The sequence below is a fragment of the Papaver somniferum genome, unplaced genomic scaffold (assembly GCF_003573695.1).
Source record: "Papaver somniferum cultivar HN1 unplaced genomic scaffold, ASM357369v1 unplaced-scaffold_10, whole genome shotgun sequence".
Classification (NCBI taxonomy): domain Eukaryota; kingdom Viridiplantae; phylum Streptophyta; class Magnoliopsida; order Ranunculales; family Papaveraceae; genus Papaver; species Papaver somniferum.
In genome coordinates this window covers 16,893,803-16,965,891 of record NW_020618825.1, presented here as the reverse complement: position 1 = coordinate 16,965,891, position 72,089 = coordinate 16,893,803, and the positions used below count along the sequence as shown (strand labels likewise).

General features: G+C 36.8%; 6 protein-coding genes and 1 long non-coding RNA gene across 8 annotated transcripts; 3 read left to right on the top strand and 4 right to left on the bottom strand.

The window, feature by feature from the left end:
* Positions 1–17,713: 17,713 nt before the first annotated feature.
* Positions 17,714–18,304, top strand: LOC113326467 (agmatine hydroxycinnamoyltransferase 1-like). The gene has a single exon (XM_026574192.1). It carries the CDS (start codon positions 17,714–17,716, stop codon positions 18,302–18,304), a length of 591 nt encoding a protein of 196 aa, XP_026429977.1.
* An 812-nt stretch (positions 18,305–19,116) lies between these two features.
* Positions 19,117–19,644, top strand: LOC113326466 (agmatine coumaroyltransferase-2-like). Its single transcript, XM_026574191.1, has one exon. It carries the CDS (start codon positions 19,117–19,119, stop codon positions 19,642–19,644), a length of 528 nt encoding a protein of 175 aa, XP_026429976.1.
* Positions 19,645–19,941: 297 nt separating this feature from the next.
* Positions 19,942–22,271, bottom strand: LOC113326097 (cytochrome P450 71A1-like). 2 transcript variants are annotated; one of them, XR_003348293.1, is made up of 3 exons: positions 21,277–22,271; positions 20,177–21,147; positions 19,942–20,071 (listed from the first exon to the last, which is right to left on the bottom strand). XR_003348293.1 is itself a non-coding variant. In XM_026573893.1 (2 exons), exons 1-2 carry the CDS (start codon positions 21,862–21,864, stop codon positions 20,488–20,490), a joined length of 1,248 nt encoding a protein of 415 aa, XP_026429678.1. In that variant the 5' UTR covers positions 21,865–22,271; the 3' UTR covers positions 19,952–20,487. The 2 variants fall into 2 exon arrangements, 1 of the variants encoding a protein (XP_026429678.1); XM_026573893.1 differs by having other exon boundaries at positions 19,952–21,147.
* Positions 22,272–28,972: 6,701 nt separating this feature from the next.
* LOC113326981 lies at positions 28,973–31,301 on the bottom strand. The gene is made up of 3 exons (XR_003348654.1): positions 30,856–31,301; positions 29,989–30,164; positions 28,973–29,451 (listed from the first exon to the last, which is right to left on the bottom strand). It is a non-coding gene; the product is annotated as an uncharacterized LOC113326981 (long non-coding RNA).
* Positions 31,302–35,326: 4,025 nt separating this feature from the next.
* On the bottom strand, positions 35,327–35,866 carry LOC113326465 (salutaridinol 7-O-acetyltransferase-like). Its single transcript, XM_026574190.1, has one exon. The coding sequence runs from the start codon at positions 35,864–35,866 to the stop codon at positions 35,327–35,329; it is 540 nt and encodes a 179-aa protein (XP_026429975.1).
* Positions 35,867–39,223: 3,357 nt separating this feature from the next.
* LOC113326464 lies at positions 39,224–41,338 on the top strand. Its single transcript, XM_026574189.1, has 3 exons — positions 39,224–39,731; positions 39,843–40,016; positions 41,118–41,338. The coding sequence occupies exons 1-3, from the start codon at positions 39,224–39,226 to the stop codon at positions 41,336–41,338; spliced, it is 903 nt and encodes a 300-aa protein (XP_026429974.1).
* Positions 41,339–42,505: 1,167 nt separating this feature from the next.
* Positions 42,506–43,156, bottom strand: LOC113326463 (salutaridinol 7-O-acetyltransferase-like). The gene has a single exon (XM_026574188.1). The coding sequence runs from the start codon at positions 43,154–43,156 to the stop codon at positions 42,506–42,508; it is 651 nt and encodes a 216-aa protein (XP_026429973.1).
* Positions 43,157–72,089: the final 28,933 nt, after the last annotated feature.

Sequence of the window (72,089 nt, the reverse complement as noted above, 5' to 3'; positions counted from 1 at the left end):
TCATCGGTATCTTCATATTCAACATCACTATCAGAAATGTCGGATGTTTCTTCATTATCTGAAGGATCTTTAAACTCATAATCTGGCATAGGAATACAATACTCAGTACATAGCCGACCCACTTCTCCTTTAAAATCTTCATCACATATGCGAATAGCATCTTTAGTCAGATTGGAAACGGTGACTTTGAGCTTTCTCTTGAGTCTGCGGCACTTGGTATCACGAGCTGAAAAGTTCGATTCCAACCTTTCAATTTTGGCAGAGGACTTCGCCTGTTGATGTAGTTTTTTAAGTGGTAAATAAAGTTCGTTCAACTCGGACTTGTGTAGACTCAATTTCAGACTTAATAATAAAAAACAATAAAAATAAAGAAAATATATACACAAGGTTCGTCACAATGTCGAGAGATTAATGAGACTCAGGATTCCACCAAACCTCATACCATGTGGTTCAAAAATCAATTCTTAGACAATTATAGCTCTTGTTTATTGACTCTAATTCTTTGCCAGGGTAGATTTTAAAAAGATTAACTGTAAATCACTAGCATGATGCATCAAAAGCACGTAGACCAAGCATACATCATCATACGACTTCACAACTAATTAAGAAAAATCATAAAACGATTAAATTAATGCAAAAAGTCATAAAAGAATTAAATATAATTACCACACGTATGAAATATGGCTTCCTCTGTCACCCAATGTTGGGGTTTAGCTCCTCATATTAATCATGATCTCAAAATATGTGTTTGTTGCTCAAAGAGATGATAAAAGATGAAAAGTAATAACATAAACTCTTTGCAACAGTGTATTAGTGTTGCAAAATAGCTGTTACAATGGAAACTGTTACAGAAAAACTGTTGCTTTGTCGCTGATTTAAGACTGCCCCGAACAGCCTACGTTCTTCAGCTGTTAAACATCGCCACTTTTCTGCGACTGTCTTGCGAGGGTCAATGTTCTTCAGATGTTCTTCTTCTTCAATAGCAGCAGCAACAGAAACAGAGTTTGGTAAAGCTCTGATTTCTTCTTCTGTGGATCTCCTTAGGTTCCCAAACTCTCGACACCTCTTCTATATGACCCAAGACATCTATTTATATCAAAAATACCGATTAAATCTCTCCCAAATCTTCTGAAATCTCTTTCCTTCTCTTCACGGCCAAGTTGCGACAATTTCTTGTTTTAGGATTTCTACGCGTTTCTGAGCTTTCCTTTTTTTCTAAACTCTTCCTTAGATAGATATAAAAATCTTTGGGAAGGTTTACAACGTTTAATCACTCTAAATTCCCTAAAACAGGTCACACACGTGACTTTCCATATTTTCTTGTTGTGAGAAAAATCCGTCGTTTGAGCCCAATCTAATCGATTTAAACACCCATATCAGATTCCTAGACGCATAAGGAGTCTATTCTATGAAAATCAGAGGTTTAATCGACCTCAAACTCCTCCAAATCACGATTTCCAAAACTGCTCTTTAACTACACTTTTTTTCCCGCCAAAACCTGATTTTTGAATGTTGAAGATGGTTGCCCCTTATCCAGAGTACGTGTGCGATTAGCAGATGCCTGGAAATGGGATTCCCCTTAGTAATTAGGTTACCCCTTATCCAAAGTGAGGGTCCGAATATCAAATGTCCTCCCATGAATGCAAAAAACATTTTTCGAGCCAATTTCGCCGCAAAATCTTATTTTTCAAAAACACCTACAAAGACATAAAAAGCCAAAATAAATACAAAATCGAGCACTAACTATATACAATTGAGATCATATCAGACACAAAAATGTGTCTATCACCTGTAGGATTTCGATATTCTTCGGGTACTTCTTCTCCTTTTCAAGGAATTCCTTCTCGGAAGCTACGAAGAGATAATGATAAGAGTTAAGATCGCACATAAACAATTTAAGAGATAGGAACATGTGCAAAGTTATTAATAAATATAATAAGAAACCTTCTTTTTCAGAAAGAATGGTTTTAACCAGAGATGCATGGTCAGATTCTAAACTAACACTTGTGGCCAAGTCAAGCCTAGCATTATTAAGGACTCTAGCATCCCATTCAAACTCAACATCATTCTCTAGTAGAAGACAAGAACGAAGTTCATCCTCGCAATCAAGAAGGATATTCTTCTCACTTATGGTCCGATCCCTTTCTATCTGAATCTTGAGCTGAGCTTCATGAAATTCCTTTAGAGCCTTCGCACCATTAGCAATTACCTGATCTTTCTCAGTAATGAGTTTATTAAGTTTCACTTCTAGGATTCTAATTCTCTCCTTATCCTCACGAGCGAGACGCTGAAAAGTTCTATTACAAGTAAGCATTGTCCTATGATCACAAATGAGGGCTTCATACTTCGACCTCAGTTCCTCCCAACTAAGATCCTCTAAGCCACAAATGGAGAAATTATCCAAGGAGGCATTAAGGTGCTCTAGAAGAGCATCATTGTCATCAGGAAGGCTAGCCGCCTCTTCGGTCAAATTATAAATTTCTGCAAGTATAGGTAGTTGAAGAGATATGAAGATATAACGAAAGTCATAAAGTGTGTGGGAGCGAAAAGAAACATACCTATCAACTGATTATTCCTTTGGCGAAGTTCATCTGACTCTCGTGTTTTACGCGAAAGATCCTCATTAATCCTTGAACCTTCAGCCTCTAAGGAGCGAACTTTTCTACGCCAGTCAGCGGAAACCGCATGAGAAATTCGCGCATTCTGTAAGGGGAAAAGAATATTTCAAAATGATTAAAGTATGAATAATAAACTCAGGCTTTCACTTATTCAAAATTACAAAAGAAAGAAAGAACAAACCAAAGAGCCCATTGCAAACTGAAATTCTGGAGTTAAAGTTGAGGCAGATCCTCACAAAGATTCGTGATTCAAGGTTGGATCATCGCATATGGCAGAAACTTCCTTGTAGGCGCGAGTTAAATCATCATCACCAATGGAAGAGAAGAAATATTTGAAAATGAGAGACAGTTGAGTCATAAGGGTAACAAAGGCAGAATCATCGGGAAATGGTAGATCGCCTCCCTGAGAGTAAGAATCCAAATGAGTAGGAGAAGATGTAGTAGAAGCAATCTTTCTTTTCTTCTTAGAGTTCTTTTCCTTGCTGTGGTACTTCGTAAAGGACTTAGAAGCGACGATCTTACCCCTGGCCTTCGCTTGGGAAGAAACTCTATCCTCGTCCGCAGTAGAATCTTCATCGTCATCACTACCGATATCTAACACGTCCACATTTGCACACAGATAAAGATAAGAAATAGAGGCAACAATATTGTTAAATTTGAATATCAGTATTTTTTACTTCATCAGTGATCGAAAGTAGCGCTTCTAGTGTGCCTTGCCTTTTGTGAGCCCTAAAGTCTTTCTTCAACTTAGCAATCTGAAGACAGGAATTAATGAGACAAACAAAACGATTAAAGTAACAATGATAAACAAGCTAAGCTTAAAATAGTATACCACAACCTCTCTTTCACACCAATTGAACTCCCAAAGGGAACAAGCAGCAAAACCCTCAGAGAGAGGATTTATCAGCACCAAAGCCAGTAATGTAAGGACCCTCATGGAGGAAAGGATAAATGTCTCATCGATTATCATTATATTTTCGTGCGGTACGGTTAGTATTATCGTGAAAATCAACATCTCGCATAATTCTTTTATTCTCCGCGATGCCGTCTTTCCTCGCCAAACGAACGGCCCAGCAAGATGATTCATTCTTCATAATAAAAACTTCATAGTGACCGAAGAAGCTCTCAACAGTAATTCAGAAGGGTCAATTTCCAAATCAGCATACGCCGCATTCTTGTATTCTTTAAGGTAAAGAGATCCTAATCCAGCCGCATAATGAGCGAATTCAACCATGATGCTAATAGCATCCCCACTCAACTGAAAAATCTCATGTTTAAAATACTCATGAGATAAGATTTTATAAAACAGAAGAATTCGCGGGTCAAAGAGAGGAATAGGAAGGCCAGCGAGAAGTTTCCCCAGAGAGATAATAATTTTTTGATCACTCCATTGATCAATCTCAAACCATCTAGGGTTAAGCGTCAAAGTAGGTCCTGATAAAGGAGGAACAGATAGTTTAAAACCTTTATCTATGAATTCAACTTCAAGTCTCTCGAAGTCTTGAACCATTTCCCATCCTGCTTTGTGCCCTATTGTCGTTCCTTATTAATTGGAAAATAAACATGAAGAAATGATCAAAGATGATCAATGTGATCAAGATAATCAGGATGATCAAGAAAGCGAGAAAAGATGATGGACGGGAGATTGAAGATACGAAGAAATGATCAAGATGATCAAGAAAGTGAGAAAAGACGAGGGACGGGAGATTGAAGCGCCAGTTGGAACGACGGTGAAAGGCAAAGGATAAGGCAAAAAGAATCAAGCAAAAAGCACCAGCAGTAAGAAAAGAAAAGTTGCAGAGGTTGAAGAAGAAAGAAAAAAGTAAAAAGAGAAAGATGAAAACAAAAAGGGATATATAAAGGATTCATTTTACTTCTCTCGAAATCCACTCGTACGAATGCATTAATGAGTGAGAGGATATGAAGAGACAGTTGTAAGGATCAATCGCGACGTGTCAAAAAATAAACCAGTAAGAGAGACACGTGGAGTAATCTAGTCCGAGATCCCGGATGATTGTCAGTTAAGGAATATGGAAAGTTGGAAGGGTGCGACAAGTATTATGCAAAGATGCGACGAGGAGACTAGGAAGAATTTCTTTCATCTCTCTTTCTAGAATAAAGATCGCTAAGAGAAGAGGCAAAATGTAGGGGTAAAATATTGCACACTCAGTTATCATGCGAAGCGTTGGTATTACAAAGGGGCGAACTCACTCGTACATAGCATATCTCTGATGACGGGACCGATGACGTCACAAAATCACGAGTAAGGTGTCAAAGTGCGCGAAGTTAAATAACACGTGCGAGAAGATCCAATCAAGCGTGCGAGAACATCGCATGTCAGATCCGAAAATAGGGGCTTTTGGTAAATAGCCAGGAAGAGAATGAAGAAGCATAAACGTAGGAAGAAAGACGACGTCTATTAAAAGTTGAAGAATAACCAGTATATACAAAGGATAAGATATAATACAAAGAGTAAGAAAATAAAAAGTCAAAAAGACGACTACTTCTCGCCAAAATTGTCTTCACTAACTTTAGAATCATGATCTTCCTCATCGGTATCTTCATATTCAACATCACTATCAGAAATGTCGGATGTTTCTTCATTATCTGAAGGATCTTTAAACTCATAATCTGGCATAGGAATACAATACTCAGTACATAGCCGACCCACTTCTCCTTTAAAAGCTTCATCACATATGCGAATAGCATCTTTAGTCAGATTGGAAACGGTGACTTTGAGCTTTCTCTTGAGTCTGCGGCACTTGGTATCACGAGCTGAAAAGTTCGATTCCAACCTTTCAATTTTGGCAGAGGACTTCGCCTGTTGATGTAGTTTTTTAAGTGGTAAATAAAGTTCGTTCAACTCGGACTTGTGTAGACTCAATTTCAGACTTAATAATAAAAAACAATAAAAATAAAGAAAATATATACACAAGGTTCGTCACAATGTCGAGAGATTAATGAGACTCAGGATTCCACCAAACCTCATACCATGTGGTTCAAAAATCAATTCTTAGACAATTATAGCTCTTGTTTATTGACTCTAATTCTTTGCCAGGGTAGATTTTAAAAAGATTAACTGTAAATCACTAGCATGATGCATCAAAAGCACGTAGACCAAGCATACATCATCATACGACTTCACAACTAATTAAGAAAAATCATAAAACGATTAAATTAATGCAAAAAGTCATAAAAAGAATTAAATATAATTACCACACGTATGAAATATGGCTTCCTCTGTCATCCCAATGTTGGGGTTTAGCTCCTCATATTAATCATGATCTCAAAATATGTGTTTGTTGCTCAAAAGATGATTAAAAGAGTGAAAAGTAATAACATAAACTCTTTGCAACAGTGTATTAGTGTTGCAAAATAGCTGTTACAATGGAACTGTTACAGAAAAACTGTTGCTTTGTCGCTGATTTAAGACTGCCCCGAACAGCCTCACGTTCTTCAGCTGTTAAACATCGCCACTTTTCTGCGACTGTCTTGCGAGGGTCAATGTTCTTCAGATGTTCTTCTTCTTCAATAGCAGCAGCAACAGAAACAGAGTTTGGTAAAGCTCTGATTTCTTCTTCTGTGGATCTCCTTAGGTTCCCAAACTCTCGACACCTCTTCTATATGACCCAAGACATCTATTTATATCAAAAATACCGATTAAATCTCTCCCAAATCTTCTGAAATCTCTTTCCTTCTCTTCACGGCCAAGTTGCGACAATTTCTTGTTTTAGGATTTCTACGCGTTTCTGAGCTTTCCTTTTTATTCTAAACTCTTCCTTAGATAGATAAAAATCTTTGGGAAGGTTTACAACGTTTTAATCACTCTAAAATTCCCTAAAACAGGTCACACACGTGACTTTCCATATTTTCTTGTTGTGAGAAAAATCCGTCGTTTGAGCCCAATCTAATCGATTTAAACACCCATATCAGATTCCTAGACGCATAAGGAGTCTATTCTATGAAAATCAGAGGTTTAATCGACCTCAAACTCCTCCAAATCACGATTTCCAAAACTGCTCTTTAACTACACTTTTTTTCCCGCCAAAACCTGATTTTTGAATGTTGAAGATGGTTGCCCCTTATCCAGAGTACGTGTGCGATTAGCAGATGCCTGGAAATGGGATTCCACTTAGTAATTAGGTTACCCCTTATCCAAAGTGAGGGTCCGAATATCAAATGTCCTCCCATGAATGCAAAAAACATTTTTCGAGCCAATTTCGCCGCAAAATCTTATTTTTCAAAAACACCTACAAAGACATAAAAAGCCAAAATAAATACAAAATCGAGCACTAACAATATATACAATTGAGATTATATCAGACACAAAAATGTGTCTATCACCTGTAGGATTTCGATATTCTTCGGGTACTTCTTCTCCTTTTCAAGGAATTCCTTCTCGGAAGCTACGAAGAGATAATGATAAGAGTTAAGATCGCACATAAACAATTTAAGAGATAGGAACATGTGCAAAGTTATTAATAAATATAATAAGAAACCTTCTTTTTCAGAAAGAATGGTTTTAACCAGAGATGCATGGTCAGATTCTAAACTAACACTTGTGGCCAAGTCAAGCCTAGCATTATTAAGGACTCTAGCATCCCATTCAAACTCAACATCATTCTCTAGTAGAAGACAAGAACGAAGTTCATCCTCGCAATCAAGAAGGATATTCTTCTCACTTATGGTCCGATCCCTTTCTATCTGAATCTTGAGCTGAGCTTCATGAAATTCCTTTAGAGCCTTCGCACCATTAGCAATTACCTGATCTTTCTCAGTAATGAGTTTATTAAGTTTCACTTCTAGGATTCTAATTCTCTCCTTATCCTCACGAGCGAGACGCTGAAAAGTTCTATTACAAGTAAGCATTGTCCTATGATCACAAATGAGGGCTTCATACTTCGACCTCAGTTCCTCCCAACTAAGATCCTCTAAGCCACAAATGGAGAAATTATCCAAGGAGGCATTAAGGTGCTCTAGAAGAGCATCATTGTCATCAGGAAGGCTAGCCGCCTCTTCGGTCAAATTATAAATTTCTGCAAGTATAGGTAGTTGAAGAGATATGAAGATATAACGAAAGTCATAAAGTGTGTGGGAGCGAAAAGAAACATACCTATCAACTGATTATTCCTTTGGCGAAGTTCATCTGACTCTCGTGTTTTACGCGAAAGATCCTCATTAATCCTTGAACCTTCAGCCTCTAAGGAGCGAACTTTTCTACGCCAGTCAGCGGAAACCGCATGAGAAATTCGCGCATTCTGTAAGGGGAAAAGAATATTTCAAAATGATTAAAGTATGAATAATAAACTCAGGCTTTCACTTATTCAAAATTACAAAAGAAAGAAAGAACAAACCAAAGAGCCCATTGCAAACTGAAATTCTGGAGTTAAAGTTGAGGCAGATCCTCACAAAGATTCGTGATTCAAGGTTGGATCATCGCATATGGCAGAAACTGCCTTGCAGGCGCGAGTTAAATCATCATCACCAATGGAAGAGAAGAAATATTTGAAAATGAGAGACAGTTGAGTCATAAGGGTAACAAAGGCAGAATCATCGGGAAATGGTAGATCGCCTCCCTGAGAGTAAGAATCCAAATGAGTAGGAGAAGATGTAGTAGAAGCAATCTTTCTTTTCTTCTTAGAGTTCTTTTCCTTGCTGTGGTACTTCGTAAAGGACTTAGAAGCGACGATCTTACCCCTGGCCTTCGCTTGGGAAGAAACTCTATCCTCGCCCGCAGTAGAATCTTCATCGTCATCACTACCGATATCTAACACGTCCACATTTGCACACAGATAAAGATAAGAAATAGAGGCAACAATATTGTTAAATTTGAATATCAGTATTTTTTACTTCATCAGTGATCGAAAGTAGCGCTTCTAGTGTGCCTTGCCTTTTGTGAGCCCTAAAGTCTTTCTTCAACTTAGCAATCTGAAGACAGGAATTAATGAGACAAACAAAACAAATAAAGTAAAAATGATAAACAAGCTAAGCTTAAAATAGTATACCACAACCTCTCTTTCACACCAATTGAACTCCCAAAGGGAACAAGCAGCAAAACCCTCAGAGAGAGGATTTATCAGCACCAAAGCCAGTAATGTAAGGACCCTCATGGAGGAAAGGATAAATGTCTCATCGATTATCATTATATTTTCGTGCGGTACGGTTAGTATTATCGTGAAAATCAACATCTCGCATAATTCTTTTATTCTCCGCGATGCCGTCTTTCCTCGCCAAACGAACGGCCCAGCAAGATGATTCATTCTTCATAATAAAAACTTCATAGTGACCGAAGAAGCTCTCAACAGTAATTCAGAAGGGTCAATTTCCAAATCAGCATACGCCGCATTCTTGTATTCTTTAAGGTAAAGAGATCCTAATCCAGCCGCATAATGAGCGAATTCAACCATGATGCTAATAGCATCCCCACTCAACTGAAAAATCTCATGTTTAAAATACTCATGAGATAAGATTTTATAAAACAGAAGAATTCGCGGGTCAAAGAGAGGAATAGGAAGGCCAGCGAGAAGTTTCCCCAGAGAGATAATAATTTTTTGATCACTCCATTGATCAATCTCAAACCATCTAGGGTTAAGCGTCAAAGTAGGTCCTGATAAAGGAGGAACAGATAGTTTAAAACCTTTATCTATGAATTCAACTTCAAGTCTCTCGAAGTCTTGAACCATTTCCCATCCTGCTTTGTGCCCTATTGTCGTTCCTTATTAATTGGAAAATAAACATGAAGAAATGATCAAAGATGATCAATGTGATCAAGATAATCAGGATGATCAAGAAAGCGAGAAAAGATGATGGACGGGAGATTGAAGATACGAAGAAATGATCAAGATGATCAAGAAAGTGAGAAAAGACGAGGGACGGGAGATTGAAGCGCCAGTTGGAACGACGGTGAAAGGCAAAGGATAAGGCAAAAAGAATCAAGCAAAAAGCACCAGCAGTAAGAAAAGAAAAGTTGCAGAGGTTGAAGAAGAAAGAAAAAAGTAAAAAGAGAAAGATGAAAACAAAAAGGGATATATAAAGGATTCATTTTACTTCTCTCGAAATCCACTCGTACGAATGCATTAATGAGTGAGAGGATATGAAGAGACAGTTGTAAGGATCAATCGCGACGTGTCAAAAAATAAACCAGTAAGAGAGACACGTGGAGTAATCTAGTCCGAGATCCCGGATGATTGTCAGTTAAGGAATATGGAAAGTTGGAAGGGTGCGACAAGTATTATGCAAAGATGCGACGAGGAGACTAGGAAGAATTTCTTTCATCTCTCTTTCTAGAATAAAGATCGCTAAGAGAAGAGGCAAAATGTAGGGGTAAAATATTGCACACTCAGTTATCATGCGAAGCGTTGGTATTACAAAGGGGCGAACTCACTCGTACATAGCATATCTCTGATGACGGGACCGATGACGTCACAAAATCACGAGTAAGGTGTCAAAGTGCGCGAAGTTAAATAACACGTGCGAGAAGATCCAATCAAGCGTGCGAGAACATCGCATGTCAGATCCGAAAATAGGGGCTTTTGGTAAATAGCCAGGAAGAGAATGAAGAAGCATAAACGTAGGAAGAAAGACGACGTCTATTAAAAGTTGAAGAATAACCAGTATATACAAAGGATAAGATATAATACAAAGAGTAAGAAAATAAAAAGTCAAAAAGACGACTACTTCTCGCCAAAATTGTCTTCACTAACTTTAGAATCATGATCTTCCTCATCGGTATCTTCATATTCAACATCACTATCAGAAATGTCGGATGTTTCTTCATTATCTGAAGGATCTTTAAACTCATAATCTGGCATAGGAATACAATACTCAGTACATAGCCGACCCACTTCTCCTTTAAAAGCTTCATCACATATGCGAATAGCATCTTTAGTCAGATTGGAAACGGTGACTTTGAGCTTTCTCTTGAGTCTGCGGCACTTGGTATCACGAGCTGAAAAGTTCGATTCCAACCTTTCAATTTTGGCAGAGGACTTCGCCTGTTGATGTAGTTTTTTAAGTGGTAAATAAAGTTCGTTCAACTCGGACTTGTGTAGACTCAATTTCAGACTTAATAATAGAAAAAAATAAAAATAAAGAAAATATATACACAAGGTTCGTCACAATGTCGAGAGATTAATGAGACTCAGGATTCCACCAAACCTCATACCATGTGGTTCAAAAATCAATTCTTAGACAATTATAGCTCTTGTTTATTGACTCTAATTCTTTGCCAGGGTAGATTTTAAAAAGATTAACTGTAAATCACTAGCATGATGCATCAAAAGCACGTAGACCAAGCATACATCATCATACGACTTCACAACTAATTAAGAAAAATCATAAAACGATTAAATTAATGCAAAAAGTCATAAAAAGAATTAAATATAATTACCACACGTATGAAATATGGCTTCCTCTGTCATCCCAATGTTGGGGTTTAGCTCCTCATATTAATCATGATCTCAAAATATGTGTTTGTTGCTCAAAAGATGATTAAAAGAGTGAAAAGTAATAACATAAACTCTTTGCAACAGTGTATTAGTGTTGCAAAATAGCTGTTACAATGGAACTGTTACAGAAAAACTGTTGCTTTGTCGCTGATTTAAGACTGCCCCGAACAGCCTCACGTTCTTCAGCTGTTAAACATCGCCACTTTTCTGCGACTGTCTTGCGAGGGTCAATGTTCTTCAGATGTTCTTCTTCTTCAATAGCAGCAGCAGCAGAAACAGAGTTTGGTAAAGCTCTGATTTCTTCTTCTGTGGATCTCCTTAGGTTCCCAAACTCTCGACACCTCTTCTATATGACCCAAGACATCTATTTATATCAAAAATACCGATTAAATCTCTCCCAAATCTTCTGAAATCTCTTTCCTTCTCTTCACGGCCAAGTTGCGACAATTTCTTGTTTTAGGATTTCTACGCGTTTCTGAGCTTTCCTTTTTATTCTAAACTCTTCCTTAGATAGATAAAAATCTTTGGGAAGGTTTACAACGTTTTAATCACTCTAAAATTCCCTAAAACAGGTCACACACGTGACTTTCCATATTTTCTTGTTGTGAGAAAAATCCGTCGTTTGAGCCCAATCTAATCGATTTAAACACCCATATCAGATTCCTAGACGCATAAGGAGTCTATTCTATGAAAATCAGAGGTTTAATCGACCTCAAACTCCTCCAAATCACGATTTCCAAAACTGCTCTTTAACTACACTTTTTTTCCCGCCAAAACCTGATTTTTGAATGTTGAAGATGGTTGCCCCTTATCCAGAGTACGTGTGCGATTAGCAGATGCCTGGAAATGGGATTCCACTTAGTAATTAGGTTACCCCTTATCCAAAGTGAGGGTCCGAATATCAAATGTCCTCCCATGAATGCAAAAAACATTTTTCGAGCCAATTTCGCCGCAAAATCTTATTTTTCCAAAAACACCTACAAAGACATAAAAAGCCAAAATAAATACAAAATCGAGCACTAACAATATATACAATTGAGATTATATCAGACACAAAAATGTGTCTATCACCTGTAGGATTTCGATATTCTTCGGGTACTTCTTCTCCTTTTCAAGGAATTCCTTCTCGGAAGCTACGAAGAGATAATGATAAGAGTTAAGATCGCACATAAACAATTTAAGAGATAGGAACATGTGCAAAGTTATTAATAAAGATAATAAGAAACCTTCTTTTTCAGAAAGAATGGTTTTAACCAGAGATGCATGGTCAGATTCTAAACTAACACTTGTGGCCAAGTCAAGCCTAGCATTATTAAGGACTCTAGCATCCCATTCAAACTCAACATCATTCTCTAGTAGAAGACGAGAACGAAGTTCATCCTAGCAATCAAGAAGGATATTCTTCTCACTTATGGTCCGATCCCTTTCTATCTGAATCTTGAGCTGAGCTTCATGAAATTCCTTTAGAGCCTTCGCACCATTAGCAATTACCTGATCTTTCTCAGTAATGAGTTTATTAAGTTTCACTTCTAGGATTCTAATTCTCTCCTTATCCTCACGAGCGAGACGCTGAAAAGTTCTATTACAAGTAAGCATTGTCCTATGATCACAAATGAGGGCTTCATACTTCGACCTCAGTTCCTCCCAACTAAGATCCTCTAAGCCAGAAATGGAGAAATTATCCAAGGAGGCATTAAGGTGCTCTAGAAGAGCATCATTGTCATCAGGAAGGCTAGCCGCCTCTTCGGTCAAATTATAAATTTCTGCAAGTATAGGTAGTTGAAGAGATATGAAGATATAACGAAAGTCATAAAGTGTGTGGGAGCGAAAAGAAACATACCTATCAACTGATTATTCCTTTGGCGAAGTTCATCTGACTCTCGTGTTTTACGCGAAAGATCCTCATTAATCCTTGAACCTTCAGCCTCTAAGGAGCGAACTTTTCTACGCCAGTCAGCGGAAACCGCATGAGAAATTCGCGCATTCTGTAAGGGGAAAAGAATATTTCAAAATGATTAAAGTATGAATAATAAACTCAGGCTTTCACTTATTCAAAATTACAAAAGAAAGAAAGAACAAACCAAAGAGCCCATTGCAAACTGAAATTCTGGAGTTAAAGTTGAGGCAGATCCTCACAAAGATTCGTGATTCAAGGTTGGATCATCGCATATGGCAGAAACTGCCTTGCAGGCGCGAGTTAAATCATCATCACCAATGGAAGAGAAGAAATATTTGAAAATGAGAGACAGTTGAGTCATAAGGGTAACAAAGGCAGAATCATCGGGAAATGGTAGATCGCCTCCCTGAGAGTAAGAATCCAAATGAGTAGGAGAAGATGTAGTAGAAGCAATCTTTCTTTTCTTCTTAGAGTTCTTTTCCTTGCTGTGGTACTTCGTAAAGGACTTAGAAGCGACGATCTTACCCCTGGCCTTCGCTTGGGAAGAAACTCTATCCTCGCCCGCAGTAGAATCTTCATCGTCATCACTACCGATATCTAACACGTCCACATTTGCACACAGATAAAGATAAGAAATAGAGGCAACAATATTGTTAAATTTGAATATCAGTATTTTTTACTTCATCAGTGATCGAAAGTAGCGCTTCTAGTGTGCCTTGCCTTTTGTGAGCCCTAAAGTCTTTCTTCAACTTAGCAATCTGAAGACAGGAATTAATGAGACAAACAAAACAAATAAAGTAAAAATGATAAACAAGCTAAGCTTAAAATAGTATACCACAACCTCTCTTTCACACCAATTGAACTCCCAAAGGGAACAAGCAGCAAAACCCTCAGAGAGAGGATTTATCAGCACCAAAGCCAGTAATGTAAGGACCCTCATGGAGGAAAGGATAAATGTCTCATCGATTATCATTATATTTTCGTGCGGTACGGTTAGTATTATCGTGAAAATCAACATCTCGCATAATTCTTTTATTCTCCGCGATGCCGTCTTTCCTCGCCAAACGAACGGCCCAGCAAGATGATTCATTCTTCATAATAAAAACTTCATAGTGACCGAAGAAGCTCTCAACAGTAATTCAGAAGGGTCAATTTCCAAATCAGCATACGCCGCATTCTTGTATTCTTTAAGGTAAAGAGATCCTAATCCAGCCGCACAATGAGCGAATTCAACCATGATGCTAATAGCATCCCCACTCAACTGAAAAATCTCATGTTTAAAATACTCATGAGATAAGATTTTATAAAACAGAAGAATTCGCGGGTCAAAGAGAGGAATAGGAAGGCCAGCGAGAAGTTTCCCCAGAGAGATAATAATTTTTTGATCACTCCATTGATCAATCTCAAACCATCTAGGGTTAAGCGTCAAAGTAGGTCCTGATAAAGGAGGAACAGATAGTTTAAAACCTTTATCTATGAATTCAACTTCAAGTCTCTCGAAGTCTTGAACCATTTCCCATCCTGCTTTGTGCCCTATTGTCGTTCCTTATGAATTGGAAAATAAACATGAAGAAATGATCAAAGATGATCAATGTGATCAAGATAATCAGGATGATCAAGAAAGCGAGAAAAGATGATGGACGGGAGATTGAAGATACGAAGAAATGATCAAGATGATCAAGAAAGTGAGAAAAGACGAGGGACGGGAGATTGAAGCGCCAGTTGGAACGACGGTGAAAGGCAAAGGATAAGGCAAAAAGAATCAAGCAAAAAGCACCAGCAGTAAGAAAAGAAAAGTTGCAGAGGTTGAAGAAGAAAGAAAAAAGTAAAAAGAGAAAGATGAAAACAAAAAGGGATATATAAAGGATTCATTTTACTTCTCTCGAAATCCACTCGTACGAATGCATTAATGAGTGAGAGGATATGAAGAGACAGTTGTAAGGATCAATCGCGACGTGTCAAAAAATAAACCAGTAAGAGAGACACGTGGAGTAATCTAGTCCGAGATCCCGGATGATTGTCAGTTAAGGAATATGGAAAGTTGGAAGGGTGCGACAAGTATTATGCAAAGATGCGACGAGGAGACTAGGAAGAATTTCTTTCATCTCTCTTTCTAGAATAAAGATCGCTAAGAGAAGAGGCAAAATGTAGGGGTAAAATATTGCACACTCAGTTATCATGCGAAGCGTTGGTATTACAAAGGGGCGAACTCACTCGTACATAGCATATCTCTGATGACGGGACCGATGACGTCACAAAATCACGAGTAAGGTGTCAAAGTGCGCGAAGTTAAATAACACGTGCGAGAAGATCCAATCAAGCGTGCGAGAACATCGCATGTCAGATCCGAAAATAGGGGCTTTATTAGCTGTCTTCCACTATGTAAACTCCTATATATAGGACCAACCAAGATTGTAGTAGAGGGAGATTTTTTTGGTGAGTTGAGATAAAACTTTAGGAGAGAGAAAGTTATTTGTTTCCCAAGTTCGGGTTTTATCTTATTCTTTATATTGATTTCTAAACTTAATAAAATTCTTCTAAGTGTTCTTCATCGTGATTACATAAATAGATTTACGTATTATCAAAGGGGTGTAGTTGTGAGATTTTCTGCGACTACATAAATATTATCATTGGATTTGGATTCGTGATCAGCACCGGCTGGGTAGAAAATTAGTATGGGGACATAAAATGGAGGAAGAAGTTGATCAAGAAGTGAAAATTTGAAATTTCTTAGATGTGGAGGAGTTGGTATCGAGGGTTTAAATATCTCTTTTGATATGACTTGGACCTTCATTTTCGCAGAAGACACTTTGGTGAAAATACTCTTTGTTTTCCTTTTTGTTTTGTTTTTGGATTGAAGGCACATAGCTTTAATAGACAAATAATTTACGATAGCATCTACAGCTTGGTGATTTTCTCGTACGTTTACGCCCAATAGCACATGCTAGTTGTTTGCTCGATGTCGCGTTTTTCGCACTTGCATGCACATTATATTAAACGAACCATTTCATATTGGTCAATGGAAGAATAAAACATTTTAAAATTACATAAAATCAGAGGAAAGATCGACGAAAGTTATAAATAATGGAGCTGTGTAATCTTGTATATGAAAAATTCCCGAATAATGTATTACATGATTTTCATATTCATATTTATCCATCAATAGATGTTATCATGTTAAAACACGGAGTACAAATAATAATTTATGTATCGATGCCTGGCACGTTAATTAATTATCAATAATTGATTGTATTGAGCCGTTCATGCTTAGCACGTTACTAATTATTATTTGTTCGTTGTGCCATAATTGTCAGATAACGACTAATTACTAGCTAGTTAGTGGCAGCCGAAGATGGAGTCAACACAAACATAAATAGTACTTTAAATTTTCTGTTTCCATGCCCAGAATGTTAAAAAAAAAATGAACAACCTCCAGCGGCCAGCCCAGCTACATCAACGAGAGTAAAAAAAGAAAAGGAAAAAAAGTCGGCAAAACTCCGTAGGAGGGTTTATTAGTGAACGAGAAGGAAATAAAAGTAAAATAATAACATGCATGTTACAGATTATGGAAATCTGTAAGCAGGCAAATGCAAAAAATTAATAAGTGAAAACATAAGCCTGAACTTTTATGGAAATCTTCTGGTTACATACACAAGCTGATGCCTTAGCCAGGCTTTTTTCTTTTTGAAGCAGCCTTAGCCACGCTGGTTTCATGCTTACAAATGTTACGAGGATACTCAGAAACCATGGCAGTAACCAGAAAGACTTTACGGTCTTTTGGTTTGAAGAAGTGATCTTCGAAAATGAGAACTTTAGTTTGAGTAAAAGTCTATTTGCGTCTTGGAGGTTGTTGAAGACCGCATGTCTGTCTTACATGTACGTATCACATTCTTATATAATATTTCATTTTACAGGTAATTATGAATGAGACGGATTAATATTATATTACTGAGGTCTTGTTCCAAGTAATCGCTGATTGCAGCCTTGATGATGGGCTTATTCCGTTTTTGGTGCAATAATAAAAAACAAAGAAAAAATCAAATAAGTAAAAGTTATTGATACTTAGCTCCTTTATAATGGAAGTGATCGATTTGATGAAACCGACGAGCTTCTCAGATCTCCGTAACAACAACGATGCAAAATTTTGAAAAAACAGAGTGAGTCGCCCTGCTACACTCAAGAGTGATGCTATAACCCTCACAAGACGGATATCTTCAGGATAAAACACCCTAATACACCTACTACTAGCATATGTAGTAGATGCTCAACTTGAACTTGGCAACTCCGAAAAATCGCGAACGTTAAAGAAATCACCATAAAATATTTTTTCCTGGGGGTCTCTCTAAAAAATAGAAAATTCCCCTTTCCATTCATTTTACAAACGTATTGAATTTGTTTATATAATTGACAAATACAACTTAAGAAGAGGAACTCCCCGATGTGGGACTAAAAATCTAATATAGTCTCTTAAAACAACTAGAAAATGGAAACTCCACGGCGTGGGACTAATAAGTTTCTCATTCACAAAAAAAGACAATAAATTATAATTTTTATTAAAACTTTAGAAATCATATTTTATTAATCGTTTTAGCGTTCCGTTCTCAGGTCAGAGAGTTCACACAGACCATGGTATGGAAACTATGAACCTCCAATATAAAACCAAATCTATGCAAGTCTATATTTATGTACAACAACTCAAACCAAAGTTTCCTCTACTGTACTGCTTAAATTTGAGCATCTAAAAATAAGTCATGTCTATCAAAGTTAAGCAAGTGAGTTCAAAGCTAGTACGACGAGTGTACAATGGTGGTGATGAAACAAATCCTGGTTCTGATCGATTTGTTCCTCTTACTATCTTTGACAAGATAGTAGAAGATGATCATGGGGCGATCCTTTACGTGTATAAACCACCAAACCCACCAAATATGCTATTAGAAGAAGGTCTCCGGAAGGTTTTGGTTGAGTACCGAGAATTTTCCTGCAGGTTTTCTACGAAGGATGAAGGTAAAGAACGTGTGATACTACTAAATGACAAAGGTATAAGATTCATTGAAGCAACCGCTGATTGTACTCTTGACGAGGTTATTCCATTCACGCCAGCTACCTTATCGAGTTTCAATCCAAGTGAAAGAGGAGATGAACTGGCCCTAGTTCAGCTCACTAGATTCCCTTGTGGTTCATTAGTTTTGCTCTTTTCGAGCAACCATATGGTGGCTGATGGAGCTGCTGCAAGTCAATTCGTTGTTGCTTGGAGTCAAGCTTGTCGAGGTTTAGAGATTCATCCACTCCCATTACACGACCGGAATATATTTGTTCCCCGGGATCCGCCTAGAGTCGCTTAGAGCGTCCACAGTGGGCGACTAAACCCAAATATTTGGTCTTTTGAACAGACGTAGTGGAACGTACTATCGATCAAATTTTGATCGACAACTAAAACCCAGAGTATATTTAGTCTGGGACCAAGACTAAACTCAAATATAACCGAGCGTTGGTATAGTCCACGCCCCACCACCAGGCGGACGTATAGTCCACGTCCCACACCAGGCGGACGTATAGTCCACGCCCCATATCAGGCGAACGTATAGTGCACGCCTGACTTTTTTTTTCTTTTGTGTGGGGCGTGGTTTATACCAACGCCCCACCGTTTAAAACTTTCAATTGCATGGGACGGGCTTAATACCTCCGCCCCATCTTCTTTATTTTTTTTATTATTTTTTTTTTGAATTTCTCTGCACCGGGCGAACGTATAATCCCCGTCCCACACCAGGCGTTGGTATAGTCCATGCCCCACACCAGGCGAACGTATAATGTACGTCTGACCAAATTTATTCTTTCCACCGTAGCGTCACACACCAGACTAAACCCAAAATTTGGTCTTTTTTTCCCTCTTTGGTCTTTGGTTATACTCGCACCACTGCAGTCGCTCTTACGACCACAAAAATGTTGAGGTCGCAAAGAGAGTGATCAATCACAAGCTGGTGGATCAACTACCTCCTTATTCGGAAGATGATGTGGTCTATCATAAGGCACATTTCACACCAGAGTTTACTGCCAAGATTAAGAGTAAGGCTAACTCTTCCGTTACCGGTATGCTCGATGGTCAACGTAGGCCTTATTCCACCTTTGAGTGCTGGTAGCTCATATATGGAGAACCATGGCTAAGGTTCGTGGACTTGCAGAACTTCAAACAACCGAAATGACGATCTCCGTGAATGGACGAAGAAGGTTGACACCATGTGTTCCAGATGAGTACTTCGGTAATGTAATTCTCCCGGCATTTCCTCAATCTCCGGCAAAAAAACTCTTAGATGAATCCTTGAGCCACACGGCTGAGGTAATTCATGCAGCTATTGCGAAGGTGAATTCAGACTACTTCAAATCTTTTATAGACTTTGCAAACAACAACATGCTGGATGAGGATTTGGTATTAGATCACGAGGGCTGGAAAGTCCCAACTTTGTGGCCCAATTTGGAGATCGATAGCTGGCTTGGGTTCCCATTCAACGCGGTGGATTTCGGTTTCGGAAAGCCTTATATTTTCATGCCATCATTTGGAGCTTGGGAGGGTGTGGTGTATTTAGTTCCTTCAGTTGATGGTGATCATGGAAGCATAGATGTCTACATAACTTTGTTCAAACAACATTTGAGTCTGTTCCAAGAAATTTGTTTCTGTATAGACTAGTTAAGATGGTTATATGTAATTTGCTCTATCCTACTAGAGCAGGTACTTCTTTTCCATGAGAAGTTTTTTTTGTTTTTTTAGTTATTTTTTCTCAAGAACGAATTGAATGGGGGAATAATACATTTGATGTACTTCAACTAATTAATGGTAAGGTTCAAATTAAATTTGTTTGTTACATCTCTATCTTGCTGTCATATTTTGGTCTAAATTTGGCCTGATCACTTGATGCACAAACTGCAACGTATTGCTAAAAACCCTATAATGTTCCTCTCAAACAAAAAAAAAAAGATAAATATGGCGGCAGGCAAATGCTATCAGCTGATGGTACATAGACCACAAACAACCATTATGAGCGCACTGTGTCCTCACAATATATGCTCCAAACTCCATTCGCACTGTAGATCAATTCTCAACCCTTGCGGCTCATCTGCTAGGTCATATACTCCAAGTTTAAGTTTTTTCTTTACACAAAGCATAAATAATGAAGATAGAATTGCAGAAAACGTACTCAAGTCACAAATCACATACTCACCTAGACTCAATTAAGAATAAATATCAAGGTTTTCCACGGCGCAACCATTACCGACTTAGGATTTATCCATATGTACACCCTCCATGCCCAGCCTTTATTTATTCCTCCTCAGGAACAGCATCTCCATTAATTTGGGTGAACACAACTTTTCCTTAATTACAGTCTGTTTTCCGATAGTATTTACATATAGTATTATTCACACAAAGAAATAATTTCTAATTTACCGGAAGCATTTGGTATTATTCACAACATTCAAAACAAAGGGATACCATGGTATGGTGGTTAACTGAATGCGCACTGTGGAGTGTGGTTTAGTTAGGAGCACTGTTACGACGGCCATCTGCTTCTTCAATGGGCTGAGGTGATGCATACATTGTCGCAACAACGTGAAGTGGAGTTTTCTTACTAGCAGTAAGACCAAACGTCTCAGTCATGTCTAGTTCGTCTGCTTTTTCACCGTCTGGAAGCTCCCAATTGAAGCAGTACAAGAGATTGGCAAGAGTATACTCGACAATATTAATGCCAAAGGATATGCCGGGGCACCCTCTTCTTCCTGATCCAAATGGAAGGTACTCAAAATCTTGACCAAAAAATTCAATCTGGCTGTTCATGAATCTCTCCAGGAGAAATTCTTCTGCATCGTCCCATACTTTAGAATCTCTGTGGATTGCCCACATGTTGATAAAAACTTTTGTTTTTGCAGGGATATCATAACCTGCTAACTGGGTACTCTTTGCTGTTTCTCTAGGTGTTAAAAGAGGTATAGGTGTATGTAGTCTTAATGTTTCCTTGACAATGCATTTCAAATAGTCCATTTGATTAATGTCATGTTCTTCTACCTTAGGTTTCTTTCCCACAACTCTCCTTACCTCATCTTGTGCTTTCCTCATCACTTCCGGATTCTTTATAAGCTCCGCCATTGCCCATTCCATTGTTCTTGCCGATGTATCACTTCCACCAAGAAACATATCCTGTTAGTGAAAAAAGAATTTGGATTTGGTTAATTAGTTGGATACGTACGTGCAGCCTAGCTATTAGTCTTAAACCCTGGGAGACAACATAAAGAGAGAGATAGGGAGATTGAGAGATGTTCTAATTACCAGGAGTATTGCTTTGATATTATTACGAGAGAGATTAGTTTTATAATCTTGCTGAGAAAGGATAAGAATATCCATCAAGTCTGATTTGTCACTATCTTGATCTCGACCTTGATCCTCTTGTAATTCGGAGTGACGAAGTAAATGCTCATCAATGGATTGATCTAAAAAGACATCTAGTTCTTGAATCACCTTCTTAAACCTATTATGCAGTCCAGTAACAACATCCATCCAACCAAGCGACAAAAAGAAATCACCAAAACTAAAAGCGCAAAACATATCCAAATAATCACTTGACAGTTTAGGGAATCTGTTTCCATGAGCACTTTCAAACCTAACACCAAGAGTACACCTTGTAAGTACATTGTTTGCCAGAGCTTGCAGTATTTCAGTAAGATTTATTACTTGTGCACCGGTTACACTTGAAGAACATGAACTAGCTATCTTATTGATCACAATATCGACTTCTTCTACTCTCACATGCTTAAACGATTGAATCCTTTTCAGACTCAATAGCTCTACAACACAAATCTTTTTCACTTGCCTCCAATATTCGCCATAAGATGAAAAAAACAATATCACTACTTCCATAAAGAAGTGCGTTACTAGCCGCAGTAGGAGTCCTGTTTGCGAAGATAAGATCTTGGTTTTTCATTATCTCTTTAGCTATTTCTACAGATGAAACTACGAGAGTCGGTGATTGACCCAAGTACAAGAACATTAAGGGACCATACTTTTGAGAAAGATCTCGGAAGGATCTATGAGCTACAGTACCTAGCTGATGAAGGTTCCCAATTATCGGAAACCTGGGTGGAGAGGGTGGTAGCTTATGAAGTTTTGATGGTGACCAAACTCTATGGATCTTAAACAAGAAGAAAACCGAGAGGAGAAGCACTGGAACCGAGATAACAAAGAAATGCATTTTTGAACAATACTTTGATTGTTCTCCTACCCACCGCTGCAGCAATACTATTATGGAAAATAGATCCATCTTTTGCTTAACCTGCAGTGGTATGGCTAGAATCACATTACAAACTTGTCAATATATCATGATTAAACACAACCATCATCAGTGCTGGTACAATGAATGACTCATTATTGTATAATGCGATTAAAGCAAATGAATGACTTTAATCATGAATGACTCGATAACACACCATTATCAAAAAAAAACAAAACACAACCATCGTTAATTTGTCAAATGAATGACTCATTATTGTGTAATGCGATTAAAGTAAATGTCGATGCGTCTGTCTTATCGAGTTTCTAATATAAATAACTAATAACTGGGTTAAAAAGGGAAAAAACTCCCCAAAAGCGAGAATGAATGAATATGTTTTCCGTCTCTTTTTCTTAAATTAATTCTATAATATGTGAAATCGTGGGTACCATGAGTTCGACTAGTTTATAACGGAGTTTTTTTTTCATCTAATCAACAAGTTCATCCTTGGTGCTTTTCATTTACAGCAATAATTAATGGCAATAGCCGCATCTCAAGCATATTCCTCAACGCTTAAAAACAACTCCTTTTCTTCTTCATTTTTCTTTTTATTTTAAAAATAGCAAGTTCAATGTTTTTATATTAGATAAAGAGTATTACATTAATTAGTTGGAGAAACATAAGAAACTAAGCTCCAACAACATACTGTTACATTAATTGAACAGGTTATCGTGTTAGCCTACCAGCGAGTCTCATGAGTAACCTAGCCAAGAAAGCCGAAATGGATGGGGGCTGAGATTGTGTCACAAAGGGGCAAATTAACTCTACCTACCATGTTAATTCCTGCAATATTACGCCATTAGGAACTCGAACCTGAAACCTCCTAGAACACGTAAAATTTTAGAAAACGGGGATAATTGGTTGAAATAGGTGCCTGTTTTGGAGGTGAGATTATAAAAATAATTAAGGGAGATAGCAGTAATTAGGAAAGAAGAAGATTTTCGTGAGCTGGAAAATTTCTTACGTTCTCAATACAAAATTAATTATGGAAGTGACTAACTACCACAACGGCTTAAGTAATCAAGAATTCATATTGATATCCTTTAGGGTAATAACAATGACATAACTACCTTTTTAAATCAAGTGACTAAATTACCCTTTATTATTTCGGGTATAATAATGAATTATTATTATTATTGTTATTATTATTATAAATTTTTTCCATTAATGGTAGAACGATAATTACATAAAACTAGTTGGAAGCCTAACAAGTTAGGCTCCAACGACATACTACTACATTAATTGAACAGGTTGCTGTGCTAGCCTACCAGCGGACCTCATGAATAACCTTGACAAGGGGAGCCGAAACGGCGGACGCCTAATAAACTTAACTCCAACAACATAATACTACATTATTGAGCAAGTTGTTCTGCTAGCCACATTATTATTATTTTATTTTTTATTTCTGTAACAAGTCATATGGGATGGGAGGTCAGGGTTAAATCTGATTTTGAAATCTTATTTGGAGGTGAATTCTAATCAATTAATTGACAAATGCGGGGTCACATGCAGTGGGAGATTATGCGGCATGATTTAGACTTATTTTGTGTCACGTGGTAAATTTTGGACTACGATTGTGATTTTGAGCTAAGGTGCAGACTTAGGGTGAAGATGCAAATTCAAGTCATGACTCATGACTCATGAGGCACATTTTCCTGTTGCAACGGAAACTTTTACGTCGCCATTGTACATTTGAGCTATGCTGAATTACGGTGTAAATTTCTAGGGTGGATAATGATTTCGAGTTGGAGAGACCAAAAACTGTAGTATGTCAACCATAGCACCACCATAAGGTATTATTTACCAGATCAGAAAAAGTAAATATATTTTTGATCTTCTCAAGAAATTCATTACTCCTCATAGTCCGCGAGTTACAACACCAAAGTTGTCACTATCTATGCACAAAACCTCCAACAAAACAAATTGTTCACAAAAACCCCATTTAACATAAACTGTCTATATTACCCTTCTAGTTTAAATCATCCCAATAAAATCGAAAATCAACCTCACCTTTAACTTTTATTATATTATCACCAACAACAACAACGCACCACAAGCAAACTAGCAATACCAACGTCCACCACTTGCCTTTGATCACCACCACCGATCGTCGTCGACAACCACCACCGCCGACCACCACCGTCCACCACCACCGCCAACCCGCCTCCAACCACCACTGTCGCTGCCAACCACCACTGCGCACCACTGCCGCCGCCGTCAACCACAATCGCACCACCACCGCCGCCGCCAACCACCACCGCACCGCCACCGCCACCAACCACCACCACGCCGCCAACCACCACCGCGCCGCCGCCGCCATCAACCACCACCGTGCTGACGCCATCAACCACCACCGCGCCGCCGCCAACCACCAAATCACCACCGCCAACCACCACCGCGTTACCACCGCCGATGCCAACCACCGCCGATGACGACCACCACCGTCGCCGAACAACACCACCATTATTGCTGACCACCACTACTGACCAGCTGCCACTGCCACAAAAAATGATGAAACCAAATAGAAAAAAATGATGAAACCAAAATTGGTTTCACCAAAACTAGATGAAATCGAACTTGGTTTCATCATTTTTCCACATATTGTCATTTCACCAACACAAACTTCAATGATGAAACCAAACACGTCGACTTTCAAATCAGGCCGAATAAACTAAAAAAAAAAAATCAATTAAAACCAAAATATGGTTTCATCATAAAAGAAACACAATAAGATGAAACCTACCACCACCGTCAACTTTTTTGGAGCAATCAAAATCAGAAGTTTCAGATTCTATTGTAACAATGGTACCGGTGAGAACCTTCCTTCTCTTCTTCGTGACATCATCACTGTCAAAATTCTGATTTTCCAATGAGACTTGGAAATATTGAACCAAAACTGGTGAGGATCCTCTTAGGTGAGGATGCAACCAAAGCTCGTCTCAACATATATTACCATATCACCAACAAGATTGGTTTCGTCAACATAAAATCTGGAAAAAAAATCACATATTAGATGAAACCAAAACTGGTTTGAACAAAAAAAAAATTATTATATCACCAACAAATTGGTTTCGTCGACAAGAAATGGTACCGGAGAGAACCTTCCTTCTCTTCTTCGTGACATCATCACTGTCAAAATTCTAATTTTCTAATGAGACTTGGAAATATTGAACCCGTTTACGGATCTTCTGAGGTGAGGATGCAACCAAAGCTTGTCTCAACATAAATTACCGTATCACCAACAAGATTGGTTTCGTCAACATAAAATATGGAAAAAAATCACATATTAGATGAAACCAAAATTGGTTTGAACAAAAAAAATATTATTATATCACCAACAAATTGGTTTCGTCGACAAGATTAGAAAAAATTAGATGAAACCAATTTCGGTTTCATCATAAATACGATGAAACCAATTTTGGTTTCATCATAAATAATATGAAACCATAATTGGTTTCTTGTAAATTTTTGTTTAACTGCAAGAAAAATTACAGGAGATATTATACATGTCCATTAATAATACCTCACAAGACCTTTGGCATGATTATAACAGACTGCTATTACAAACAACGACCATGGTAAATAATAAGCATAGTAGTTTGTTCTGAAGGTCCATATTTTAACATTTTCGACAAGCGCAGTGACAAGAAAAATGTTAGATTAAGATCGATTATGCGGTGCGGTGCAGCTAGCAATATTTTTATGAATATGTAAAGAGTGGTTAAGTACATAAAATGAATAGTTGAGTTATCCGTCAGATAATTCAACATACATATTCTGCAACTTATCATCATTTTCAAATAACCACAAAAAGAAGATAAAAAGATGGAGAAGATTTTACTGTTGTTATATATGTAAAGTGTCCCGCACCATATTATTTTCTACTTTCGGATGAAAAACGACAAATACAATGAGGGGTTAGATAAATGTCACCTGCCCTGCACTCCCTTTTGCATTTTATTTTCCTTTTAAATTTCTCCATTGTCACCATAATTTCTCTATTAATTTCCAAACTAGATCAATAAGTTCCTGATCCATTATGCATATGCATTCCATTGTCGAGACACACAGAAATCATAAACTCGAAATCGCAAAAACTAGGTGATCAAATAACTATGTTTATTAAGCTAGGAGGAGGAGTTCCAACTGAAAGATAATCTTTAGAATCAACATTTTGCATGCTCATTCAAGATCAAACACAAAATCAACATTCCCATCTCGTCTAGTATCGTAAGGGTATAGAAGAAGATATTACCAATGAGGTTTTACATCCTTTGTTAACACCACAACTGTCTACTTCTATCCTAAGCGACACCACTGGAATTTCCATAATGCGTTCCCAAAATGTTCAGGAAAATTCTAATGAGTTCATTACTTTCTTATTTTTTCTTTTAAAATCCATGATGACCTTGATCTAAGCCTCAAAACGGATCTCTATGTAATTTTCAAAGAATGAGTGATTTACATCATCAGCATGACAAAATATCCGGATTTTACAATAGAAGATGTTGCATCATGAATCCTAAATATTTACTAAATACCCAATTCATCAATTTATGGAAACGACATGAACTATAATGAAATTCCAATCACTCTTAAAATGAGTTAAGAAAGCAAGAACAACTTTTACCAATATTTGGGACATTTTCCAAACACTTGATATTCGGTTTTGCTGGTGTTGAAATGGATTAAGCATATGTACCCAAAATTTCATATTTAAGTCCTTGTCGTTAACTTGTAACCTAAACACATCATAATTCTCAAGAATCAAAACCAACAAAATTCTCAATTCCAATAAAATTTACAACAAACAAAATCCAGTATCCAATTCAATTGAAAAATCAATGAAAATAAGATTATAATTATTTACCCACTTCGAATTACCATTTTAAAATTCATCATTTCCCTTAACACAAGCAGATCAAATTAAATTTCCATCACTGGTTCATTTCCCCCATGAGATCCATTCACCACCACTACTGTATTCCTTGGTGATGGAGGATTCGAAGACGAATTTAATCCACCAAGACCGGTAATGAACAATATTTTAACATCATCTTCAAAATTACAATCTCAACTAAAATGAAATTGAGGAGGCGGTGGTGGCGGCGGCGGCGACGACGACGAAGAAGAGAAAGAAACTTTGATGGTTAAAGATCAGGAGATGGTCGTGATTTTGGTGATGGTGGTTCGTAAGCAGGAGGAGGAGGCGATGTTGGTGCTGGTGTGTGAGAACAATGTAGATCTAGAGAGGGAAGGTAAATCGAGAAGAAGAATGGGAGGGTGGTCTAGGTATTTAATGGAGGATCATGATATTGTAGTAGGTTTAGTGGTGGTGCGGGAGTAGGAGGATGAGGTATTGCTACTGGTGAAAGAGGAGGCGACGGTGTTAATGGAAGATCTAGATGTGCTACTGGTTTCGGTGGGAGTCTGAGAGTTCAAGAGAGATTGGGGAATTAATATCTCGTACAAAGAAAGGGTAAGACTGGTATTTCTGAAACAGGGAAAGATCTCATTTAGATTATTATTTTGAATTTGGGATTTTTGTATCACTTTTGGGGGAAATGGAGTCTCTATAACTCTCAACATATGGCTGGAGTTTTAGTAACTCAAATAGTATCAATATGTATTCCTAATTGTATAATGCAGGGACGGGCCTATGAAGAGGTTAATTCGGGCTATAGCCCCTCCTTGAATTTAGCCCAAAAAAGTTTTAATATAGAACTATTTTCTGGAGACCATGATTTTTTTGGGGACCATAATTTCAATTTTAATAAAACATTTAAAATTAAGCTGAAGCTACCCTTTATCCAAATATTTTTACTAATATCTAAATCACCCTTCTTATTATTTTAACTAGTATAACACGCACGCGCGATGCGCCTGTCGGTCCATTAAATAATTCTCAATCAAAAATATTCATGTACACAAAATTGTATCTTGAGGGCAGTGGCACCATATCTCTCTGTCCATCTACCGATTTCAAGAATGATCTTTCCCTATACAGTTCTTATGTAATTTATACACGTAAATAACATAAACTTAGAATGTTAAAATTACGTCCAGATTTTAAATACAGGGCTTAATTGAGGGCCATAGATTTTAATTGGGGGCCTCACCAATTTTGTTTGCACCCCAAAATTTTCAGGGACGTATCAATAGTAAAGTGAAAATATTGTTTTATTCCTTATTTTTTTAATTTCTTTTTTAAAAATTAAAATTTGAAAATCAAAATCAATTTTTTTTTTCGAATTTTATGTTTGCAATTCTTTTTTCTGCTCAAATTTGTATGAAAAGTCGTCATGATTTTTTTTTAAAATATCGACCCTCAAGAGTAATCATTGTTTTAGTGACGACTCCAAACAGTCGTTATTGTACCAATAACGACCCTTAGGAATCGTCATTGTTTCATTGGCGACTCTAAACAGTCGTTATTGCTTATAAAAGAGTCGTTATCTTCTTTAAGATTCATCAATGGCGGAATTAAAGTGTCGTCATATGCGTAGTTGAACATTAACGACTGTCTAGAGTCGTCACTAAAACAATGGCGACTCTTGAGGATCGTTTTTTTAATCATAACGAGTGTTCAGAGTTGTCACTGAAACAATGACGACTCTTGAGGGTCGTTATTTTTTAAAAATTTCATGACGACTTTCCATACAAATTTGGGCAGAATTTTTTTTTCAAACATAAGATTCGGGAAAAAAAAGAATTAGATTTTGATTTTGATTTTGATTTTAAAATTTTGTACTAATTAAGTGGGATTACCACTAATTAGATAAGGGATAAATTAGGCATTACCAAAAATATTTGGATAAGGAGTGACCCAAATTAGGATTGGGTGACCTTTTTTATCCTCTAGTGGGAGGCCCCCAATTACTTTCCAGGGCCCCCAATTCAGCGGTGTTTAAATAAATAAGCTGGGAAAGAGCTAATACATTTGAATGGATAAATTTCTTTTAACCATTAGTGTAGTTGTGGCAACAAAGGCAGTACCACCCCTTGTCGATGGCAATACCAACAGCCTGGCACAACAGATTTTCTTGTTTAGTACCTGCTTAGAAGTGAATCAACATCTTCAACACTGTAAGCTTCGGACCTGTTTTCCATGAATACAAACTTCATAGGCACTCACTCTGTACATATACATTGCAAAAATCAAGATCTACTGGTTCCAACTGCTCAAGAAGACAAATTTCTAAAGTCAAAACCAACAACAAATGTAAGCTACAAAAGAGGTTCCATGTCTTTGGAAGCAAAAATATTTGGGCCTTGCATAGATTAACCTCCTGAATTCAATAAGGATGAATTTAATATGTTACTACGATATCAAAGCAAAATCAATTGACGTAGCCTATAACAAAGTACCAACACCTAAACAAAATCAAAGTCCACTAAAAGAAGTAAGTGAAGTATGAAGTACGGCAATAGTGTTCATCACATGAAGAAAAAAACAAAGCCATAATTTTTAATCATTAGTGTATATAAAGTGTGCTTATAATATGTAAGAAGGGAAAGGATTCTGTGATGCATGCGTGTATCCTTTTCACCTGTTTTCAGCACTCTAAATGTTTGGATACATGTTTGTTGTATCTCTTGACTTCTAAATCAACACTTTTTTTGAATGAACTTTATTTACCCAAAAAAAAAAACTTGTGAATGAAGGCTTTGAAGCTGTAAAAGATTAAATAGTTTACCCTTGAGGCATTATGTACCTCGGAAATCTTTGTTTGATGCTGTATTATGTGACGTTGATCCTGTTAATTGATAAGTCTTGGACGGTTATGGGGTCTGGAGTTAGAGGCCTGGTTGCACTCCGCTGAAGCATCAATACGTGCCAGACTTTCACGGGGTCTCTCCCTTGAGGCATTCTCGGATCGCGTTGAAGGAACTGTAAAACAAAGTGTAAGAAATTAGCTCATAAAACAGAATAGTGTTTCCAGGAACTGCATTAGAAGTAAGCCTTTGTCAGGAACTGTACTAAATATCCTATGTTATACAAATTGCTAATCTACTACAACTTACAGGTCTCATGGGGAAAACCAAGCATACTAGAGACAAATTTTCTCTTTTCTCTTATTCGTTAATACCAGGGATTATAATATCTAATTAATTAAGGCCAAGCATTACATACATGCGAAAAACGTGGAGATTTATTATAAGTTAAGGCCATCAGTACCACCGCCGAAAGAGAGTTCGCAACAGGTTAAGTCAATAAGCTCATAAGCTCATATTCAAATCAATACACCCTAATAAGTAATTCTGTAAGATGAGTTTCCAATGCATTGTATTATCTGTTGTTGAACGTGATAGTGAAATTAATGTTCTAAATGAGATATCCAAACTAACTTTTCACTGGGGTATTTTGTCAAACAGGAAAAGTTCATGTAAAATAAATTGTATTTACACTATTGAGATTGAAAAATCAACCAAAAACGACAGTTTAATTGAAGCATCATTTCATGGAAACCATTAAATCCGAACCCATTCAAATGTTAAAGGCTATGTTTCATGAAAAATTATTTAAATTTTCATTTCAAAAAATTAAAGTCACTAATATTATTGACGTACACAATTCTTACCTCAACCTTGCATCCTTGGCTCTGTAAATGCTATCCAGTTACCAACATCAGTTCCGGTAGTAGATTGTTCACTTGCTGCAGAAAATTAATCATCACAAAAATTATAATCAGATGCACCTAAGCAGTAAACTCAGTGCATAAGCAAGCATTATTGGGTTGATTGATAAATTAGTATGATTACGTATTGGATTGCAATTATTTAGCTGACGTTTGTTTATCTGGTTGGATTTCTTTGAACTTTGGAATGGAGTTTAGGTTAGTGTATTTGGGTAGATATAATCTGAATCTTCCTAAATTGAAATTGAACCACCAATCGAAGCGGAAACCCTAAATTGTTAACAAAATTAGAATCCCTAGTTTGAGATCAGGTGAACGAATTTGTTTCTACCTAAATTGAAACACTCTGTTAGTGTTTTTTTCATCGAGTTCAAACGAATGATGAAGAAGAAAAGGAATGAAAGCGCTTGTTAGAATTGTACCCTTGATTATAATGAAATTTACGTGATATACCAAGTGTATCTGGTTTTATGTGAAAGGTAACTTAGTCAATTCTACGGACGTCAGGACCAAAATTTGAGGCTTCACCAAACGATTGGGTCTTTTCTTAATACTGGCGCGTATATATATATATAAGATTATTAAATTTTTTTATTTTTTATTATAAAGAAAACAAGAAAAGATCTTTTACAAATTGGTGCTTGGTAGCGGAGCTACTAGTTGGGCTCTAATATCCGTAGGAAAGGCACAGTCTCCACCTATCTAGTTGGACTACTAGTTGGGTTCCAACACCTTTTTGAATGATAATGCCAAGTCTATGAAAGTAAAAGTCATTTGTCTTATGATTTGCATCCTGAGTGACTAGGCAGTTTCTCAATCTCCGTAGGAAAGGCACAGTCTCCACCTATCTTTTTTTTTTTAATCTTTTTAACCTTTTTACCCTTCTTGTTATTTTAATTTTATTATTTATTCAAATCATTTTTTAAACCTTTCTAAAATAATTGTTTATATTTTTTCAAATTTTTTAAATTTTTTTCTTTAACTAGATTTGGTGTACGAAAAAATTTAATATTTTTTTTAAAAGTTAAATTTAATAAAAAATGAATAAAACAAAAAGTAAAGAAAGTAAATATTATTTTTAATAATATGCCCCGGCAACATTTTTCTCAAAACGAAAAGGTAAATATTTATTTAATCAAACGGTAACTTAGTCATTTTAGAATTTTAGGACAATCTATAAAACTATAAGGAGGACGGTCTAATTAAATCATGCTCCTCTCAAAAAAACAAAAAAACAAATCATGGCCCCAAAAAATGGAACCATAATATTGGGCATACCAAAATCTTTCAAGGCATACTGAATGAAGACAAAAAAGGTTGTTGAATAGCAAAATCAGATAGCCCCTTAACCCAAATTTTTTTAATGGCAAATCTGCCCTTTACGTATTAATGTTAATAATCTTGATTAGTGATTAAATATTTTGTTTAGATATTAAGATAATTTTCAGAATTATAAGAGTTGTTTAGATGAAAAATATGAGGAAAAAAAATCAAAGTTTTGGTTTGGTTAAGAAGGAGAGAAAGAGAAGGAGAAAGTGAGAAAATTATAATTCTTGATTCAATGGAGGATGAGGAGGGTCATATATCATCTAAAAAACCTAGGAAAATACACATCAACTACACCAATGATTCCCAAATGGATGATTTCTTAGATTATGAATCATGGTTCGGCGAAACAGGTTGAGGTTCGGCTCACATCTATGAGACGAATCTACCAATTGATGAACGGTTCGGCTTACTGAATCTGTTTACTGCATGCGCCGAACCTATAATTTCCAATTCCCACCCTTTTGCTAGACACTAGTTCGGCTTATATGAAAGTTTCATAGTAAGCCGAACAACATCCTGAATAGCCCGGAATAGAATCATTACTAATTCGGCTTACATATCCAAATTCGTATGTGCCGAACATAATTTTTTAATTTCTGGGTTGAAATATTGTTACTGGTTCGTCACATATGGAGAATATCGTATCAGCCGAAACCTCTTATGTTCAAGGTTCGACACATAATATGATTATCGTCTGAGCCGAACATGAATTTGTTAATTTTTGGGTTAAAATATTGTTCGCGGTTCGGCACATATTGAGGATATCGTATAAGCCGAAACCTGTAAATGTTCATAGTTCGGCACATAATGTGATTATCGAATGCGCCGAACCTGAAGGACAAATGATTCGGCGTGTAACTAACATTAGAGGATAAGCCGAACTCTGTAAATTCGGCACATAACTGTTAAGCTATTCATTAAAACATGAAATTGACGGTGTCCATAACCCAATCCCAGCACCATTAAAAACAAAGTTCAGCACCTTAAAGCAAAGGTGTTTGCAACACCATAAAAGTGTACTTAAAACTTAAGAAAAAGTGTACCATAAAAGTGTACATAAAAGGGCATTTAACCAGGACCCCTCTTCTTAGTTCCACGACCACCTTTTCTTCCACCTTGGTCTTCATCTTCCGACGCATCATTACCGGGTTGGACGGTAGCACCAACTTGTCTTGTACCTTCACCAACTTGTCGAGACCTCTTAGTGGTAGGCCTTTGTTCGGGTTCCTCGGGTCCTTGTCCTTTGTTGATGATTGCATCCCACTTGTCGATGAGGTATTTTTGTTCTTCCACGGTCATTGTTGTTTTGCAACCAAGTTTGGCCTTCATTTTCTTCAACATCTCCCTACCCGCGAAAACCTATTTTTCATTTGAGAACAACTTATAACCATGAGGTTGAAGACATTTTTACCATAACTAATATATGAAAACAATATAAAGTGAAGTCATTCTTACCATAACCTTGAAAGCCTTGACTACATCTTCGGAAGTAGACTTGTTGGTGATCTTGATTGGCCTCGCCTTCCCCTTATCAGATATCTTTTGCCTTTTCTTATTGATAATGAAGGGATGCGAAATTTGGTTATACCAATCCATATAGCCCGGATCCTCTTCACATGGATCATCAAGTAAAGGTGTTAACTTGGACGCATCTAATGTGTGATTGTCTAAATTATTCCAAAACTCAACTGTGGGATCAGGATCATACTTTGGTTCCCAAGATGAAGTGGTGCTTTTAGTTCCCTTACCACTCTTTGGTAACAACCTGAATTTCTCGTCAAACAAAGGAACCTTTTGGACACATCCTAATTGACGGAGTACTCGCCTAGGATCGTATATAACATAACCACCGAGATACCACAATGGCCCATGATACATACCTACCGGGATATCCTCATCTTCAACAACTTCATCTTCTTCATATTCATTCTCATATGGTTGAAAAGAGACATCATCAACACCAAGAAAGTCTAACGTCTCTCTCAAACTTGCCACCAACTTCTTTTTGTTCCTTTTCTTGGAGTCCTCGTACGCGTACCGTGCTGCAGTTGGCTCAGTATCAACATAATCGACATCTTTCTCAAATACTTTGGCCAAGTTCAAAATTGGGAAATGGTCATATATCCACACCTGCATCGAAAGAACCACATTAAAAAATCAAAGGAATTGAATTGATAGAAACAAGTTTTACTTGGAAACATCAAAGTAAGACTAAAGTTTGCAAACTCAGAGAACTGTTCGGCTTATATGGATCAAGTATTATAAGCCGAACCATACTCTGAACTCCCAAAAGTTTTATGATTATATTGAACGTATTTTATAGGCATATATATTAAAATATATCGATTCAATAATCAACCATGAATCTACGTTTCACGATTCAATATACGATTTGATTCATAAAAATAAAAAACGATTTACGATTTAAAAACCTTGGTACGGGGTGCAAACAAGCTTACAATCAGAGTGATCGTATCTTTTAACAAGCACAAATTCAATATTATGAGAACGACTAAGACTACGAATGTTAGATTATGTTTTAATCCTTATCCCTAAGGTTACATCAACAGGGCCTAAGTCTTTCAAGTCAACGTTTTCATTCAGCGCATGTTTTTAGTGGAATTAATAACATATATGTTTGTATCAAGTATAAGCATATCATCAGCATACAGGCATACAATCACACAGGCATCCTAACAAGTTACTTGTAAATATACTTGTCAGATTCATTAACTTAAATCCACTACTCATTATCACATAATCAAATTTTCCATGTCACTCTTTACGTTCTTATTTGAAAGCCATACAAAGATTTGTTCAACTTACAAACTTTGTCTTCACAACCTTTCACTACAAAGTCCTCAGATTGGTCTGTGTAAATTTCTTTATCTAATTCACGGTTTTAAAAAAGCTGTCTTAACATTCATCTGATGTATCTCTAAGTTGTTTATGGTAACAATAGAAAAGAATCAAAAAAATCCACACCTTCTTTTAGTTTAGAGCGTTCGCGATTTTATAGTCTGGGAAAACATTCGAGTGTCGATGCTTCACTCGTGGTGGTAAGGCTGGGAAAACATTCGCTGGGTCAAAGGTTGGATACATAATTTCTTGTTTTGGTGCTGATAAATGTTATTGCTGTACATCCATCAATTATCTTGTGCGACGTACTAATACTGATGGCTATTCCACTACAATCAAACAAGTTGACTTGAACTGCTAAGTGTGCTTCTTTAGCTACATCATCCAGCATAATATGCGACGGATGAAGTTGATGAACTACGTCTACACTCATAAAATCAGACATTAAACCATCCACTTTCGCTTCGATATAGTCTACACCTTGATTGTTACGATCAATTACGACGTTATCTTTTATTCTACCCACAACAGGGAAGAAGTGCGTTAGAGTTTCCGGTAGTGATTTTTTGAGTAACTCAGATTTACTATTCTGATGACAAATAGTATTGTTGGGTTCGTGATCAGCGCTAGCCGGGTAGAAAAGTATTATGGGAACGTAAGATGGAGGCAGAAGTTGGTCAAGAAGTGAAAGCTTGAAATTTTTTAGATGTGGAGGTGTTGGTACTGAGGGTTTAATGATCTCTCTTGATATAACTTGGACCTTCATTTTTGCAGGCACTTTGGTGAGTTACTTTGAATTCGAAGTCTGAATGAACAAAATGTGCATAAGGTGACATATATATAGGCTAGTCATAGTTTGATTTTCTTCCTGTTTCATAACCAACGCGCTGTGCGCTCATCAGCCCATGCCTCGATGCCGCGTTTTCATACTTACATTGTTCATTGTACTAGGTGTAAATCCGATGATGGTACATAATATAAAGAATGGAGCAGTTGTTAATAATGTATGGATGGTTCCAAGTCCACGAGAACTAATCATATGTGCCAAATTTCAAGTCACACCACGTTTCCGAGTTTTTGAAATTACGTTAGGAGAATGAGTTAAATAATAAGTTGGTAAATGTGTGTGTGCCAATATCCGTCCCTCGGAATTAGCATTTTCATTTTGGAGTAGTAAAGACTTGAGAGCCTTAAAGACAAATTTTTGGGGAGAAGTGAAAATTTTGAAATATTTAATGAATTCTTGCCTTCGATACTTCCTTGGTTACAAGTTGCACGTGCTTTCCTACAAATTTGTCCATAAATCTGGTTTTACATGTCGACATTTTTGGAATACCTATCCATCCCTACCAGGTTTTATGTTCTTCAATGTCTTACGCTACAAAAAAGAAGGCTTTTAGGGACGGCCAGTTTTGAAAAAACCGTCCGTAAAGAAGGATATTTGGGACGGTGATGGCCTGACTGTCCCTAATAGTCATAAAATATTTAAATCAAGGCTAAAATATGTCTGTTTCAAAAAGAAAACATGGCCAAATAGTATTAGTGACGGTGGAACAGGGGACGGTACATAAACCGTCCCTAATACCTCTTGGGACAGTTTTTTGTCCTCTTGGGACGTTTTTCGGCCGTCCCAAGAGGCCTTCTGTTTTGTAGTGTTAATAGCTGAAGATAATGCAATGGAGAAAAGTGTTATCAACTTTATCAATGACAAAGATGGTTGAGTATGAAGAAAGGGTTCCAACAACTTCTTGGTATAAAGTAATTCAAAATCCATCAAATAAAAAATTCACTCCAGCAGACTAACAAAAGGAGGTAGCAACCAAGGTAAAACCTCAACAAGTTAACAATAAATACAACTTTAAGAAGAATCAAGGAAAAGGAGGTACTAGGGACCTCCATTCCTTACAATGAAAGTATTATTTTGGAATCTCAGGGGCCTGAGAAGACCTAGGGCTCAAGAGAAATTAAATTATTTAATAAATCAATTTCAATCTTCATTAGTTTTTATAGCAGAACCTAAAGTAATTTGTAATGCATCATTTTGCAATAAGTTGAATTTACCAGGAATGCAGAATATGGTGATTCATAACTCAATGTTAAATTAAACATGGAACATTTGGTTGTTTTGGAATAAACACTTGCCTACGCCAACAGTGGTATCCATGTCAAGTCAGATGATAACAGTCAACATTGGAGGAAATCTAGTTTCTGGAGTTCATGCACATGTTGGTGCAGTGCAAAGAAGATTTTTATGGTCTGACATAGAAGTGATAAGTGGTTTAAATCTACCTTGGCTTGCTATTGGTGACTTCAATGCCATCACAACAGCAGGAGAAAAAGTTGGAGGAAGGCCTGCTAATACAAGAAATATGCTTGAGTTTAATACTTGTCTAGAAAAATGTGAATTGTAGCAAGCTTCTAAACCAGGTTATGAATATACAGGGTCAAATTATCAGCATGGTGCTAGAAGGATTTTATGCAATCTTGACATAGCAGTATTTAATAATTTGTGGCTTCAAAAACATGAAGGGCGGGGGTATAAAGTAGAAATGAGAATAACATCTGATCATTCTCCACTTTTGGGAGGATGTGCTAGCTATCCTAAGACAAAAAATGTTCCACAAAAAGTTTCAGAAAATCTGGATTGAACATCCTAACTTTATGGAAGTAGTCACTAATTGTTGGTATGAAAATGTAGAAGGTGATCCAGCTTTTGTATTTCAGAGCAAATTAAAATAGCTAAAGAAGGTGTTGGTTGAATGGAATTGGAAAGTGTTTGGTAATGTAAATGAGCAAATTAAAGAAGCTGCAAAAGAAGTTCAAGAAGCAATGAAGATATCTGATGCAAATCCCCTTAATGAAGAGCTCTTGGAAAACTTAGTGAAAGCTGAAAACAAGTTAAATTCAAAAGAAGTGCATTTAAGTACAATGATGAAACTTAAAGCTAGAACCAAATGGGTCAAAGAGGGGTCTGCCAACACAAATTTCTTTCATACCAATCTTAAAGTAAGTCAAGATAGAAATTTCATAAGTGAATTGGAGAATGGTAACAATGAAATCATCACAGATCAAGAAAAAATAGCTGAAATTCTCATCAATATTTTTGAGGAAGAGTTCAAGTTTCAGGAAATGGATATTTCAGATTCATTGCTTGATGTAATTCCAAATGAAATAACAGCAGAAGATCAAGCTATGTTGGATGCAGTTTCATCTAATGACGAAATCAATCAAATTCTTTTTGAAATGGGTCCAGATAGTTCTTCAGGTCCAGATGGTTTTTCTGGTTGTTTTTACAAAGCTTGTTGGCAAGTAATTCAAACTGATGTGGTAACTGCGGTGCAATTTTGTTGGAGAAGGAGGTTCATTCCAAGAGGATTAAATTCTAACTTCCTAGTGCTTTTGCCAAAAGTAGAAGGTGCAAGATCTCCCCATCAATATAGATTAATTGGTCTCAGCAATGTAAGCTTTAAAATCTTCACCAAAATCATCACAGGAAGAATGTCAAGTCTTATGAATAAACTTGTATCTCCTCAGCAAGCAACATATATTAAAGGGAGAAATATACAAGATCAAATAATCATGCTTCTGAAATGGTCAATGAGATGAAGAAGAAAAGAAGAGGAGGAAACATTGGACTCAAATTGGACATATCTCAAGTTTATGATTCTGTGAGCTGGAAATTTCTATTTCAGGTATTAATCAAATATGGTTTCTCAGATACATGGTGCAAATGGTTATGCACTCTATTTGAATCTACAAAAGTCTTTGTTATGATAAATGGTGGACCAAATGGCTTCTTTTCAGTAGGTGAAGGGTTAAGACAAGGTGACCCTCTATCTCCAATTCTCTTTGTACTTATGGAAGATGGTCTTAGTAGAAATATATCAAAGTTGATAGCTAAAGTAAAGATATGTCCAATGGTAATAAGGAATGGAATTCATCCTTCACATATGTTCTTTGATGATGATGTGTTTATCTTTTGTAATGGTGCAAAGAAAAGCATTCAGAATCTAATGACACTTTTAGAAGAATACCAGAAAAGCTCAGGCCAAGTAATAAATAGAAGCAAAAGCAACTTTTTGTGGATGGTACAACTGCAACAAGGACAATGCAAATTAAAGAAATGATACAGATGGAAGTAAGTACTCTACCTGACAAATACTTAGGAGTAATTTTAAAATCAGGCAAAGTAAAAATTGCAACAGTATGGCCAATGGTGGAGTTAATGCAAAATAAATTGGCTACTTGGAAAGGAAAATTGTTGTCATTTAATGATAGATTAGTTCTCATAAAATCAGTGCTTTGCAGTGTGCCAATTTATAGTATGTCAATCTACAAATGGCCAAAATCACTAATCAAAATCTGTGAGAGAATAATCAGAAACTTTTTCTGGTCTGGGGATAGTGAAACTAGAAAACACAAAATTCTCTCATGGAAAAAAGTTTGTTCACCTTATAATGAAGGAGGTCTGGGAATACAAAGATTGGAAGTGATCAATAAAGCATTGCTGATGAAGATTCTATGGAGAAAAATAAACTCTAAAGCTGAAGGGGCTCTATTTATCAAAGCTAAATTTCAAGATAAGCATAATCAATGGAAGAATAACTGGCAACTTTCATCAATTTGGCTAGGTTTATAATGGGAATTGAATCACTTGTGAGAGAACATAAGATGGTGTCTTGGGGATGGGAATAAGATATCTATTTGATTAGATCCCTGGATTGGTAATTCTCCCCTTATAGAAGAAGTTGGATACACTGACTATGTTAAAGCACACATCAACATGAAAGTGTCAGATTTAATTCTGGAAGGAAAATGGAATGTACCCGAGCGGATAAAACCAGTGCTTTCAAATTACACTTTACCTAAAACTGGTATTGAAGGTGATAACTTAATATGGAAAGGAGAAATAAAAGGTAATTTCACAACTTCCTCTGCTATTAATTTAGTGATAAATAAAGAACATCCCCTACATCTAGGTTTTTAAATCGTGAATCGAAACGTGAATCATTTTTCTATTTTTACGAATCGAATTGTATGTTGAATCGTGAAAAGTAGATTCATGGTTTATTTTTGAATCGTATTTTGGTTATTCATAATATAGATTTATGGAAAAGATTTGAAAATAATCATAACTTATGATTATATAAGTAGTATATATGGTTAAGTATAATCACCAACAGTCGAATTGGCACATCGGTAGAATGCTTAGTCCATAAGCTTGATGTCCTAGGTTCGAATACTTATATCATTTTAATTTTTTCATAGCTTAACTTGGTCAACACTGTCCAAATCGTAAGTCAACGTTGGTCAAAACACGATTCTTAAAGGAAATCAATCCAGGGACTCGATTTGAATCGAGTTGATTATATTTGACGCGAATCGTACGAGTTAACTCGTACGAGTTTAAAAACCTTTCCATACATTTCTATAAACACATACGGAATTCATTCTTACATCCTATTATAGCAAGCAACATCTGGAAAATTATTAAAGGAATATATGTTGATGACTCAGTAATGGCTGAAAGAGGGTATGAATTGGCTTCAAGGTGCTGTATTTGTGAAGAAGACCAGGATAACATGCATCATTTGTTGTGGAAGTGCAAATTCAGTAAAGAGATTTGGAAATGGATATGTTCTATATTTAAATTCAAAATTCTTTTGAAGAGGTGTGGATAAATGCGAGAGGTAAAAGTCTTTTTATTAGAGAGTGCTAGATAATTGCTGCCTTTGAAATTTTAAAAGAGTTGTGGTTTCATAAAAATAAGATTTTCTTTGAGCAGATCAAGCCTAATATTCAAAACTTCAAGGGTTGGATAAAAAAGACAATATATGAGGGAGGGTTTAAAATCAAAAGCCACAAGTGTAACTCTGACTTGGATAACTAGGTAATTCTTTTTTTTAATCTGGGACGAAGAAAAACTAAATTTCAATGCATTAAACCTTGCTACTGGATACCACCAACTACTGGTTTTGTTATTTTTTGTTGTGATGGAGCATCCATTGGAAATCCAGGTGCTGCTGGTTTTGGTATAGTAATAAGGGATCACTTAAGTCAAGTGTTGGGTGTAATGTCTGGGGGAATTGGTATTTCTACTAATTACATTGCAGAAGTATATGCAATCATTAGTGCAGTGGAGTTAGCAGTGGAATGGAAGATGCAGAATGCAATACTGAACTCAGATTCCAAACAGTTATATCTGATTTTGCAGACAACAAGATGCCATGGTTTGTAAATATGAGATGGCAAAAGGCAATAAGTAATATTCACTCAATCAAATTTTGGCACAGCTTCAGTGAGATTAATTTTTCTGCAGATACAACTGTAAAAAAAGGTGCAAGATTGACAGTAGGTCACATGCAATTTTTTTTATGGAAGACCAAGCTTCTTAGCAAGGATAGAGCTACCAAATGTTGAATATTACATATTTTGCTAGAGATTCTTTTTAAATCCTATGTAGTTGGTTATCTCTTCTTCTGATATTTGTCATGTAACCTTTCAAAAGCTTATGTAGTTGGTTATCTTTTCTTCTGATATTTTCTTAGTAATCTTTCAAAAATATTTTTCATAAATATAATAAAATGTGATTCAGAAAAAAAAAAAGTGATTCAGAAAAGAGTCTCCCGATTCATTTGGAACTACAGAATAGTATAAATGGCAGAATACTTCTCCATCCATTTCTAAAAGAGATATTTTGTTTTTTTTCATTTTAATCTAAAAATTAGTCAAATTAAAAAAACATTAATAACTCTTTTCTAGAAATGAAGGGAGTATTAAATAGCAGAAATAAATGTGTTGTATTAGGCGTTAGACGAGGCGCTATGAAAAAAATAGAAAACAAAACATTTTTTCTCACTTTTGCGCCTGGTGCATTTTATTGTTTAGGCCCCCTTGCACGACCCGTGCGCCTAGGACGCCTTTTACAATATAGAGTGCGATTCATGTCGGTTTAGGCATAACTTACTAACAAATTGATGCATGTATATGAATACACTGACCAGTTGGTGCAGTGTTATACCTGTAGTTAATTGACCCTATCGACCTATATGCCAGGCGTATTGGCCCTTATCGACAGGCACGAAAAATAGTATTATCGAGTCAACTAAAATGCCAAACATTTTTAACTGCCCACATTATAATAGAAAGCAAGAAATTTTATTTATTCTCCAACAGGCATACTCCAACATGAAACCAAATCACAAAGAAAAATTGAAGAAGAGAAGCTATAGAACTGAAGTTATTCAAGATTAGTTAATAGTTTTAGCATATTGGAGAAGATCTTGATCCTCCTCAAATATGGCCATGTCTTCCTCTTCTAAACTTACCCATGCTTCTACACCAGTACCGCATTTTGTATCAATCAGGAAAAGAGAGTTCTTGTATTCTGCATTTGTGTTTAAGGCTACCCATGATGGTTTCCCCATCCAAAATCAGTTTCGTAGAATGGAAATCTACATAAACTGTTTAACCAACAAATAAGAACCTTATTCTCATCATTTTCATCACCTTCATGGTCATTCGAATCATGCGAAGCTTCATCAAGTGATTTTAAAAACTCAACATCACCTTCTTGTAATTTACGTATGTATCCGTCGTCGATCTTATTCACCCCTAGTCTCAGTTGGCCAATCAACTCATCTAAAGTTTCGATGAACCCCGGAGTAACCTCTTCGTGATCAATTCTTGTGGTTGACTCTGCTGTTGCATCCATGATAATATTGCCAAATGATACATGCGGCAACGGTGGATTCAACCTTGTCCGAAAATTTACAGCATAGTTTGCTAGAGATCTCATGATAATGGGTTTTGTTGATGCAACTGAGTGGGTGAGCTTGCGGGCAGCTTTCACTCTACAAGTCTTAATGAAAGACCTCCATATCAAAGCTGATAGCACTTCGGTACGAGTCGGATATTTAGACAAGACATTACTGCTTCTTAACTCAACGATCCGTGCACGAAGTGCTGCAATCTTCGGAGCCGTAAACAGAAATACTTTCGTAACGACATTCTCTCCTTGGATCGAATCATCTGACTCTAGTGACGATACTTGCATTTATGATGGTAACGCCAGGAAGATATCCGCCGAGTCAAAGGTTGGATACAGAATTTCTTGTTTTGGTGCTTCACGAGTGGTGGCTGCCCAACTACTAATAAATGTTACTGCTGTGCATCCATCAATTATCTTGTGCGACGTGCTAATACTAATAGCTATTCCACCACAATCAAACGAATTAACTTGAATAGCTAATTGTGCATCTTTAGCTACATCATCTAACATAATATGTAATGGATGAAGTTGATGAACAGCCTCAACACTCATAAAATCAGACATTACACCATCCACTTTCGCTTCGATAAACTCTACACCTTCATTGTTACAATCAATCAAGACGTTATCTATTACCTTACCCCCCATGGGATAGAAATGCGTTAGAATTTCCGATAATGATTTCTTGAGTAACTCGGATTTACTAATTTTCTCGTGAGTATCATTATTGCATTCTTGATCAGCACTAGCCGGGTAGTAAATAACTATGGGAACGTAAAATGGAGGAAGAAGTTGATCAAGAAGTGAAAGCTTGAAATTTCTAAGATGAGGAGGTGTTGCTACTGATGGTTTAACGATCTATTTTGATATAACTTGGACCTTCATTTTTGCAGGCACTTTGGTGAATCACTTTGAAATCGAAGTTTCAATGAACAAAATGTGCATAAGATGACAGATATATAGGCTGCTAAGACTAGTAGGAGAGGTTTGATTAATTTTCTCGTTTTACACCTAATAGAGATGCGCATATGCGTGGATGCCGCGTTTTTCATATACATATGCACATGGTATTAAACTATTGACATTCGTCATTGTACTCGGGGCTGATCTGTTGATAATACATTGTTTAAAGAAAAACATCAAATCTGAGGAAAGATCGGTTCATATGGCAGAAATATAAAGAATGGAGCAGTTATGGTTACTAGACAAATAGTTAAAAAGACCAAAATCAACAATTTTTAGATGAAAAGTATATTTAGATTTTGATACTGTTTAAATGGACAAAAATATAAAAATAGCCATGATGTAAATAGTTTTATCCTACCCATTTTTAAATATTTTTTCTTATTTTTAATTTACATCAAGATGCATCCAGTTTCATCCTTGCTATTTTTTAAGTTTAAGTCAGGATGCATCCAGTTTCATCCTTGCTATTTTTTTGGTGTCAATTTCATCCATAATAATTTTTACTCGTCTATTTGAACCATGTTTTAAAAATATTTGGACAAATAACCCATTTTTCGTTTCAACTTTCAAGTCCACACCAATAGAGGTGTAAATTGGGTTGTGTCATCATAGCACGCTAAAATCTGAGCCCAGCCGAGCCTAGCACGTGATTTAGCCCAGCACGACCCAACACGTTAGTTTCGTGGGCTGTGCTGGGTTAGCTTAATCGACACAGTAGCACAACACAACACGCTGCACGGATAAGCACGTGGCCCAACCCAGCACAACACGTTAAGAAAGCACGTCATAGCATGCACAAGTACATTAATACATCACATTTTGTGTATATTTCACAAAAGAGTCACTATTCTAGCTAATTTGACATTTTATGCTGACTTATTTTTATAACAACACATATAATACATTAATATTTGGAAAATATATTTCAATATCGTTGTTATAATGTCGTTACCTATATTTGACTAGAACATTAATTTACATAACAATGATCCGGTTTTATATTTGATGGGCTATTTATTTTTATTGAATAAACTTGTTAATTTTACTTGAAATAACTTCAAATGATATGTTGTCTATTTAAATTCTCGTGATAATGTTCGACTTAATGTATACACTAAGTAATTTCAAATTGTTTATAACACGTGTGCCAGCACGGCACGACACAACACGTTTATTCGTGTGTTGTGCCCGTGGGATGTGTTGTGCCTATCTTTTGACTAGTAAAGCATAGCATGGCACATCACGTTTAAATTGTTTGCACAGCACAACACGACACATGGCACGTGAAGCACGCAACTTCATGTGCCGGGCTGTGCCGAGCCGACACGTTTTACACCTCTACACACAAACGTTCACGTTTCCCAGCTTTCATAATTGAGTTAGAAAAAAGAGATAACCCTTCTTCTCTTTTCTCTCCCTCCTTCTTCTTCTCCCACAAAACCATCAAAACCAACCATTCCCTACTCAGATCTAGTTCATTTTTGGACTAGATCTGAGCAAATTTCTTCATTATTCCTTGCTTTCTAGGTTAGTTAGTAGATTAGTTTAGTTTTTATTATGTTTTCTACTTATCTACACCGTTTTGGTGGTTTTATCTACTCTTTTGAGGTTTATCTTCGCTTTAATGGCAATTTTGGGTTATTGGGTTGGGTTCTAAGATCAATAGTGATGCTCTCCAACGACGAAATCTCCATCTTTGTTGTCTCCGGCGACGAACTCTTCATCGAAATCTTCATCATCAATTTATCCGGCGACGAAATCTTCATCGGTGGTCTTTTTGACGACGGAAGCTTCATCACTATTTACAAGAGATTTGAGCAAATCACTCCTACTTTGGGAGCATTTCTTTATAAAGAAGAAAAACAAATTAAATGGTTGGAATTTAATTCCAAGAAAAACCATCCTTCTTCCGATTTAATCGGATCTTATTCATACTTGTATTTATCTTACTCCGGTAATCCTTCTCTTTTTCTTGTCGGATTTCTCGGTATTGTACTCTTACAGTATGTTCTTGTTATTCGGTATTTTTTTTATTTTCGATCTTAAACTCATTGTAATCTTGAAATCCCATTAATGAAAAGGTTTCTTGTTTATTCAAGAAAAAGAAAAAAATAATAATTGAGTTAGAAAAATGAGTTAATTAATAAGGCGGTAAATTATAGGCGAATATATTAAGTATTTCGTTTTGAACCAGCTAAGAACCTGAGAGCTTTAAAGGCGATTTTCTTGGGAAGAACTGAGTTTTTAATGAAATGATTTATTTACCATATTTATTATTTTTCGAAAGTAAGAAAACTTTTGGGAAGCACAACTGCATATGCATTCTTAAGTAACATACTCACTAGTCTACCACAGTAACACGTCGGTCGACATCTCTTCCATTCCTAATTTCCTATCCACCCCAATGGGTGTTCCCAAGATTGTCTTTAGACTAACAGGTCCTATGGTCGTTTAAATCAAGATTCCAACTCAAAAATGTGTGGTTAAAGGCCATCTCCAGCGTCTGTTTCTTGGTTTTGATTTTCCTTCGAGGTGTGAAGAAAAACCAAAGTGTGAAATATTTCGTGCAAAATAAAATTTAAAAGGTTCCGTAAGAGCATGCAAGGGCCGTGTAGATACCAAAAAACCATACTCCCAATAAAAGCCGGTGTAGTATAACATCGCTAGTATAGTTTACATAGTATCTTACCCTAATTAGCTTAATTAGTAAGCAAAGGATATACTTATAAATTCACTTTTATTCTCTAGTACTTAAAGGAAAAAGGAAGAGAGAGAAAGAGATCACATTTATATTTCTGTAACTTCATCTTCTTCCCCAAAACTAGATCTAGAAGAGCTTCAAAACTCATTAATGAAGTCTCATCTTGTAAATCAAAAAATCATAGTAAAGAACCATGGATGTAGACCAATTATGATTGAACCATGTAAAATCAAGTGTCTCATTTACATTCTAGTACTTTTATCATCATTTTGTGAGTAATAAGTTTAAATCCAGAAATTGTTTAGAGATTAAAAGTTGAAATAAGTCAAGAGCAAGAGAATACAAATTTGGGTGTAGTTATGAATTTTCCGTAATTACATTTTGGCGCTAGAAACAGAGACTGAGCATGTTTTTGTTGATTGAAGAGAGTTCTATCGAAGTTTGGTTACTGTTAGCAACAGATCTCACTGGATCTCAAAGATTGAGGGAAAAAACGGAAGATTGAATGAAGATTTGCATCTTCAGACAACATATTTTAAGCACCAGCATAATAAAAGATCGAAGAGATCTCAGTCAACAGTAGATCAAGAAGAAAAATCCTCTTTCTTAACCCATTCCTTTCTCTTATTACTACGCCCTCCGTTCTTTTTTAATAGGTCAGTTTCCATAAATAAAAGTTTCAAAGAAAAATAGGCCAGTTTCCTAATTGGAAAGTCAAATGTTATTTTAATTTTTTGGGACCACTTTTCTCTTAACTTATTTTGATGACAAGTGTCATGTGGACCACTTCACTTTACTTCTTTTGCTAACAAGTGTCACGGGGACCATTTTACTTCACTTCTTTTATTGACAAGTGTCATGAGGACCACTTTCAATGATCAGTTCTCTTAATTTCCTTAAATTTTGCTAAAAACAAAATCAGCCTATTAAAAAAGAATGGGGGAGTATTTGGAAAAACTTTCGTATAACTTTAGTTGTTTACAACAAGGACCAGATTCCTTTTCAAAAACTCGATTCAAAACGAGTTCTGGTTATTGATATTTGCAGATCTAATTTCTCCCGTTGATTGCTTATTGTAGTGTGACAAAGAATAGTCAGTACCAAACTCTCGTTTGTGGTAGGTAACGAAGAGGGTCGAGATTGCATAGCTAAGTGTTGCAAGGAGTTTTCAGAACCTTTTCAGAGGAGTAACAACTTGTAAAGACAAAGAAACTAAATCGAGGCCATGAAAATAATAAAGACCCAATGACGAAGCCCGGTGAAAGTTCATCAGTTGATTATCCAACTAGCCCCAGCGAAGAAGAAAAACACAGTAGTCGAGTTTGGTTCGTACACGGTGACGAAATATGAGTATAAGTGAATCAATAAGCTCTACGAAGATAATAGCTCACAGGAACGAGGACGAAATCTACTTCGGTTAAGGCTCAATTGGCGAAGACGAAGGCTACTTCGGCTCAGACTAAACTGACGAGATAAAATCCACTTCGTGGAATACCAAAGACGAGCACGTGCAATCATCATAGCTATCATAGAGGTTCGACAAAGCATTACCGGAGAAAAGGTGAGAAAGCATGCTACTTCTAACAACTGGTCTATATAAGATGACATCGATCAAAGGCGAACATCTTCAACAAATCTCAGCAAAGAAAAAAAGCAGAGATGAAAGGAGATACGGAAAAATGAAGACCCGACCGAGCGACGTATGGCTGAACGTCTTTCCCAGCACAATTTGTTAGCGGCGAATAAAGAAATTTGTTTACCTCTGCGAAGTAAGATGGAAGCCAGGACCTCTGCTGTTTTGATTCGAGAGAGAAGTTGGCTCGTCAAATAGCCAGACACACCAGATCGTCACTTCTAAACATGAATGGTTCAAGACGAAGGATTCAATCTCCATTTTGCTAGAAGTCCTGCAGACGAGATAGCACAAACATAATTAGCTAATCGGAAGTCGTCATCGGCGAAGAAAAGACACAGTAGTAACAACTACTTCGTCATCAAACACTGCCGAAGATTGCCAGTAACTAGGGCAAAACCTACGAGCACTTTTCAGTTAGCATTGTATACCGGTCATACTATTACTTCGGAAAGCAAGCTTAACTCCACGAGACACTTCGTCGACCAGATCAAATCCAGCGAAGCAAAAGGAGGAAATTTAACGTAAAGTTTACACTATGAACGAAGATACACTTCGTGAAATAATAAATAATCAGGCGAAGAGACACTTCGTGAAGATCAAGCAAAGGGATACTTCGTGAAAGAAGAAAGCAGTAAGGAAACGAAGTAAATCCAAAGCTAAATCCAACGAAGTAAAGCCAAAGCCAACGAAGACGGAAGGCCAAATCCCACGAAGTCAGGCAGATAACGGTTCACTTCGTCAACCCCCATCGCCCCAGCCATCTCGTGATTACTGCATATAACGAGTAAACATGAAGTAAATGAAGGTATACTGCGTTAGGAACAAGAATATAACGAAGCAATTGCTAACTTCGCCAGAATATCATTAGCAAAGGAAAAGTTTGCAAGACGACGGAAACATTCGGCTACTCCAGGAGCAAACAAAAGAGAATGATGACTCACAGAAGCAATCGACCAAAGAAGAAGGCGGTAAGACGAGAGGCGAAAGAATGGCTAGGGAAATCATATGGGTCAATGACGGAAGCTATGCCATGTGGAGCGTCAAGGGTTTGATTCACGGTGATTGATAACGAGCAGCCAAGGACGAAACAAGGCAATCACCCCCGCGAAGTTGATAGTTCCAGCGAAGCTAAAACCAACCTAAAAGGGCGAAGATGCTGGAAGGGAAGACGATGAAAAGGGGCGAAATCAATTGATTCACAAAACGAGAGATAGGGAAAATGGAAGCGAAGACGACGGAAAGGGGCGAAATCAATCGATCCACAAAAAGGAAGATAGAGAAAGAAGACGAGTTACAAGACAGACCATTGCGTAAAAGGAGGTATGAATCTCTACCCTTTACTTGCAGGGAAGGAGGTACAAGCAATCCAGCGACCCAAAAGAAGAGTTCAGTTAACGGAGAAAACTTTGTGACCATGAGTTCACAGAAACCACCAATCCAACAACGAGATATCTGAGATTGCAGATTCAAAACATGACCCAGTCGAATCTACTTCGTTAGCAGTCAAGCATCACTTAAGGAGGGACAAAACCAATGAGTACCAAGCTCTCATTTGTGATTATTTAACGAAAGAGGGTTCAAGCGAAAAGAATTCAGTTTGTAGGGAATTATGGAGTTCGTAGCATCAGAAGAAACACACGAAGCAGGATTGAAAGTGCCTTTCAACATGAACGAACGCAGGAGAAGTAATTATACGAAGAAGAAATCGTGCAACTTCGTAGATCAACTCGACCAAGGACTCGCGAGTATACTACTTCGTCAGTCAGGAAGTCCAACTCAGTCGACGAGGAGAACAGATTTGATTCGTCGTTTATCTCAGCAAAGCAACCAAATGAGATAGTTTCATGAACCACAGGCAAGGCAGCCAAAAGAGGGAATATTCTCATCTTAATATCTCGAAATTTATTAATTGCTAAAACGAAATTCACGGGGAGATGGAAGAGAATGACGATGAAGACGACGGAATCAACTCACAAGGAGATGGAGGAGAATGTCGATGAAGAAGACGTGACACTGGAACAGCTGAGAGAGACGCTTCGTCAAGAAAGAGAACGTGAACGAGATCTAGTGGGACAACACGTTAGATTGGCGAGACAAGACAACACGCCGACGCTGCAAAATCGCAAACTTGATGAAGAGAGAGAAACTAGCGATTCGCGGGGAGGTACGGATTCGGGAGAAAGAAAGGTTTCATCGGGAAGAAGAAACTTACGTTAAAGGGACAATACATACGAAGATAACGGAAACGAAGAAAGGACAAAGAAGGATGCGACGAAGTTGAGGAAAGGATGATTACAATTCCAAAGAGGAAACGCGAAAAGCTGTCGATGAGGTAAATCATCGACGAAGTGGAGGAAAGGATGATTACAGTTCCAAAGAGGAAAGGCGAAAGGCTGTCGATGAGGTAAATCATCGACGAAGTGGAAGAAAGGGCGATTGCATTACCAAAGAGGAAACACGCAAGGCCGTCGATGTGATAAATCATCGACGAAGAGGTAAATCAGCTCCAACCCAGTGAACACATTAACTCCGACACACTACACGAAGTACAATACTACCATGACCCGATTCAAGTGCAATACAACTTCAAGGTTCACGAATAACGCCGCAAAAGGAATGAAGTCAAAGGAAAAATAAGAAAAGAAGTAATTCAAGTCCAGCAAGGCAAAACGAGACCTCAAAACAAGAAAGTAAGACCTCGCATTAGGAGGAAAATAAGATCCGCGAAACGGTTTTAGAGAAACCTTAAACCCTTCGCCTAGGAAGGCTGGGAATCCACAGCGTGCACCCTAGTTCGCACGAAAGTGTAAGAGGAAAAGTCCTAACGCACGTCGTGAACAACTCTCAAAAAGGAAGTTAGGGGCAATGATAAGACCTGTCCGCTGAGGGTCCCTTTTATGATGGCCTTAGGTAAGGGGTGCATAGTTATGACCAGGGCGCCGACGTATTCGGTTGAGCTGCGGGTTCCTGGGAGTCTGGAGCGTTACCGGCCATGTCCGTATGGCAAGTCCTGGATACGATGCACTCGGTCCCAAAGAAACCCCACCTAGGGTGTGACTTCGTAACCAATAGCCATATCGGCGAAAGGAATAAGAAGTCACGAAAACAACTGACCGTCGTAATAACTGGATGGGAGGATACCAACATGCATGTTAGGGTTAACCTCCTTGAAGGGGAAATCAGAAGGAACATAAAGAGACGGCACCCTCCAGATTAGGGAGCTGCGTGACCAAAAAAGACGGCAATATCATGGGGCTATTATTCATGGGAATAGTTAGGCCTGTCGTATTATCTCGAAGTAAGACCTCAGTAGAGAATGTTAAGGTGAGGTTGATGGATCATTATTCGCAAGAATAATGAGCGCCTGAGACTTCTTCGAATTAAGACCTTTAATGAGAGGGTGGGGAAAAATAAGACCTTAACTAGGAGGCGCAATAAAACCTCTTATAGCCACATACAAGTAGAAGGCAACTAAAACCTTACCCGTAACAATTTACAAAATAAGTACAAGAGGCACAAAAGAAAACAAAAGCAAAGGAAAAGAAAAAAAGAAAATGAAATTAAGAAATATGATTATCAAGTAATACACTTGGAGGCAATGAAGCGACGCAATGCAAGAGCTAAAGTTGAATGAATTCGTGGATGGAGCGGACTTGGAACAAAAGCGAAATCGATGAGGCAAAGAAAGTGAGCATGCAAGGAACAATGAAACAACACAAATCAAGATCAAACAACGCGAAGATCAATGGATGAACGAAGAATAAAAACTATGCAACGAGGAACCAAAAAAAAAACGCGAGGTAGGATCGATACCTTCAAGACTTAACGAAGGCATTAAGGTAAACAAGGGAAGAGGAAAGAAAGGAGCATCATATGGATTTTCCTTCGGATAGCTTAAGTTTCTTCATCTACCAAAGAAAAAGGAGGCACACACGTATGGGGAGAAACATCGGTTGCAGGGGAAAGACAAGGCGTTAACCGACGACGAAATAATCAGACCGGTGAGGATGACCTTAGGGAAGGCTCGATACACACTTCTGACACGGACATCGCATCAGAGGAAGAAATGACTCACGAAGAGTAGTAGGAAAACATTGGTGAAGAACACATGACGTTGGAACAGTTAAAGAAAACACTTCGCCTTGAACGGAGGCGAGACATGAATCTAGCGGAGCAACACGCACTACTGATGAGACAAAATGCAAGGCTGGTGCTACAAAATCGTCAACTTAATGAGGAAACAACAGCTGACGCCATATACTTGGAAGAAAACACGATATCGTTAGAGGAGACTTGCGCGCGAGGACGACGGAGGAGAGCGACGAAGGAGACGACAAAGAGAAAACAACAAAGAAAGAAATCTGAGAAGAGCGTTGGAGGCAACAATATGGGAAGATCAAAGACGGAGATATGAATAAGAAATGAGGAACGAAGACGAAATGAGGCTAGAAGGGGAGAGGCAACGCGATGTAAACCGGAGACACGAGGAAGCAGTCAGGCGTAGGGAAGGAAGGCTAAGCGTGATGAGAGGCTATCATCAGGAAGAAAATGAAGGAAACCTGAACCAATAAGTCTTAAACGAACTACGAGATATGAGAACACTGACAAATAATTCGCGAAGAGGAAGCTTGAAAATCATCAAAACCAAATTTCATGATCAAAGCTCGAGGGAGTATCAGGAGGAATACATAGCCATGGAGGAAAGGCAGAGGCAAGTTAGCGAGGTTATGCCGATCCCGACAAAAGAAGGAACTTCTCGTCTCTTACCAAGAACGATGCACGCTATGGAAGCTATCTTAAAATACGAGAAAGGAGAGCCTCGAACGTAATCTATGCAAAGTGGGAAGCTATGTCAAGTAGAGATCAAGAATGGATTGATCAGAATCTTAGGCATGATGAGTCAAGACGAGGGAATTAGGATCCACGAAATAATAATGCGGGATACCAGCAAAGAAATAACCAAGGACCAAGGTTTGGAGAAAGAGATCCATCCCTAGATAAAGCAAAATGGAAAACGAGGAAGGAAAAAATAATTGAAGAAGAAGAAATGACGATAATCGAAAAAGAAACACCTGTTATCAAAGAAGAGTGAACCACACGAGGTCGAATAAAGGCAAACGGGTGTCAACACAAGAGATAGTAAATAACGTCGAAGGAAGGGAAACACAAAGTTTTAGTAGCAAGAAAAAAGATACTCTCGAAGAAGGTAAATAGGTGGAGCGGTTGAAAGAAGAGCTTTATCAAGAAAGACGAAGGAAAGAAGAGGCATGGTGAGCGAAATGAACAGGAGGACTTGAAAAGATCCATAGAAGAAAGTAAAAAGGAGTTCAAGGAAAAGGAATATCGGACTCAGCAGTCAATGACGATCGCTAAAAGGGGAACATCGAGTGGGACAACAAGCAATGTCTCAGCAAGGGAAAAAACAATAGAATTGACGGGGCCTCTGGAACATGCAAACCCGAGATTGCAACATTATTTTCTCTAAAGAAAATGGATAACGTTAACGAAGATATCTCGCTCACTACACACTTCGTCAATTTTAACTCATTACATGTAACACGATACTCGCTACTTCTCACCAACATGAAGAATCAACAACCAAACATATCAGGGAAAATCGAAGCAAAGCAAAGAATGGTTCCAACAACAACTCATGGTTGAGGAATGGTGCTTCTATACCATAATGAATCCTCGGAACTTCACAAAATAATAAGAGGCAAGTATATACTTTTCAAGTTATTATCCTTTCGCTCGTTCGTTCCTTCGTCAGCAAAGGTCAAAGTCATCCACTCAAACACCACACGTCTCGCTCCAAGAACTATACCAAGACGGATTTTTCCTTAAGGATCGCTTTCCAAGCAATACTCTAGGAAAAAAGGGAAACATGTAGAAACCAAAAACCATACTCGACATGTGGCGTCCAATGAAAGCCGGTGTAGTATAACATCGCTAGGATAGTTTACATAGTATCTTAACTTAGTTAGCTTAATTAGTAAGAAAAGGATATACTTGTAAATTCACTTCTACTCTCTAGTACTTAAAGGAAAAAGAAAGAGAGAGAAAGGGATCATATTTATTTTTCTCTAACTTCATCTTCTTCCCCAAAACTAGATCTAGAAGAGCTCCAAAACTCATTAATGGAGTCTCATCTTGTAAATCAATAAATCATAGTAAAGAACCATGTATGTAGACCAATTATGACCGAACCATGTAAAATCAAGTGTCTCATTTACATTCTAGTACTTTTATCATCATTTTGTGAGTAATAAGTTTAGATCCATAAATTCTTTAGAGATTAGAAGTTGAAATGAGTCAAGAACAAGAGAATACAAGTTTGAGTGTAGCTATGGATTTTTCGTAGTTACAGGTCGTGAATAGTCTCATTTGGAGACTAACTCCTTCAATCTGAAGGAGTAGTTCATATGAACGAGTGATCCGTTATGGGAAAGAGAAGCAGAAGAGTATGTGGCTAACTGTCTGCCCAATTATAATTATTTTTAAAATTGTAGTATATTCCAAAAAAGAAGAAAGGGGAGGGAACTATTCAAATTTTAAAATTTAAGAATTTTTTTTTAACTGTCCTCCAAACAGTTTGTTGTTCAACTTTATTTAAATTTTTATAATATTTTTTCTGGTTTTAATTTCTATCCTCCAACTGCTGGCCATTTGGGTTGATATTTAGTCATCATCCAACAGTTGGCAGTGCAGTGAAGACTACAACCACTCCTTCACCTGAAGGAGTATATGAAAGACTTTGGGGTGAAAGGGGATGAAGGAGTGCCATAACAGGACCTGATTTGAACTAATTGGTAGTTTCACCTTCATTTTGAACTACTCATAGGATTTTCTCAGAGGAAAATATGGCTTATTATTATCACGTCGCGCGTAATGATCCGGTGCAGATGCTCAAAATTATTTCAGCTAATTAAAACCATAAGAGTCAGCCCCCTTAAGATTCAGTTCACTGATAGCTGATAGGAATCTTGATTTGAATGATCATAAAAGTCGGTTTTATGAGAATGTTTGGCTACTAAAAGCAGAAACAGTTTTGAGAATTTGAAAAATAATTTGGGCCATTTACAGAATGGTCATACTTTTTGTAATTGGGTCACAAAATGGTCACACCTTTATAATTCATTCACAAAACAGTCATACTTCCATCCGATTTAACACTTTTCAATAAAACGGTGTTATATTTTTCTAAAATACCCTCCTTTAAAATACCTGTTAGAGCATTGCTCGGTTGAACCCACCAAGCGTTGGTATGTCAAGTTTGGTTGTCATATTTTAGTGAATCAATACTCATGTTAAGAGTCGCTTGATTATGTACTGGAGTTAAACTTCGTATAGGTTAGCTTGAAAGTATTAGGATATGAGACATTACAAGTATTGCGAAGTCTTGAAGATGTGAAGAAGCAAGGAGATACAACGACAACAATCATCCTTCCACTTGAGGTTAATGATATTTTACTTGAACTGTTTCATTCCCTAACGTATCTTTCAAGTCGTGCATATTGAAAACATAACTACGAAGCATATATGAACTCTAGATAGACATAGTATTAAGGAATACAATACGAGGTTTATTGCTTTACCATTACACTTTTTAGATAAGACATCGCCATAATCATTTGAATGCTATTGTGATTATGTATGGGTATGAGGTGAGGATTTCATCCTAGGGAACAATGTTTACATGTGTTTTATGGAAGTAAGTTCATAAACTTGTTTGTGAACCGAAAAGGAAATTGCCAGGAGTTATTGGTTTTGTTATTCATTACATATCTTATGGACAACCAATATGTGTGATAGAGTATAACCGCTCACAACTTGTTGTGTTCTTGGTAGAACTATTCACAAAGTCCTGACTTATGTATTGGTATAACTTTTATTAGTAAAACTAATCTTAAGTAATCACCTGTGGTATGATCGGATTATGTCTGACCTTGGGGAAAGGGAACCGATCCTAGTAAGGAAAAGGGAACTGATCCTTGTAAGGAAAGGTAATCGATCCTAGTAAGGCAAAGGGAACCAATCCTTGTAAGGGGTGTAGTACATCAAGGGGATCCTTGTATGTGCTGCAGCAAGGTTTATAGCAGAAAGGGGAACCGATCCTATGGACATGTGCAACACAAATAATTTAGATACCATATATATGTGGGAAACCGATCCTAGTACCTAGTCAACCGAATCTTTGGGAAGCTAGTGTGACTATGCGTAGTACTCACATGGAGGTAGAATCGAAACTTGTTTTGGTAGAACCGTTAAACCCATGATTGTGATTGAATGTTGGTTTGATCAATCACGTAGTTCTTGAAAGTCAGATGAACAAATTCTAAACTTGTTTGGAAGTGTGGAAAATGGGTTTCAAGGTTATAAGTGTGAAAGAGAACTTACAAGGTAAAGATGTCGACAAACTTTGAACACGTGCTGTGAATATTTAATTATATAATTATTCAAAGATATTCCTTAACGGCTAAGGGAATAGAATCCCAGGATCGAAATATAAGTAAGTTAAGAATCTTTTAATTAAGGTTATTAATTTCATTTTGTAGGGAAATTACAGAATTAGTAATGTGCATTTACTAATTAGATTTTTCGAGAGATTTCAATAGTTATTTTTGGACAGAGCATTTCCAGGAATTATGGAAACCGAATTTGTGCTTTAATGAATATCTTGAGAATATTTTCGGTTTTGGAAATTCCTTGGTGTCCAAACTTCCTTGTCTATAAATACACGAAGTTTTCCTTTCTAGAAAACTAATACTTCGTAACAAAAGATTTATTCTTTTTTTGTTGTTACTGGTGTAGCCTCCTATCGGAGAGGAGAGTAATCTAATTAGGTAAAATATCTTACGGCCGCTAAGTTAAAAGTCTTCTTTGAGATTGAGAAGCTCTAGCGCGACCCGTTGGTGAGAAACTAGATAATTGCGGTTTATCTTTGTTTTCGATTAATTTGATTGAATAACGGTGGTTGAAATCTGATTGCACCTAGTTTTTTTATTCTTGAGAATCTTCTCTTCTGATATAAGATTCACTCAAACTAGGTCAGAGTTTCAACAGAGATCTTTAGACTGTTATTAGTTTTAAAGACGATCTTGTGATAATCCATTGTTAACAGACTCCGCTATGTGCGTGATTGATCACAAGAGATTCAAGTGATTGTGTGCAGGTTTTTATTGAAGATTTAAGAAGATTTGAAGACAAGGAAGATATTGAAGATATGACTTGGGTTTTACAATCTTCGGTGTGCACAATACCTGTTTCGGTAAAAGAGGATCCAATTAACAATCGGTTTATCCTTGTGGTATATTGGATTGATTAGTTGAGTAGATCGGTATCAACATGGTTCTTCAGATTAAAGGTGTTGTTGGCTTAATCTTAATCGATTACCTTTGGGTGATTGAACATAAGATAGATCTATACCTGATGAAGGAGTTTATGTTGAGATAAACGGAAGAGCCTTTGTCCGACTCATATCACTTGGTTGAATAGAGTTGATACCAAACATATTTCTTGTTCCTTTACTGTTTGGAATACGAACCAAAGGGATTGATCCAAGTACGTGACTTATTTATAAGTTGGAGGAGTGGGAATACAGACGAAACTAGGTGAACTATAGGGTTAGTTAATTGGTCTCAACTATAAGAAGTTAGTGTAATTTTGTGTAGCGGCTTAATCTCGATAGTATTCAATTTTGGACTAGGTCCCGGGGTTTTTCTGCAATTGCAGTTTTCCTCGTCAACAAAATCTTGTTGTGTCATTTACTTTTATTTTCCGCATTATAATTATTTTATTATAATTAAATTAGATTACACAAACGTTAATTCCTATTTACTTGATAAGCAATCCTATTGTTTTTGGTTAAGTCCGAACCTTTGTATCAAGTAAACATACTTTGTTGTTGTATTGCCTCGATCTCGTATCCATAGACGATCACACGAAGTGTGAACCGATTAGTTGTATTGTCTCGACTCAGGCCATATACAATCACTTTCGGAGAAAGGACTTATAGGTAGGAACATTTTTAGTATATTTGGGTACCCTCGCCTTTTCCAATACACTTCCCATTTAACTAATTAGGTGAAGTGGTGGTGGTGGTGGTGGTGGTGGGAGCTTAAGAATCTTAAACCTCGGAGGGGAAGCGGTGAACTCTCTGGGTGAATGCGGTGTAACGAACTTGAACGCGGTGTAACAAACCTGAATATGGTATAACGATCCTGAATGCGGTGTAACAGTGTGTAAGTGGCGATACCTCCACCTACAAATAGCACCACCGTCAAAACAATTACAATGAAGGAAAATTTTGAAATTGTGTATGGAGGGATAAGTAGGGACGACACATAGGTACTTTGGTTAACATATTTAACTGTGAGTCATCACTTAACTCTCATTTTAACGGAAATATGACCATTTTGTTAATAGTTTGTAATAGTAGGATGATTTTGTGGATCGGATCCTAATACTGTGACCATTTTGTAATATTTCCAAAGTTTTATTCAATAAGAAAAGTACATATTTTCTTCCAAAAGTCATTTACAATTTTGGGTGTGTAAGAATTTTTTGCTTAACCACTATTGTAGCATGCACTCATGGAGAAAGAGAGATACATTGAGGATGAGTCTTTGGATTTCGCATTGGTGCAACTAGGTAAGACTTAAGAGGCACTAATCGATCACCATTTGAGGTGACTATTGATGCAACATGTGTTTCTAGAAAGATTCAAATTAAAGATATGATGCACATAGAGCTTAGTGAATTCCAAGTTAAATACCTTAGAGTTATTCTCAATATCATGGAATAGTTAAAGCAGCTACAATTTGACGGATGGTAGAAATGATTCGAACTAAGCTTGCTGCATGGAAAGAGAAACTTCTGTTTTTTATGGTCTACAATGTTGTTGTTCATTGATTGGTGCTTATGAAATCATTTATTTGTAGTACCTCCATTTACAATGTGGTTGTTTATAGATGACCAGATTTTAATAACCAAAGCTCATAAAAAAATCATAAGAAAATTTCTATGTCTAGAGATGGAGAGGTCAGGAAATCCATTACTTCATTCTGGGAACAAGTCTGCACCCCTCATACAAGGGAGGTTTAGTATTCAGAGACTTGAAGTAATCAACATAGCCTTACTATGAAAATCATGTGGAAGCTTATTAACTCTAAAGAAGATTGGGCTCTATTCTTTAGTGTCAAGTTCAAAAACAAAAATGGGCAGTGGAGTTCTAATTGGAAATTACATATTTTTGGCATGGCCTGAGGTGGGCTTGGGAGTTTTTGAAAGAAGATATTAGCTGGTGCATCGATGGTAAAAAAGTTTCAGTTTGGTTTGACACTTGGATTGATAGTTTTCCTATAATTGACAGAATTGGTTTTTCTGAGCATGTGAAGAACAATATTCTTATGAAGGTGGATGATATTATGCATAATGGTATTTTGTCTATTATTCCTAAAATTCTGCAAGATTTACTAATAAAATTAAAACTACCAGAAGTGAGTGGTGGTTTGGATGAGAACGGTGACTTAAAAAAAAGGATTTTTTACAATGTCAGCAGTAGTGAATAAGTTAAGGTTCAAGAATCCTAAATTGCAATGCCCAAGGTACATTTGGAAATTGTTTTTCATCCTAGTAGTGTAATCTATGTATGGAAGCTTGTGCAAGGAATTTATGTTGATAATTTTGTTATGGTTGATAAAAGGATTTGAAATAATTTCTAGATGCTGTATTGGTGAAGAAGCCCAAGATAATAAGCAACATCTACTATAGGAGTGTAAGTTTAGTGTAGGAGATATATAAATAGTTATGCCCAATTTTTGAAGTCTGTCTGCCAATATATTTCGAAGATGTTTGACACACAACAATACATAAAACTCCCCTCATTCAGGAAGTTTGGGTTACTGCCATAACGAAGGAATTGTGGTTTCAAAATATAGAAAATTATTTGATGCAATGTTTCCAGATGCTCAAAGTTTCAAATGTAGAATCATGAAAATGGTTTATGAAGGTGGCTAAAGAATGAAAAGAAATAAATGGAGCTACTGTTGGAAATCCTGGAATGTAGAGGTGTAAAACGTGGCGGTCCGGCATAGCCCAGTCCACGAAATCGCGTGTATAGCGTGTTGTGTGTTGTACTAGGCTGTGCTAGAGATTCAGACGTGCTGTATTGTGCTGTGCTAAATGGCGTGCCGTGTTGTATTGTGTCAGAAAAATAAACGTGATGTGCCGTGCTGGTTGTGCTAGCACATGATAGACACATTTTTGTGTCTAATTTGTCCTCAATGTCTGTATTGTTGGAACTCTATTTTTGTACTAATATTGTGTTTTTATGTATTTTTAGGAAATAAACATTTTTGGAAAATTCGGCTTGAAAAGTTGATTTTGTCACCCGGAGGACAAGTGTTATTCGGACTCCCAAGTTTGGATAAGGGGTAACCTAATTACTAAGGGGCACCCCCAGGTCACCCAAGGCATCTTCTATTCGGACACATATACAGGATACGGGAGGTCATCTTCTCAAAATTCAAAATCAATTCTTGGTGGGAAAAGAAAGTTGTTCTCTGGCAGATTTTTGGTTCGTGATTTAGAAGTGTTTTAGCGAGATTAAATCGCTGTAATTCTTCGGAAAGGTCTATTTGGGCTTAACATGCGTCATATGGGTGTTGGTTTCGATCCAAATTGGCTAGTTAATCCAAGAGAAGAAAAACAGGGAAAGCACTATCTGTGGAATGACTTCGTGTGTATACAGCGTGCGTTACTTCATCAGAGACGCGTAATAAACATGATGGTAGAATGTCAACACCATGCAGACGCGTGAACAAGGTAAATAAGAAAATAATTACGTAGAAAATATTTTCCGAGAATAAAACTCATTAGTGGAAGATTATTCGAATTGATGGCGGAGAGTTGGAGGTGCTGTGACTATATAAATGCTTCTGGGATGTCATAGAACGGCGGTCGAGAGTTGGGAGAAGAGAGGAGAGCGCGGGAAGCAGAAATCACGAGTTGAGTTTCTGCTGCTGCTGCCATTGATGAAGGCCAAGAACACGAAGAACGGACTTGCATAGACAGTCGTTCTCCAACAGTGTTTACGACGCAGAGTAGTGGGTCGTAGTTTGGGTCTTGCAACAGCATAACATTTGTATCGTTCTTCTTGTAACAGTTGAACAGCGCCTTTGCAAGAGTTATTTCTGTTGCAATTTTTCTGCTCAATTGTTTTACTCCCTTTAATCAACTTTTGAGCTTTATACATGTATTTTGAGATTATGATTAATATGAGGAGCTAAACCCCAACACTGGGGCGATGGAGGAAGCATTAATTCATCTATGTGGTAATTTTATTGAATTCTATATTTACTTTTTGCACCAATATTAATTGAATTAAGATTTTAATTAATTATTTGTGATTTTATTTGATGGTTTATGCTTAGTCCTAGGGATTTTTGATATGCCATGCTTAAAAAATACAAGTAATATTTTATAAAATCTACTTTGGCAAAGAATAGAGTTAATATTCATTTTGTTTTGAATTATAATTGCCTAGAATTAATTTCTGAACCATTTAAGAAATGAATTTGGCCGAATCCTAAGCCCCAGTTTCTCGCACCAGTGTTAATATTTTTTGTATATATTTTTATTTTTAAATCTTTACAAGTCCGAGCAACGAACTTTTACTACCACTTTCAAAACTACAACAGCACACTTATTTTATGTTCTCCAAAATAAATATTTTTGAGATATTTTAGTTATTACATGTATTATTATATAAATAAATTAGCATAACGAAAATAAAATGTCAGAAATTGGCTAAAACAATGATTTTTTTGTGAAATATGTATCAAATGTGATGTATTATGTAGTATTTTACGCATGACGTGGCGTGCTTTCTTCGCATCATGTGTTGTGCTGTGCCGCGTGCTAACACGTGCCGCTTGATGTGTTGTGCCGTTGTGCCTATTTTTCTGGCACAACACAACATATTAAACAAATGTGATGTGCCTGTGTTAGACCGGTCACGTGCTGTGCCGTGCTGTGTTGTGCCATAAACGTGTTGACACGTCCCAATTTACACCTCTACGGGAATGGATGGTTTTGGAATTATTGTTAGAGATCACTTGAGTATATGTTGTTTATGCTATTGAGTTAATAGTGGAAGCGGGATTGAAGCAGATCATTCTTAACTCTGATTCTAAAACTGTGATCAGTGAATTTGCAAGAGGTCAAGTGCCTTTGTTCATTAAAGCGAGATGGTTAAATGCAACTAGTAAGTGCACAGCAATTAAATTTTAAGAGGTAACTTTTTTTTTCGCTGATTTGACAGCTAAAAGGGCAGCTCAGCTGTCTGTAGGTGAAAAACACCTTCGTGTTGGTAGACCTTCTTTTCTGGCAAGTGTAAAAATGCCTGACAGCCTGAGTGACTGGTTTGTTTGTATTGGACTTGGTTAATAGCTGGCCCTTCTTTGGATTGTTAATTTTGTCAGCCTAGTAGTACCTTAGTTGTGATTCTGCACACACCCAAGTTTCATACTTGGATTTGCCCTGAGAGGGAATCGATGGCTATCACCTAGCGTTCTATATATTTGGATTCGTAAAGGTTAGAAGTGGGGCCCGTCTTCTGTTTCAGTCGGTGCAAATCACGGTCAAAAAGCCGAAATGAATCTAGACTTTTGTTTTTCCTTTTGTCCTTTGTAATTCTTTTTTCTAATTAATGAAATTCCTATGATTTAGAAAAAAACAAAAGGCGACTATAATAGGTTCACATTCTTTGGCGGAAAATGCATGCACAAGACCCGAACTGCAATGTGGAGCTAGTTTGGGTAAAAGTGGATTTCATATGGAATCCATTTCAATGTTAAAAGGTTATTTGGATACTAGAAGCGGATGTCAATTCCAGTAGTCATAAGTAAACATATTTTGTCTCATAAAAGTTTAGTTGTTATTTTTTCTGCTTCTGGTAGTGATTATGAAATTATGTAGGTACTCGAACTAATTTTTGATTTTTTTGCTTGGAGTCGAAAATCAACTTCTTAAGTAGGACCCAAACAAGCTATATGGTGAAAAATTGGACCACATGGAATGCATCCAGTGACATTTTAATTCATTTGAAATAAGTTCTCCGATTTATACAAAAAATAATTCTAATAAGACTTTTCGATTTATAATCTAAATTAATGAATTGTGAAAGCTTAATAATTGAAACAAGTAAAAATATACAAATTGAAACTGATATAAATTGACCACTTTAATTTCTTCAAAAAACCTTATGATTAAGTTCTCATGGGGCCTATAAGACTCATTGTTAGAGCATTGCTCGGTCGAACTCGCATTTGTTGTTATCTCAAGCATGTTTGTCAATGTTAGTGATCAAAACTATAATTCTTGATTTCTAGTCTACTATAGCTAAGGTCTCGGACTAGGATAGAAAGTGTAGTTGAGCTCAAGAACTCCATGGCAATCATCATATAAGACGAAGGACTACTCAAGGAACTGGTGCATCTTCATCGACTAAAAGGTATGTGGAGACTTGAACTTATCTATCACTCAAAAGTCTATTTATCTTGAGACAAAAGTGGTTTTGTTATATAGACTTAGATTATACACATTTGGTATTTCGAGCCGAGTTTACCTCGCCTATCTATTTCTCGAAATATATGTTGGTAAAGCTTTCGCTTTAGCCAAGTTCATCTTTACCTAGTGACGAAAGTCATGTTATGTTTCAATCACATTGAAAATTGCTCTGACGAAAAATGGTTTGTGAATAACAACTATATAACGTTCTCTGAGAATGTTTCAATGATTAAAATGAGAGTTTAGACTATATAACCATTTGGAGGATATAAGCATTGTTGTAGAAACACATATATGTATAAGTCCTTATTGCTTGAACTGAAGTTTGCGAACTTTGTTGATCAAGTAAACCGGAGAAGTGCGTGAGCTAAGTCCGCGAACTCAGTCCGCGAACCCAGTCCACGAACTGGCGAAGTTCTCAAACCAGAGAATTTCTGCTGGAGTTTTTGAACTCCATCCGGGAACTTAAGTCCGCGAATCCAGTACGCGAAATTGAGTAGGTTATGTCTAAAAACAATGTTTAGTGAACTTATCTTTAAAAACTAAGGAATGCAATTGCAAACCGTGTCTATAGTGTTCATGAACCGATTCATGTGAATCAAATCGTTTTTCCTTCAATTGTTTCTTGTGTAGTACATAAGATTTCCTTCCAATTGAACAACTCTCTAACTAGTTTATTTGAGTCAGTTGAAATAGTTATGGTGAAGAAGAATATGGTTGATATGAAAGTGATCATATGGCTAACCATTTGGTTAACCATTTGTTGAACCAACTAATGTACAAGTTTGGGTACGGTTACACAAGCCCAGGAACGTGCATTTCATTTGTGTATAACAAGCTATGTTTTCGATATAACAGTTGATAAGTATTAGCTTGAATCTAAATCATGTTTTCATCTAACGGTGAATATTGAATGCTTTGCTACCAAGCTAACATTGATTGCAAACCCTGATTTGAAAGAATGTATAAGGGAGAACACTAGCAACTGGGAAACCTAATCCCCACACATTCTGTGTGATACTAGTTGTGCTAAGATAGAGTCGATTCTCCTTTAACCTTTGGTTTCTTCTTCTAAACCAGATTAACGACTTAAAGACTTCAACGGGATTGTGAATCCAGACCGATACTACTATTCTTGTAGTTGTGTGATCTGATCTTGTTGTTTCTATCGTACGAGTACAATTGTAATAATTGTCTTGAGATTTCTATCTCCGATTGGAAAGATAAAAAGTAATCTCAAACATCTTCGTCTCATCGTTTGTGATTCCACAATATTTTCTTTCGTTGCGTCGATTAAGACTATTATGAGGTGACTTATAATACTAGGCTGTTCTTCGGGAATATAAGTCTGGATTATCAATTAGTTCCTGTTCACCTTGATTTATCAAAACACGGAACAAAACTCGTAGGTATATTCGTGGGAGACAGATTTATCTATTACCATGGACTTTTCTGTGTGATACAGATTTGTTTATTAAAGTCTTCGACTTTGGGTCGTAGCAACTCTTGGTTGTGGGTGAGATCATCTAAGGGAATCAAGTACGTAGCATCTTGCTGGGATTAGAGACGTAGGAGTATAATTGTACCTTGGATTAGTGCGAGATTGGTTGAGGTTCAACAACAGTCCAGACCGAAATTAGTTTGGAGTAGGCTAGTGTCTGTAGCGGCTTAATACAGTGTGTTTTCAATCTGGACTAGGTCCCAGGGTTTTTCTGCATTTTCGGTTTCCTCGTTAACAAAATTTTTGGTGTCTGTGTTAATTCTTTTCCACATTATATTTGTTTATATAATTGAAATAATACAGGTTGTGCGTTGTTTAATCAATTAGAATATCCGACCTTTTGGTTGTTTATTTAAATTGATTGACACTTGGATGTTGGTCTTTGGTACCATCCAAGTTATCTCTCTTTGATAAATACTCGCAGATTTCTATTTGCTTGAGTATAACTTAAATCGAGAGATTCAGATATAAACTCTTTGATATACTTTTTATCTAGATTGAGTCTGAATGTCTAGTTGATTCTCTAGAAAGTATATTGGAGTTTGTCCATGCAGATTTCTAAGAAAAATATTGAGTGTGGTAGTTAGACCCCCGCTTTTTCAATTGGTATCAGAGCAGGAAAACACGTTTAAGACCTTACAAGTCTGTGTTTCTAGCGATCTGACTCTATGGATAGAGGTGCTATCTCAATAAACGTACAACCAGTCTTCGACGGCTCTAATTACTTATGGTGGAAAATTCTATGCGAGCTTTTCTTCAAGCACGTGATATTCAATCATGGGTATATGTAATTAATGGCTATAATGCTCCCGTTGTGGAAGTTGGAGATGTAAATTTTCCCAAGGACATTGGTGAATACACCCCTACCGAGATAACTGCTGCAAAGAAAAATTCCGACGGTTTGAATGCCATTATACATGCCATTACCCCATATCTTCAGCACCATATGTCAAATTGCACTAAGTCTAAATAAGCTTGGGATATCTTAGAAACCGTATTTGAAGGAAATACCAGTGAAAAGGAAGCTAGGCTTCAAAACTCTGATTGGGAAAACCTTCGTATGGCATATGAAGAAACATTTGATGAGTTTAATCACAAAGTGTTTGAAATTGTTAATGCATCTTTTGCATTGGGTAAGACTATTCCTGAAAAGGATATTGTGATGAAAATTCTCAGATCACTGTCATCTAGATATGATTCTAAGAAGCATGCCATCGTTGAGGGAAATAACCTAGATAATCTCTCCAGAAATACACTGGTTGGGAAGCTTAAGATCTTTGATCATGAACATTCATCCAAATCTAAAGATGTTGCGTTCAAAGCACTAAAGGACACTAAATTACTTGATAAAAGTAAAAAAGTGTATATATCTGAAGATGATCACTCTAAGACAGATTCATCAGATGAAGATCTTGCCAAATCGGTCTCGATGGTGACAAGACAGTTTAGGGATCTTCTGCTGAAGAGAAGTAAACGGTTCTCCAGAGATAAGCCTAAGGCATCAGTCAAACCTCATAATCGTGTTCCTCCTAAAATTAAGAATACTGATGAAACTGATGATGAGGATATGCCTCAGTGCTCTAAGTGTAAGGGATTTGTTTATTTTTTAATCGAGTGCCCAAATCATAGAAAATACACTGGGAACAAAGCTCTTGCTGCAACTCTTGATGAAATGTATGACATCTATGATTCTAATGAAGACGAGAAATCAAGTGTTGCACTTCTTGGTGAAAATATTGATTTTGATCATTGTAGCAATACATACATCAATCTTGATATTTTTTCAGAAAATAATCCATCTATTCTAGAAGATAAAGTTGACCCATCCTTTGGAAACTCTGTTTCTAATGTTTCAGGTTCCACTATGTGCCTAGCTGCTTGCACATCTCAAAAGCCTGATTTTTTTCCTAAATTGACGTGTTCTTATTGTTCGTTAAAGGGTCATGAATTATCAAGGTGTTACAAGTACAAACACCAACGAAGGCACGTCAACAAACTTCAACGAAGAGCAAATCATTTAGCAAGAAAGCTTAAACTTGCTCAGAAGACTGCTGAGGTATGTAGGATTTTATCTTCGTCTAAGAAGTTAGTTTCCAAGGATAAACCAAGACCATTAGAAAAGAAAGTATGGTCGAGTCGTTTTGATAGACAAAAGTTTGTAGATTCCTCGCAAGAGGAAAATGGTGGACAAATTGTTGTTCACCGAAATGCAACTTGATTGTGTTGTGTTTTGAAATCTTGTCTCATGTGCCTGATCAAAAGAGACAATGATTTTGTACCTCTCAGGCTTTAGGAAAAGTTTTTTTTTCTTCTTTTCTTAGATTTTCCTTCTTTTTGTCTATCAAATAAAAGAAAGGGTACTATCGATAATTCTACTCTTCATAGGGTTGAGAGTTGGTCGTGTACGAACCTGTTTCAAGGTTTCAAATCCCTACATTACTTTTTCCTTCTCTGAAACCTCTTTTTATCTCAAGAGTACTGATCAAATTGTGATTTCCTCTCACAAACCCATACGTTTATGGATACTCCAAGCATGATGTCTTCTGATGGAAAAGACGTTAATATGATTGTTAAGCCATCAATCACAAAGAAAAAAGAAAAATCTCAATTATCTGCAACATTGAAAAGGAAGGAGATGCGAAAGGAGATTCAACAAATAAAGGCTTTTGTGTATAAGACTCATGAGATTCAGAAGGCCCTGGTTCGACAACATCAGTCAAGAAGGTTTATTGATATAAACTCCTATCTTAATGAACCTTATGTTCCAATGGAGGTTGACGACAAGGAGTTCGGGGACGATAAAGAATTCTTTAAAGGTCTTATTTCCTAGTAAATCTTCTATTTTTCTTGTTTTACTTAGAAGAATAACTAGAGTTTGGAATAGCCATTATTGTGATTACACATAGCTATTTCTAATTTTTTCATCTTCATGTTTTTATATTTATTGGTTTAAATTCTAAATTTTTTTGGAAGATGATTTTTGCAGTATTAATCTTTATGGTTTTATATATTGCAATATTGTTATGGGATATGTGTGTCTACGACCGTGAACTTGATTGTCCCATACTTTGTCAAAAGTAAGGTCGTTCAAGAGTTGATATATATGTATTGATGAAAGAATGAATTGACTTTTGAAAAATACAAAAGTTAAGTCTATTATGTCAATTTTTGATGAAAGATAGTTTAAAATCTTTTGTGTTCAAGGATTATGTCTATTGGATGTCATTGTGCAAATGGTGATGGAAAATATAATAAGTCCTTGATTATTCCGCAGTATTGATCTTCCTTGATCCATACTTTTGTGTACATATTGTGTTGTTCCATAAGGTGTCTTATGTTGAGCTCTATCGACTGAGTCATTGTTTTGGCATAGTTGTTGTTCCATGAGATACTTTGTGTCGACCATGACCAATTAAATTGATTAATTTTGTGATTAGTTTGATTGTGTATTTCGATTAGATTAATTATGGGTTTCTTGTGATTAATCTAATTGAGTGTTTTTAAGTCTCCATAAGTTTACTTGTGTTGAGCATTTCCGATTAAGTTAATCATGGGTTATCTTATGATTAATTTAATATTTTGGATTCAAATTCATACTTGTATGTAATTTTTTATGTCCAAAGAAATCCTTCTTTTCTGTTTGAAATTAAGGTCGCTCTTGTTGTTCTTTCGGGAATGACATATTATGGAGCAAAGTTCTTTATTAAACTTGTGGTTAATTGCCAAATCTTTGTGGGGAGTGCGGCTGTAGAATATTTTAGGGGTTATCTTGTATCTTAATAAACTCCTTGATGAATGCATTTAGCTTCGGCTTTATGATTGTATCTAAATAAGATGATATATGCTTTATTTTGTTCATGCAATGTCTCTTTTGGAAATTTCATTAGGATCTCATTCTTGTACCTTTGCCAATTTTATTGACAAAAAGGAGGAGAATTAATATGTAGTTCACACTACAAATACATATGGTTTTCAGATCATTATGTAAGGAGGAGTGGTTTCCATGGGAGATGGAGTATTGACTAAGGGGGAGTGACATATCACCATAGTATTGTTGTTAAAGTTGTGATACAATTTAAATTTGCCGCAGTGTAATGATATTATGACATTGTATAACAATGATTGAGAACTCTTGTTTCTCGTTGTTATAGATACGGATTTTCAACAACGATGATGCTAAACTTACAACCTTTGGGATCAACGGAGTACTTGGGAGTGACGAAAATTTCAAGTAATGTTGAAGATTAGGCATGTGAAATAGGAGCTACAAAAGTTTATTTATATATTTTTTGTATTCCATATGTATTGATAGTTTTGTCACTTGGAGATTGTTAGAGCATTGCTCGGTCGAACTCGCATGCGTTGCTATCTCAAGCATGTTTGTAAATGTTAGTGATCAAAACTATAAGTCTTGATTTATAGTCTACTATATCCGAGATCTCGGATTAGGATAAAAAGTGTAGTTGAGCTCAAGAACTCCATGGCAATCATCATACAAGACGAAGGACTACTCAAGGAACTGGTGGATCTTCATCGACTAAAAGGTATGTGGAGACTTGAACTTATATATCACTCAAAAGTCTATTTATCTTCTATCTTGAGACAAAAGTCGTTTTTCTATATAGACTTTGGTTATACACATTTGGTATTGCGAGCCGAGTTTACCTCGCCTATCCATTTCTCGAAATATGTGTTGGTAAAGCTTTCGCTTTAGCCAAGTTCATCTTTACCTAGTAGCGGAAGTCATGTTATGTTTCAATCACTTAGAAAATTGCTCTGATGAAAAATGGTTTTTGAATAACAACTATATAACGTTCTCTGAGAATGTTTCAATGATTGAAATGAGAGTTTAGACTATATAACCATTTGGAGGATATAAGCATTGTTGTGGAAACACATATATGTATATGTACTTATTGCTTGAACCGAAGTTTGTGAACTTTGTTGATCAAGTGAACCGGAGAAGTCCTTGAGCTAAGTCCACGAACTCAGTCCGCGAACCCAGTCTGCAAACTGGCGAAGTTCTCAAACCCGAGAATTTCTTCTGGAGTTTGTGAACTCCATCCGGGAACTTAAGTCCGAGAACCCAGTACGCGAACTTGAGTAGGTTATGTCTAAAAACGATGTTTATTGAACTTATATTTATAAACTAAGGAATGCAATTGCAAACCGTGGCTATAGAGTTCAGGAACTGATTCATGTGAATCAAATCGTTTTTGCTTCAATTGTGTCTTGTGTAATGCATAAAATTTCCTTGCAATTGAAAAACTATCTAACTAGTTCATTTGAGTCATTTGAACTAGTTATGGTGAAGAAGAATATGGTTGATATGAAAGTGATCATATGGCTAACCATTTGGTTAACTATTTGTTGAACCAACTAATGTACAAGTTTGGGTACGGTTACACAAGCCAGGAACGTGCATTTCATTTGTGTATAACAAGCTATGTTTTCGATATAACCGTTGATAAGTATTAGCTTTAATCTAAATCAGGTTTTTATCTAACGATGAATATTGAATGCTTTGTTACCAAGCTAACATTGATTGCAAACCCTGATTTGAAAGACTATATAAGGGAGAACACTAGCAACTGGGAAACTTAATCCCCACACATTCTGTGTGATACTAGTTGCACTAAGATAGAGTCGATTCTCCTTTAAACTTTGGTTTCTTCTTCTAAACCAGATTAACGACTTAAAAACTTCATTGGGATTGTGAAGCCAGACCGATACTACTATTCGTGTAGTTGTGTGATATGATCTTGCTGTTTCTATCGTACGAGTAGAATTGTAATAATTGACTTGAGATTTCTATCTCCGATAGGCAAGATAAAAATTAATCACAAACATCTTCGTCTCATCGTTTGTGATTCCACAAAAAAAAAATTTCGCTGCGTCGATTAAGACTATTGTGAGGTGATTGATAATACTAGGTTGTTCTTTGGGAATATAAGTCCGAATTATTAATTGGTTCCTATTCACCTTTATTTATAAAAAGGCGGAACAAAACTCGTAAGTATATTCGTGGGAGACGGATTTATCTATTACCATAGACTTTTCTGTGTGATACAGATTTGTTTATTAAAGTCTTCGACTTTGGGTTGTAGCAACTCTTGGTTGTGGGTGAGATCATCTAAGGGAATCAAGTACGTAAAATCCTGCTGGGATCAGAGACGTAGGAGCATAACTCTACCTTGGATCAGTGTGAGATTGGTTGGGGTTCAACTACAGTCCAGACTGAAGTTAGTTTGGAGTAGGCTAGTGTCTGTAGCGTCTTAATATAGTGTGTGTTCAATCTGGACTAGGTCCCGGGGTTTTTCTGCATTTGCGGTTTCCTCGTTAACAAAATTTGGTGTATGTGTTATTTTTTTTCCGCATTATATTTGTTTATATAATTGAAAAAATACAGGTTGTGCGTTATTCAATCAATTAGAATATCCGACCTTTTGGTTGTTGATTTAAATTGATTGACACTTGGATATTGGTCTTTGGTACCATGTAAGTTATCTCTCTTTGATAAAAGACTCGCATATTTATATTCGCTTGAGTATAGATCAAATCGAGAGATTGAGATATAAACTCTTTGATATACTTTTATCTAGATTGAGTCTGAATGTCTAGTTGATTCTCTAGAAAGTATATTGGAGTTTGTCCATACAGATTGCTAAGCGAAATATTGGGTGTGGTTGTTAGACCCCCGGTTTTTCACTCATGATTGATCCAACCCAAGGGTTGAGGATATATTCACCTACCCTTCAGGATTTTAATATTATTATTTATTTATTGGGTCGACCGACCGGAGGGTCCGAAAGGAAGAAGTCCCCTTTTATAGCCACTTTGAAAA

Excerpts from the sequence above, each read along its gene's own strand:
- LOC113326466 (XM_026574191.1), top strand. The coding sequence starts at position 19,117 with ATGGCTAAGGTTCGTGGACTTGCAGAACTTCAAACAACCGAAATGACG.
- LOC113326465 (XM_026574190.1), bottom strand. The coding sequence starts at position 35,866 with ATGAAGGTCCAAGTTATATCAAGAGAGATCATTAAACCCTCAGTACCA.
- LOC113326463 (XM_026574188.1), bottom strand. The coding sequence starts at position 43,156 with ATGCAAGTATCGTCACTAGAGTCAGATGATTCGATCCAAGGAGAGAAT.
- LOC113326097 (XM_026573893.1), bottom strand. The coding sequence starts at position 21,864 with ATGGAAGTAGTGATATTGTTTTTTTCATCTTATGGCGAATATTGGAGG. Across the intron at positions 21,148-21,276 it reads ATATCAAAGCAATACTCCTG|GATATGTTTCTTGGTGGAAG; the intron begins GTAATTAGAACA and ends TTTCACTAACAG.
- LOC113326467 (XM_026574192.1), top strand. The coding sequence starts at position 17,714 with ATGTCTATCAAAGTTAAGCAAGTGAGTTCAAAGCTAGTACGACGAGTG.
- LOC113326464 (XM_026574189.1), top strand. The coding sequence starts at position 39,224 with ATGATACAGATGGAAGTAAGTACTCTACCTGACAAATACTTAGGAGTA. Across the intron at positions 39,732-39,842 it reads ACTTTCATCAATTTGGCTAG|AAGAAGTTGGATACACTGAC; the intron begins GTTTATAATGGG and ends CTCCCCTTATAG. Across the intron at positions 40,017-41,117 it reads ATGGAAAGGAGAAATAAAAG|GTGCTGCTGGTTTTGGTATA; the intron begins GTAATTTCACAA and ends TTGGAAATCCAG.